Raw genomic sequence first — 72,089 nt, forward strand, 5'->3', positions numbered from 1 at the left:
CACCCGGGTCTCCACCCACTGCAAATGAACTCCAGAAGCATGCGCCTTTTTGCGCATCTGGCTTTATGTGAATACTGGGGAATCAAACTCGGTTGTTAGGTTTTGTAGGCTTAACTACTGAGCCATCTCCACAGCCCTTTTTTTTTCCTGTTTGTTTGTTTTTTAAAAAAATATTTTTCTTTATTTATGAGCAGAGAGAGAATGAGAGAAAGACATTATGGATGTGCCAGGGCTTCTTGCCACTGCAAATAAACTCCAGATGCATGTGCCACTTTGGGCATATGGCTTTGTGCATATACCGGGGAATCAAACCTGGGCCAGCAGGGGTTGTAAGCAAATGCCTTTAACTTTTTTTTTTTTTTTAATTTATTTGAGAGCGACAGACACAGAGAGAAAGACAGATAGAGGGAGAGAGAGAGAATGGGTGTGCCAGGGCTTCCAGCCTCTGCAAACGAACTCCAGACGTGTGTGCCCCCTTGTGCATCTGGCTAACGTGGGACCTGGGGAACCGAGCCTCGAACCAGGGTCCTTAGGCTTCACAGGCAAGCGCTTAACCGCTAAGCCATCTCTCCAGCCCTGCCTTTAACTTTTGAGCCATCTCCCCCCTCTCCCTTTTTCTATTTCTTTTTTCTTGGGGAGTGTGTATTAATTATTTTATAAAAAGGCTACACACATAGACAATCTTCTCCCCCACCCTAACTCTGCTGCGGCTCTTCGATGGGGTTAAGGGTACTCATTGTTGGGACCAAGAGACCTCAGCCAATCTCGGCAGGGATGGGGGACACCATGTCTCAGGCTCTTCCCACCCACCCTGAGGCTCTTGCAATCTCTCTGCCCTCTCTTTCCTGAGCCTTGGCGGGCAAGATAGGGATCTGATTTAGTGTTGCTTTCTTTGTAGACTCTGGATCTCTGTTTTTTTTGTTGTTGTTGTTTGTTTGTTTTTGTTGTTGTCGTTGCTGTCTTTTTGAGGCAGGGTCTCGTTCCAGCCCAGGCTGACATGGAATTCACTTTGTAGTCTCAGGATGGCCTTGAACTCACAGCAACTCTCCTACCTCTGCTTCCCGAGTGCTGGGATTAAAGGCGCACGTCACCACGCATGGCCTGGATCTCTGCTTTTATGAGGTTTGAGTGACCACAGTGTTTGTCACCATTTCCCTGAAAGTGGTTTTCAGGTGAGAGCAGTATTCATGTCACTGCTTCTCCTGTTATAACTTCTAGGTCTGGGCAGATGAGGTGGAGGTGACACCTCTCATGGTAGACGATCCCCTCTCTCTTCTTGATATATCCTGGTTCTCCCCAGTATTTTCCTACACCCCACACTTGCCAGGGTCCTACCTGTCCCACAAGAGCTGTGGAGGAGGAACCAGAAGCTGGGGACTCACACGGCTCTCATACAGAGGCCTCTCTAATTTCTTATTTTTGAATCTTCTAGAGAGATTCATACTTGCACATACTATCAGGAAGGTCATTATCTTTCTTCTACTGCGCAAGGGACTCCTTTAAGGATCTTTACTAAGACTTGCCTAGTGATCATAAATCCTTTTGTTTTCTTTATTTTTTATTTTAATTTATTAATTAATTAATGAGAGAGAGAGAAAAATAAGCAGAGAGAGAGAGAGAGCATGAGAATGGGTGCACCAGGGCCTTTCACCACTGCAAACTCCAGATGCATGTGCCACCTTATGAATCTGGCTTACGTGAGTATTGGGGAATTGAACCTAGGTCCTCAGGCTTCACAGGCAAGTGCCTTAACCACTAAGCTATCTCTCCAGCCCCAATTCCCTTGGTTTTTACTACCTTGGAAGGTATTTATTTCTTTCATTTTTGGAGGGTATCCTTGCTGGGTATAGTAGATGGGAATTATTTTCTAGGACTTGGAGTGCATCGTTCCATACCCGCCTGGCCTGTGGGTTGGTGCGGAACATTTGCTGTTCTAACGAGCTTGCCCTGGAGTGTGACTTGGCACTTTCACAGATTGAAAATGTTGTTGTCCTGCACTTTTGACAGTTTGACTATAAACTGTCACAGTGAGGATCTTTTCTGGTTGGGTCTGCTTGGAGTTTTACATTCTGTGTTTGGATGTCGCTTACTCCCAAGACTAAGGAGGTTTTCCATTATTATTTCGTTGAAAAACTTTCCATTAACCTTAATTTTTATTTTCTCCTTCGGGTATGCTGACGATCCCAACAGTTAATCTTTTCAAAGTGTCCCAATATCTTGTAAGCTTTCCTCAATCTTTATTTCTTAGTTCTGTCTGAATGTGATATTTCTAAAGACTTGTCTATAAGCTCTGCAATTTTTTTTTTCCAGCCTGTGGAACTCTAGTCTGTTGTTGATGCTTTCAAATGAGTTTTTCTTCATTTGACTTGCAAAGCCTTTCACTTCTACTTGATTCTTTCTCCAGACCATTGTTGGTTGCATTACATATTCACATTGTGTGTTGTCTTCCTGATTTTATTTTATTTTATTTTATTTTTTTTGATTTTTCGAGGTAGGGTCTCACTCTGGTCCAGGCTGACCTGGAATTAACTCTGTAGTCTCAGGGTGGCCTTGAACTCATGGCGATCCTCCTACCTCTGCCTCCCAAGTGCTGGGATTAAAGGCGTGCGCCACCACGCCTGGCTCTGATTTTATTTAACTGTTTATCTATATGCTCTTGGATCTCATTGGAAGTTATTAAAAAATTCTTTTTATTCACCAGGCATTTAATATACTTTGCTATCTTTGAAATCTATTACTAGGGAATTCTGAACTTTAGTAGAAGTGTCATGGTACCTTGTTTTTTCATAATTCTTGTGTTTCTATGTTTAGATTTGTGCATCTGGTGAAATGGTTATCTCTGCCACTTAATTTTTTTTTATTTGAGAGAAAGAAAGAGGGAGAGAGAGAGAGAGAGACAGAGACAGAGACAGAGAGAGACACAGAGAGAATGGGTGCACCAGGGCCTTCAGCTGCTCTAAACAAACTCTAGATACATGCACCACCTTCTATATCTAGCTTACATGGGACCTGGGGAATTGAACCTGGGTCCTTTGGCTTTGCAGGCAAATGCTTTAACCACTATGCAATTTCTCCAGCCTTTGGCTACTTTTATAGTATGGCTTTCTCTGTTTAAAATAAATAGCTGTCTTATAAGGAAGTGTCTGGGGCTACCAGTTCACCGTGCAATGCTGAGTTTACTTCTGTGTGCATGTCATAGAGAGAGAGCTGTGTGTGGTTTGTGTTGGACGCACAGTGCACCATGTTTCGTTGCAGAGTTCCTCTGTGTGAGTCATGTGAGAGGAGGGACAGTCTAGAAGTTCAGGCAAGTGTGCTGCAGGGAGAAGAACATGTGGGAGCCCCAGTGTGGTTATTCAAGCGTGTGATGGCCTGTGTCAGGAAGCATAGACTTTTTCAGGCACTGTTGCTTGGGTGGGTGCCTGGGATTGGCTGCTCCAGTAATGGTGAGGGCCCAGAGCATCCATGTTCTGGTTAGATAGGGGTGTGGGTCCAGGCCTTCCAGGGAGAGGGAGAGCCAGCACCCTCTGAGACCCTCCCACCCAGGCCTGTCTGTCAGCAGTGGGTGATGAGACAAGATGCAGGGGACATCCAATGATGCAGGACCCACAAAAGTGCACATGCTGACAGAAGTCAAGGATAATGTGAGGGTACAGAAGAGTAAGAACAAAGACTGACAAAAGGTCATCTCTCCCTAGCTCTCTTTTTTTTTTTCTCTCTGAGGTAGGGTCTCACTCTAGCCCAGGCTGACCTGGAATTCACTAGGTAGTCTCAGGGTGGCCTTGAACTCATGGCGATCCTCCTACCTCTGCCCTGCGTGTGCTGGGATGGAAGGCGTGCGCCACTTTGTGCATCTGGCTGAGCCATCTCTCCAGCCAACTCCTGATATTTATTTAATCATAGAAATCAGTTAAAGCTAGACAAAATTGCTTAGGGTAGACATTACCACCTTTCATGAAGACATGTGCTCGTAAGACCGACGAGTGATTTAAATGTCAAAAACTTTCGAAAAGGAGTTAACTGTGAACCCCAAACACAAAGCAACACAAAAGGAACCATGGAATACTCGGGAGACAACGGACAAACTTGGCTATTTTTCCCATCTCGTTCTGACGGGCAGATAAAGGCAGAGAAACTAGCTCCTTTTAGTTTCTTGAAACTGAGATGAAAACACTGGCTCGAGTGATCGGGAAAGTCATGTTTCTTCTTTTTGGCTAGTGCTCCTTTGAACAAATGTGTGAATCCACACAAACACCACCGAAGGGTTTCTCTGAAGCAGTGTTAGCCCTGGTATGCATCTCTCAGCAGCTCTCCAGCATAACTGGCCCGCCCCTCTCTCCATATTCTGCGTGCCCACACGTGTTTCGCTGGCTGCTCTTTACCTACGGGTTTTCCTACACATCCTAAAGACAATCCATGCAGAAACCACTTTAAAAAGTGAGACTGGATCAGCCCTCATACCGATCGGAAGCCTGGGCAGTTGCAAGACTTGGGGTGTTTTGAAGTGCATGTTGCAAGATGGGGAGTTTGTGTATAGGAAGTCGGTCTTACCAGGGTGTGAGTGTGGAGTGTTTGCTAAAGAACGAGGCCTGGGCTGGAGAGGTGGCTTAGCAGTTAGCGCTTGCCTGTGAAGCCTAAGGACCCCGGTTCGAGGCTCGGTTCCCCAGGTCCCACGTTAGCCAGATGCACAAGGGGGCGCACGCATCTGGCGTTTGTTTGCAGGGGCTGGAGGCCCTGGTGAGCCCATTTTCTCTCTCTCTCTCTCTCGATCTGCCTTTCTCCCTGTGTCTGTTGCTCTCAAATAAAAAAAAACAAAACAAAAGAACAACAGCAACAACAACAAAGAACGAGGCCTAAACAAACCCTCCCAGTTTCCCTTGGCATGCACACGTACCCAGGCAGCCTGGTCTATCTCCTGCTTTTTGCCTGCCTGGGAAGCTCTGACTCCAGGAGGTGTGTTTCTTGGTCCTTACCCGAGAGCTGCAGCCATCAGCCGTCTGAGAGAAGTGGTTTGGGCGAGGCCGAGCCCATGGGCCCTCCTGTCTGCTCTGACAACAGCCCAGGTCAGCAGCCACTGGAACTAAAAATAGCTGAAGCGCGCGCACCACTCAGTCCCTAGGGGCTGGGTCAGCTGAGACGCCAAAAAAGTCAGACTCATGAAGCCTGATGAACTGCAAACGTCTGTTTCCTGAAAGCTGCGTGACTTTGCACACACCGATTTGCACACTCATGTCTTCGTGACACAAACACTAGTGTAGAAACAAAATGTGAACGACCCATGTGGAGATTCTGTTTTCTGGAGGAAGTGGGGAGAGATCCAGAGCCGGAGTGAGAGGCCTGATGGGCACAGACAGGGAAGAGGAAAGCATCGCTTTCCACAGGGTGGGTGGACTACACCCAGAAGGATGGGAAGCAGGCTGGGTGGGAGGCAAATGGCCCTGGTTGTACATGTGCATATGCCTTTGTTTCTTACAGAGTGGCTGAAGACATTAAGGGAGGTCGTTCAGGTAAAATGCCTTGGTACAGTGATGGCAAGCATGTGTTAGTTTCTTTCTTTTCCATTCTCTCTTTCTCTATGTAAGAAATAGCAATGGTGGGGGCTGGAGTGATGGCTCAGCAGTTAAGGCACTTCCCTGCTAAGCCAAGGGACCCATGTTCGATTCCCCAGTTCCCAAGTAAGCCAGATGCACAAGGTGGCACGTGTGTCTGGAGTTTGTTTGTAGTGGCTGGAGGCCCTGGAGCATCCGTTGTCTCTTTCTCTATTTCTTTCTCTCAAATAAAATAAATAATTTTTTTTGAGGTAGAGACTTGCTCTAGCCCAGGCTGACCTGGAATTCAGTATGTAGTCTCAGGGTGGCCTAGAACTCATGGCAATTCTCTTACCTCTGCCTCCTGAGTGCTGGGATTAAAAATGTGTGCCACCATGCCCAGATTTAAGATTTTTTTTTTTTTAAAGAAAAGTTAATAGCATGGTGAGCAAATCAGTGTATTCATTGCGTCCTTGAAGTTTACCTGTTATAGTTGGACCCCTTAAGGTTGGTTTAGGGACCCCGGAGAGCTATGACCTTCAATAGGAAACCAAGGGGCTGATGGTGTACAGGCTAGTTTAGGTCAGAAGTTTTCAACTGTAGTTTATAACCATTAGCAAGGTAAGAGATGAATTTTTTGAGCTAACAGCAGCATTAAAAAAATAATAAAACAGGGGCTGGAGAGATGGTTTAGCGGTTAAGCGCTTGCCTGTGAAGCCTAAGGACCCCGGTTCGAGGCTCGGTTCCCCAGGTCCCACGTTAGCCAGATGCACAAGGGGGCGCACGCGTCTGGAGCTCGTTTGCAGAGGCTGGAAGCCCTGGCGCGCCCATTCTCTCTCTCCCTCTATCTGTCTTTCTCTCTGTCTGTCACTCTCAAATAAATAAATAAATAATTAAAAATAAAATAAAAATAAAACAGGGGCTGGAGAGATGGCTTAGTGGTTAAGCACTGGCCTGTGAAGCCTAAGGTCCCCAGTTCGAGGCTCAATTCTCCACGACCCACGTAAGCCAGATGCACAAGGTACCACATGCATCTGGAGTTTGTTTGCAGTGGCTGGAGGCCTGGCATGCCATTCTCTCTCTACCTGCCCCTTCCTCTCTCTATCACTCTCAAATAAATAAATAAAAATAAACAAAAAATTATAAAAAATAGAATAGCATAAAATAAAGAACAGAACCACACAAAGCAGACACAATAGTCTCAGTGCATTTGTACAAAGACTTCAGTAAGTGTGTGTGTGTGTGTGTGTGTGTGTGTGTGCATGTGTGTGTGAATGTACACCCATGCATGTGCCTTTCAAGGTGTTTCTTACTGAGGGTAGTGTCAAATAAAAATAATAAAAATTATAATCTCAGTGGTAGTTTGTCTCCCAATAGATTCAAGAGTTGATTCAACCTGGTAACTTGCTAGATTTCCAACTGTCTGACTAGAGGGTGTGTCACTGTGAATGGATCCTAGGGTCCAGCCCTGATGTGTGTTTGGGGCAGATCTGGAATTTCAGCCTAAAGGTAGGCAGAGTGCTTGAGCTCTGCCTGGGGTTTCTGCAGTGTGCTTGCTTGGGGTGGCATTTCTGCGTGGACCTGTGAAAGGGGGTGTGGTGGTTTGATGCAGGTGTCCCCCATAAACTTAAGTGTTCTGAATGCTAGGTTCCCAGCTGATGGAGATCTGGGGATTACAGCTTCCTGGAGGCAGTGTATTGTTGGAGGCGGGCTTATGGGTATTATAGCCAGTTTCCCCTTGCCGGTGTTTGGCACACTTTCCTGCTGATGTTGTCTGTTTGATGTTGGTCAAGAGGTGATGTACACTCTCTGCTCTTGCTAGCGCTTTCCCCTGCCCTCATGGAGCTTCCCCTCCAGTCTATAAGCCAAAATAAACCTTAATAAAGCTGCTCTTAGACGGGTGATTTCTGCCAGCTGTGTGAACCTGACTGCAACAGGGGGCCAGCTTCTTCCAGAATGGGATTTCTTCTGGATCTGTGAGCTTCAACAAATCCAGGTCCCCCTTAAACTGTGTTTGGTTTGGAAATTCATCCCAGCAATGTGAAGCTGACTATGACACTATATATTTTAATTGTTTTATTCTCTGTTCCTAATTTCAAAAGTAGCTGATGGGGAGAAGAATTGAGGTGTCTATCTACACACACACACACACACACACACATATATACATATATATATATATATATATATATATATAAATACATACACATACCTACCTACCTACCTACATATATATGTATATATATGTATATATATACTGGATACATATTTTCAAATATATAGCATGCTCAATTCGGTTGCCTTTTAGTCTTGTGGTCATTCTTTTCCCACTGAGCCTATTGCTAAGAGGAAACTCTCCTCCCTATCTCCAGCGGTTAGGGAAACTCCTTATTCCCAGGGATTCTGGACACCCTTATTTTGTGACTCATGAGACCAGAACTTGTAATTGTGTCTGTCAGAAATACTTGCTGTCACTTGTCAATGCTTGATAATCAAAGTAATGCTTTTGGGGCTGGAGGAATGGCTTAGCGGTTAAGCCGTTTGCCTGTAAAGCCAAAGGACCCACGTTAGCCAGATGCACAAGGGGGCACATATGTCTCGAGTTCGTTTGCAGTGGCTAGAGGCTCGGGCGTGCCATTCTCTCTCTCTCTTTCTCTGTCATATAAATAAATAAATATTTTAAAAAGTAATTCTTTTATGTATTATAGAAAGTATAACTCAGAGCCAGGTGTGGTGGCACACGTCTTTAATCCCAGCACTTGGGAGGCAGAGGTAGGAGGATTGCTGTGAATTCGAGGCCACCCTGAGACTACCTAGTGAATTCCAGGCCAGCCTGGGCTAGAGCAAAAGCCTACCTCAAAAAAAACCCCAATACATACATAAATAAAGTTTAAGTCAGAAAATTGTGTACGTAGGATTTTTGTGGTTACAAATTGTTGATAGAAATGTTGTAAAAGTTATCATATTTGAAAAGGCCAAGAAAAGTTGTATTTAGACAGGCTAATATATTTACAAGCTGGAAATGATATGAAATAGGTCTTTTTCTCTATAGTCAGGTTTTTGCTTCCTAACAGGAAAAATATAGGGACATTTCCTTCCCCAGGCAGGTGAGCGTGATGACAAGTTTCGAGAGCCTCAGAGAACTAGTCGTGACTCTCTTGCGCATGCCTTGTTGTTCCCTGAGGAGTAGCTAGAAGTAACGTGTTTACACAGCACAGAGTGAAGGCTTGCATCAGTGTTTGGGAAATGGTTTGCACAGAGCCAAAGTTCTCAAGCCAAGATGTCAGGTGCTTCAACCCTCTCTGGGTGGGTTATCTAAACAAGTCCTTCCCAAGGTCTTGTCTACCTACTGAACAAAGGACAACACAGCAAACCCTGATGAAAGATACAGAAAAAGATAGAGATGTGGGAGACCAACCTTGGAAGCACAGGAGTCTAGAAAGAGGATGAAGAGAGGCACTATTTCTTGGAACTCATCTTTGCCTGCACTAGCTGCTCTCTCACATTTCTCAGTGTGGCTTTCTGTACATCATTATCTGGACAGACAGAGAGCACTTTTTGCCTGAGGCAATTATTGTCCCTAAAGCTTAGAAAACAAAGCTACAGCCTGGTGTTGGAATGCCCTGTTCCTTTTGGGCACCACACTTTGTTGGCACACTGTTCTTGAGACCACTGACGTCAGAGTGCACAACTCAACTGCTCAGAAGGAAAATCACAGTGATATCCAGTGAGGGTCCAGCCTTGGGCGTGTTATGCGTTAGATGTGTCTTTTTATAATAAATATTTATTTACTCATCTGAGACATAGATAGAGGGGCAAATAGAATGGGTGCGCCAGGGCCTTCCTCTGCTGTAAATGAACTCCAGACACATGTGTGACTTTGTACCTCTGGCTTACAGGGTCCTGAGGAATCAAACCTGAGTCCTTTGGCTTTGCAGGCAAGTGCCTTAACCACTAAGCCATCTCTCCAGCCCTAGATGTGACTTTTGTGAATAACCAATAGATTTTAAAAATTTACCTTTTAACAAATTATGTGTGTATAGGTTATGTTTTATTCATGTGATGTAGAGTTCATGATTAACCTTATTTGTTTTGATATTGGTCCCATCTCTTTTCTATACTTATTAGTCCAGTAGATACATATTTATCATAGTTTAAAATGATCAATAATTTTACTGATAAATGAAGTGCTTTAGAACACCTATTTCCACTTACCCTGCTCTTAATTTATGGTCTTTTGTATCAGTACTGTTTAATTGAAATCATGAAGACATCATCATTATTGTTTCATACAGTCCATCCTTGCTTTATTTATACAGACAACATATCTACTTTTACTGCTGTTCATTCCTTCATCCCTTAGAATTTCCTGCAATACTGGCATGCCAAGTTTCAGGTTTTGGTGGCATGCGAGTCATTTTTTTCCCCATTCTTATAAGAGTTCTGTTGCTGTTGAAACATCAGCCATCTCCTTCCTTAAACACAATCTGCTTTGCTCTAGCAGCTTCCCCCTAATATTTTTTAGTTAAGTGTACAAAATAGTAAGCTTCTACATTTCCACACGTGTATCACTGTCCTTTCCTCACATGTGCCTCTTCCCCATCTCTGGATGCCTTTAAAGACATTGTCTTTGTCATTATTGATTTGCAGTTTCACAGTCTTTATCTTCTTTGGGATTCGGTGAGCCTTGACCTTTATTTAGATGGATGCTCTCCTCAGTCCACGGAAAGCCCAAGCTCTTCTCAATTGGCATTTATTAATTGTGCATATAGTGGGCTTAAACTCTCTGAGATATGGACTATGTATCCCGGGCTAGCCTTGAACTCACTATGTATTCTAGATTTGCCTTGACTTCATGATCCTTCTGCTTCAATTTTCATTGCATTGCTTCCCCACCACACTGTCATGCTTACCCTGTTACCCTCATCCACCTACACTTTCTTTGGTCCTTTTCTTCCTAAATAGCTCCTCTTCTAAGAACTTTTAAAAAAAATGTAGCTTTTATACATAAGGACACTTTCAATATGTCTGAGTTTGGCCTCTTTTGATGTGATCATGTGTGGTTCCATCTATTTTCCTGTGAATGGTGTTTGTTCTTCTCAGTGACTGGACTGGATACCACTGTGCACACAAATCACAACCTCTTTATCCACTCACAGGATGAGGGACACCTGATCCTGTAACTTGACTGCTGTGACCAGGGTAGCAGTAAACGCGGATCTCCTGTATGGTGACTTTGGGCAAATATCCAGAAATGGTAGATGCATCATATGACAGTACTGTTTTTCGTGCTTCCACAGTTTTCCACAGTTGTTAAACCAGCTCACATCCTCACCAGAGTGACGGTTCCTTTCAATCTCTTCTCATCCTCATATTCTCACCAGCACCTATTATTTTCTTGATAATTATGGGTGAGATGAGCTCTAGCTCTGTATTTGCATATTCCTCATAGATAAAGGATGTTGAACATTGGCATTCATTGGTGATTCATACTATTATTCTTTTGTCCATTTATTGATTGGATTATTTGGGGAGTTATATTTTTGTTCAAAAAATTTTAAATTCTCCAAATAGTCTGCACATTAATGTTAGATGAATAGCTAGCAAAAATCTGTTAATTAGATCCTTTGCAACTTTTAAATTTCATGCATTTGTCAACTTATGCTATTATTTCTTGAGCTACTGTGGCATAGTGCTATTTAAAATGTCACTGCTTATATCCATCTCTTGAAGTCTCAAGTCTACCTCTAGCAATTCCAAAGTTTCAGGTCTTAACTGAACGAAACCATCTCTATCACACTCTCCAAGCTTAAGAGCTATTTGCAGAAAAGGGAACGTGGAAAGAATGGAAGTGCCGGAAGATGGGGGACTTTTTTGAAATGCTGTCTTCGTAAAGTGGCCATTGTAAAACTGACACAATTCTCTTCAACTTACCATCGGATGACGGAGGGCAAAGACAAAAAGATAGACAACAAAGTACCAAAGGGACTAGGTGGGAAGGGTTCATGGATGAGGCTGTGGGAGGGGAGTATGATAAATTATGTGCATGCATGAAAATTGTCAGTTTTTTTTTAATGGACAATCAGGTGACCATAGCCGCGTGGGTTTATTTCTGGGTCCTTTATTCCACTGTACTGGTCTATGTCTTTTATCCTTGTACTGTAGCGTTCGTTTCTGTGGCTCCATTGTATTTAATTCAAACATTGTCAGCCCTACAGCACTGTGGTTCTGCCGAGCTCTGATTTCTTGAAGCATCTTCTGTTTTCTTTCTTCTACTTCCACAGCTCTCATAAGACGTGTGAATAAAAATATGCTGAGTAATTCCTTCTGACCTGCCTTCCAAGTCACCAGTTCCCTCCATAGTTTTCAAATTGTGTTAGTCCCCGCAGATGCTCTGAATTAGTCTTAGTTCAGTACTTGAACGCTTCCTTGTTCGTTCAAGGTGTTTTGTTTCCTTGTGATTTGTTGGTAAGCTGTTCCTGAGAACGGGTTTGGTAATTCCTTGAGGTTTAGGATGAAGGGATCCTCCCGAGGGCTTTTTGCCTCTACTTCTGGCTGGCATTTACCCTAATGTTCATAGTTTGAAGTTTTTATAATATGCAGGCATGTGATTTGGACAGCAAAGGCCAGCTGGCAGCAAACTTGCTTTTTTTTTTTTTTTTTTAACTCGACATTCACAAAGCTAAAGCAACTTTACTGAAATACCCTAGGGTGTTGGGAGTACACTCAGCATGGGCTCATCCTCATCGTGAAGGGTGGCGCTTTGTGGGTCCTGCTTTATGGCTGGAGAATCTCTCAAAATTGAAGCCCACAGAGCTCACCGTGGGCATCACCGGCAAAAAAGCACCTTCACTGCCAGGTTACCCACACGGCTCCATGTTCACTGGACTTTGAGCTGATTTTACTGTGCACTAGTTCAGAGCTTAAAACACAAAAACAAGTCCTCCAACCCATCCATGATTCTTGTTCTCCATGGGAGGGTGGTCAGAATTGAGCTGCCTTATCTTTCTGGAAACAATCTTCTGGTTATAAATATGGAGAGAAAACTGTCACAAGCTTGGCGTGGATTTGCAGGGGATTTTGGGGTTTTCTTCTTAAGCTTCCCTGTGGCCTTGTTTTTTCTTTTTGGAGTGAGGGTTTAGGTAGGATCTGACTTTGTAGCTTGGGCTGGCCTTGAACTCAACATTCTTCTGCCTCCGCCTTTTTAGTGCTGGGATTACAAGCATACACCACCATGTCTGTCTTCAGATTTTTAAAAAAATTTATTTGGTTTTATTTTTACTTATTTATTTGAGAATGAGAGAGAGAGAGAGAGAGAGAGAGAGAGAGAGAGAGAGAGAGAGAGAGAGAATGGGCGCAGCAGGGCCTCCAGCCATTGCAAACGAACTCCAGATGCATTTGCCCCTTTGTGCATCTGGCTAACGTGGGTTCTGGGGAATGGAATCTGGGTCCTTTGGCTTTGCAAGCAAATGCCTTTACTACTAAGCCATCCCTCCAGCCCTAGCCTCAGATTTTTTAATGTCACTACCTGAATCTGCAAAACTTCTCCAAGTTGAATTGTCATTACTTATTTCCTTTGCCTTGTTCTAAAAACAATGTATAGTGATTAAAATCATAAAAGAGTGTTGACTATTAGTTGAGACACAAGGGTAAGAATATTTACTTACAAGCAAGAGCTTTAAATTCTAATCGGCTCAGTAGATGTTGGAAAAGGCATTCTCAATGTGAAGTATGTGAAAGTTTAAATTATAGTATATATTGTGCTTATTCACAAATGAGAATTTTTATAGGAAGAGGGTGCAGGTTTTTTTTTAAAGAAATCAAGGTTAAAGACATATGAATCGAGAAAAGTTACGAGTTATGAACTATCCAACTACTTAAGATAACCATGGGCAAACAATGGCCTTTTTCTAATCCAAGTTTTGATGGAATACCTTAATTACTTCATTAACTTAAGAATGAAATGAAAAACAGTAAAAATACAGTGAACATACTTTAAAAAAGCTATCTATCTTTGTTTAAAAAAAAAGCATTGACATGTTTCATTTAAAAAGAACACATTAAGGGCTGGAGAGATGGCGTAGCGGTTAAGCGCTTGCCTGTGAAGCCTAACGACCCCGGTTCGAGGCTCGGTTCCCCAGGTCCCACGTTAGCCAGATGCACAAGGGGGCCCACGCGTCTGGAGTTCGTTTGCAGAGGCTGGAAGCCCTGGCACACCCATTCTCTTTCTCTCCCTCCGTCTTTCTCTCTGTGTCTGTCGCTCTCAAATAAATAAATAAAATTAAAAAATAAATAAATATTTAAAAAGAACACATTAAAATAAAAGTTCAGGAGACTAGTATGATAGAGGTTATAAAAAGCACTTTAAGTGTTTATATCCTAATGTTTACTCAGCAGTCAACACCTACACATTCATCTTAGCTCTATCTGGAGGCCAGTCTTCCCAAATGTGTGTCACCAGCTACCTGCTTACTCGTAATAAGTTCATGTTTCTAAGGCTTCTCACACTGTCACACAGGAATTGTGCTCCTGTCCCCCTGAAGGTGGCAACCTCCCAGCATTCTCAGTAAGGCACTGCCAAGCCTAGTTGCTGAAGACAGAAAATAGGAGTCATCTTTGACACCTCTTCCCCTCACATCCTCTTAATTTTTTTGAAGGAATACCTTAAAAAGGCAGGTCTAGAAATGGCATTATTTGAAGCACACAGTCAAATTTAACATTTCACTAATAGAACTATACTTTATTTTCATGTTTATTACATGTTTACCTTTGATGTTGAGTACATATTAGAACTGATTTAACATACAACTTGGGAGAAAGCTTAATCTCCACTGAATGGGTTAAAAAAGAATGTAAAACTACAAAATACTAGTTTAAGTGTGAGCTCTAAATTACTGAAACACAACAATAAATACTTTGCTGTTTTTTTCTAATTTTCCAAGATGAATTTCACTATAAAAAATTTTAATGTAACAATTTCTTTCAAGAAAGGAAGGGATAATCATAAAAACCATTTGTTTAAAGTATAGGGTACAAATAAATTAAGAGTCTTTAACACAAACTTCCTATATCCTACTTAAAATTATGAATTGAGAAGGATTAACTAATGCCAACTGCAAATTTAATGTCTTAAGCCCCTATTTATCTTTTGCTTTTGTCAGAAAGCCAATCTAAAGGTGACACACAGCACAATTTTACTTAAAATTCATGTTAGCATGTGGTACTCAAAACCAGACACACCAAATACTTCATTCCAATTCCAAGTGGCCCAGAGCTAGAATTCATGAGTCCATTTTTTTGACTCACGACTGTGTTGGAATGCATAGCTTTAAGCATTCACCCAGTTTCAAGACAACTTCTGAGCTGCTTAAAATTCATAGAACACAAGAGAATACTGCCTATATGACGACTCCAATGTTGAAACATGGGCAAAATTATGGTTGTTAGCAAAGAGAATTTCTTTTCTCTATCAGCCCTGTAGCTCATTTGTGAGCCTGCCTTTTTCTTTGGAGATAGTGTTTTATATGCTCAGGCTGGCATCAAACTTGTAATGTTCCCACATCTGTCCCTCTCCACCCTGCCTGCTGGGATGACAGGTGCGGACCACTATACTCAACTAGGTGGGGCAGATCCTTTTACTACTACTAACCATAAGAACATTTTTTCTTGAGACAGGGTCTCAAGGTGCTCAGACTGGCTTCAAATTCATTATGTAGCCAGGATAATCTTCAACTCCTGGTTCTCCTGTCTCCATCTTTCAAGTTCTGGGATCACAGGCATCCATCAGCACGCCTGGCCTACACAGGGACAGTTTTTGTTTTTACTAGGGACTATAGGCTGAGGAGTATTCCTAACCATGAACAATGCACACTGCTCTCAAGTGTTTAGAACCATCTGTAAAATCTACATTCTTTCTAATGCCACAAAGATACTGAGTAAGGAGAACTAACCTCATTAGATTATTCTAGTGATAAATTTTCTCACAAAATTCTTTTCGATGATTTGTAGTTTTAATTTTTCAAACTCTACCTTGAATGTCAAGTTGTTAAACTCTACATCAGTCTTATCCTATCAGATTCTTAAGTGAGAAATGACAAATGAGAGATTACTCCCTAAGATGTAGAAAGCATTTCTCTTGAAATACAAAGGCACACACACCCATTTTCTTAGAACACAGGTTGGAAAGCATTTTGTTTAGTTTTGTGGGAAGGGCTATAAAAGCAAACATTCAGGCTTCGTGGAACATTTGGTCTTTAATGCAACTGTTCAACTTCTGCCCCTATGTGGGAAGCAGCCCCACACAATATGTATTTACAAATAAGGAGGCAATCTGCCAAAATTTGGCTGGTGGACAATGCTCACTTTAGAAACTGATCTTTAGTTGGATGTGATGACTGACTCAGAATTAATCATTCTAAACATTTAGATGTTGAACAGTCTGAATTTAGTGTCTGCATTTAGTTAAGATTTATCTATTAAAAATCATGTCACCATGCTTTTCTTTGGGGATAACTTATCTCATTTAAGAACTTGAGTATTAGTTATTGAGGGATTCAACTTAAAATTAATAAATGATGTCCATACAGTTTTATATCCAATTTAATTTTTTAAAAACTTAATGAAAATATAACAGAATCAAAACATTTAAAATAAGTACACTCACTACCCACACGCCAGCAATTCATTTAAGTCATACCAACTATAGAATATGAAAAATAAATTCAGAAGTGTAGTTACTTTAAAATACACTACTTCCACTTTTTTCAGTATTTTACATTTATGTATATATCCTATAGTGGAAGCAGAAATTCTCTCTAAAAACATTATCTCCTTAAAATCTTGAGGTGCATATTAGAGTCACAGGCAATATTCTGACATATAAAACTGCAGTACAGGCCTTTCAAATTTGGCATTTCACTGGTACAATACAATGACCAAGGTATATAACTGTACAGTGCCTAGACATTCCAGTAAGAACCATTATTTTCTTTAATGTAGAATGATTAATACATATTCTACAAGGGGCAGTGAGGTTAGTAATTCTATAGGGTATGTCCTGACATAATTTTCAAATTGTACAATAACACAAACAACTTTGTTAAGGCCATGTTTTATTTGCTGATTAATGGACAAAAGGCAATGTAATTTATTTTTCAAGTATTTTCTTGAAAGTCTGTGCTCATAAAAATCATGAAAAACTGGAAAGAGACTGTTAAATCACTGAAACTTTAAATATATCTTACACAATCTCGTTTGTACAAAAATACAAGTTAAATATAAACATAAAGCAATTATGGTAATTTTATGCAAATCTGTTTTATGTGATCTTTCATTATATATAAAAGTTTCTTGGTTCTGTTATTTCTGAAAAGATCTATATCAGATTGAGTTACTATCTATTGGCAAAGGGCCCTAAAAAGCTTCTTTGAGCATTAATCTTTTACATGGTTATAAGTGTTTCCTAATTTGAGATCACCTAAACACTGGGGAAAAAAATTAAAAGGGCAGTTATGTCCATAAACCAACAAATAATTTGGCTGTAATGTATCATAAAACACAAAGAAATCCCACACATCTGTACAATAAACATGTATTACATACACACAGGTGTACACATGCGTGCGTGCATGCATGTATACACACACTGCACGCACAACAATCAGGCCTAAAGCAGAGCCTAATGAGGAGCCGCTTCCAGTTCGATATTCAGCTGTGCATTTTTTCTGACTTCATCAAATGAGTAGCTTTTTGTCACCTTCCCATTCTTGAAAACAGTATGGAGAAGATCCTGCAGAATGTTAAGCAGAATCATTACTTACAAGCAACAAGCCAACTACCTGAACCATGCTTTGGTGAATGTACCTAACTAGTTAAATACTGAGTTGCTAATGAACACTATGACATGTACATTAGCCAGTTTTTTTAGAAGCAAAAGCCTGGCTAATGTTTTCTGACTCAGAGAAGCGCAGTCACTGAGAACTACAAGCGTCACTGCTGCCGGCGCACCAAGGACGGCCTGCCGACGCCGCACGTTCCCTCGATCCTGTCCAAACACAATACTGCCAACTGAGAAGCTTCTGCTTTGTGAGTCATTCAATTTTGGCTTCAAAAGAGAATAAAAATCCCAAAACCAGAACAAAAAAGAACAGGCATTGGTTTCAAGACTGAGTACTACAAAGTCACTGATAAATATATAAGCCAGTTCAATCAGTTAAGGTTAATAAGAGTAGTGAGCGAGGTCTAAGCTTGCTTTGGCTCTGCTAAAAGCTGTTCCTGTCTCTAAGAAGTTACCTGCTTTCAGCTTTTTTTTAAACCCATGAAATTAAATGTGATTGTCCACCTAAAGGCACACATGCATTATCTAGTATTTTTGTGTTGCTTCAAATTATAATCCTCTACGTGTATGTAGCATTTTCTTTCATATGCTTTAATATAAACTCTCAAGGAATACTGGTTCCTATTCTTTAATCAAAATGCCTAGATTATTTATAAGTAGATTACTATTACACATATAGACTACTAGATCAGAACAATGTTCCAGGGTATCATGTAAATACAGTTTTTTCCTGATCCAGTGATTGAGAAACCTGTAATGGTGTATCTTTCCAGTGCGAACCAACATGTACTACTTTTATATGCTAAAAAGTCATCAGATCACATGGTCTACTACAGCAGACATACTATACGTTTTTTCCAGTTTGGTTGACTTGAACTAGAAAACTCAGCTGTGGCCTCGTCATTTACTAGTTATGCTAGTGATGTATTTTAACTCATCCTGATTTCACACCTTCTGCTACTGAGATAATAAAATTTGCCTTTTTTTCTTTTGCAACTCAGAATTCCACGAGAATCAATCAAGGAGGAAAAAACTGCCTAGGATTTGGCTAGCCCCTCCATTATCTATTAAAATTACCAACATTTTACTAGAGTACAAATAGCCATAAGAAGTCTAAGAATATTTTTAAAGTATTCTTCACTGTGCCTCTTCAGAAATTCACTGCCTGTGGTAAGATTAAGACCAAATATACGGTTATCAATCACTACCAGTATAAGAAAACAACAACAAAACCCTTACTGCTCAAATGTCACAAAACTGCCCTGAAAACAATTTAAAAGTACAATATAAGAAACTCTTTAATTTAAAAAGCCAACCCACTACTGTTTCACAACAAACAAAACACTCCAATCAGCACAGATACATACATGACCATATTCCTCAAGGTCTCCTTTTCCTTCCTCGAGTGTAACAAAATTTCCTGCTGGTGTCCTATGTAAAGATAACCGGCCCTTTTTGGACCTTTTGTTGGGATCAGCAACTGGGTCTTTGAAGACATTAACCTAAAACCCCAATTAAGAAAGAGAAAAAACTAATCAGAAATGTCTACTCAATTGTCTTTAAAAGCATATAGCTCAGCGGCAGAACACTTCCCTAGCATACACAAGGCTTTGGGTTTTATCTCTAGCAAGTGCAGTACAAAGTATATAGGAAATTTATCTGTAAGTTTAAATAGTCTACACATCTGTAGGTATAACTGAGTGCAGATCTGACTGAAGTACAAAGTGTTAGCTTGTTTTTTACTCAAAACAGTCATGTTATGGGGAAAAAAAAAAAGCTCTGATTTTGAATATCCTTCACACACACACACACCCAAAACCACACGCTGGAGAGATGGCTTTAGTGGGTTAAGGAGCTTGCCTGCAAAAGCCCAAAGACCCAGGTTTGATTCCCTAGTATCATGATGTAAGGCAGATATATAAGGAGGTGCGTATGTCTGGAGTTTGTTTGCAGACAAGAAAAAAAGAAGGGTTATGGAAAACAAGGGAAAGTGATGCCTAGCTGCCTGGCTGCGCTGTGGTCACTGAGCACGATTCTGGTAGCAGAATCAGAACCTCACACTCCACCTTCTAAAAGAGCTGTCAGTGATCACACACGTGCACACCTTTAATATGTGAGGGCCAGATGCCAGGTTAGATGACATTCCTATTCAAATATGACCAATCTTTTGATCCAAAGCAACAGGGGTTGACTGACCCACACTCTCTCTCTCAAATAATTTTTTAGTTTATTAGTCCTCTCCCCCAATCTTCTCCCCTCTTTTGTCATTATTACCTGACAACCTACGAACATTTCAGGACCACACTGTTCTTCGATGACTACACTCTTTTTTTTTTAAAAATTTCGTTTGTTTGTTTATTTTTATTTGAGGGCGACAGAGAGAGAAAGAGGCAGAGAGAGAAAGAGAGAGAATGAGCGTGCCAGGGCCTCCAGCCACTGCAAACGAAGTCCAGATGCGTGCGCCCCTTGTGCATCTGGCCAACGTGGGTCCTGGGGAATCGAGCCTTGAACCGGGGTCCTTAGGCTTCACAGGCAAGCGCTTAACGGCTAAACCATCTCTCCAGCCCCCTGACTATTACACTCTTGCTGTACTCTGCCTAGGCAGAGAAGGTGCTGACACAAGTCATCACTGAAGGACATACCCCAAGGCCATTGGTCACAACATAGCTACACTTGAAGGAGCAGTTCAACAGGTCTCTTGTTAACTTCTGCAGCAAAGCTCCGCCAGAACCGAAGGAAATGTTCTCGATACTCCACCTTCTCTGTTTCATGCCCTCTACAACCTAAGAAGAAAACACAAACTGAGGTTATCTCCAAGAGGTTGGGGGTATTTTCAAAGAGCACAATTACGAAAATCCCATAGCTGTTTTGTACCAGACAATATATTAGGACATCCTAAAGTAAGACACCACATTTTGTTTTTAAAGACCCAGCCATCATGGGTGGGGGGGATGACAGCCTGAGCCACATATGTGTGGAAGGAGATTCACTCGTAGTTTAAGAATTTATCTTTGTCGTTGGGGAAAGCAAGCTGGTTACATATAGGCTATGTACCCTTTTCTGTCATTCCCATCCTTCAGTTACTTTACTGCCTATATACCAGCAGCACAAGCTATGGGGCCAAAACGTTTGCCCCCAATGACCACAAGTCAGAGTACACTGTTATTCCACGTCATGTTGTACTCCACAGGTAATGGACTTCTAAGTCAATGGGAACTGGTGGCAAAGAGCATGTGATGCTTTCCTATGTGAACAGCTGTGATACTTACAGTCTTGCTACTCTGGCAGGTCCTCTAGGGCCATAAGGACATTATACACAGATGCTCTAGGTGTTAGGATTCATGACTGGATTGTTGTGTTTCACACACATTTCTGGTATATAAAATTGTCCTTTTAGGGGACATAATATTTGAAAATTAGGAGTTGGAGAGATGGCTTAGAAGTTAAGGCATGTGCCTGTGAAGCCTAAGGACCCACGTTCCATTATCCAGAACCTATATAAGCCAGATGCACATGGTGGCACATGTATCTAAAGTCTGCAGTGGCTGGAGGCCCTGGCATGCCCATTCTCCCCCTCTATATAATTAAATTTAAAACAAGATTTAAAAATTACATTGCAAATTTGCCTCTTAGCCATGTCATTTATATTTCTCTCTCCTAAGTAGGATTTATTTACAGAGCATCTGCTTATTTAACAAACTCAATCACTTTTATAATAGAGGCAGCTGGTGAAACTTAGTAAGCATTCTTTGAATTGCATGAAAATAGCCAGGAGATGGTCTAGCTCTATTTCAAAATAATTGTCCAAAGTAATTAGAAAGCCTTGACTCTCATTTTCAAATCTTTGGAAAACTAGTTATAATCTGGATATTGACTAACCACACCAAACTCTTTCAAACAGAAAATCCTTTAATAACTTGTGTCACACAGCTGTATGTATTCTTTAGTCTGGCATACAACAAAATGCCAGAGGTTTATGACAGTTAGTTATGATAGTTCACATTAAGTTAATGAAATTCTTATTTATTTTTACAGGGTATTGTAGTGTTTTTAGCTACATGAAACTGTAGCTCCTGAAAAGCTTACTTAGGGAAACAGAAGCATTTATAGCACACTATTAGGCAAAATCTAAAACAGAGATGACCATAGTGCTCAAGTTAGAAGAGGTGACAAAGCAATTACAATTTCAGAAAAAAAAAAACAACACATCAATCTCATACAATCTTTACACCAAGTACGTGAAACCCCATTCTTTTAAAATTCATCTTAGCAGTTAAGACTGTTCATGACAGGGGATATTCTTAGACTGATACTATTTTCTGGAGATACAACTTCAGAATATCACGTCTAATCTAATGAGGACCAGGAAGTATGCTTTGGATGGAATTTCAGTATTTTAAGCAAGGCACAGAAAAGACATAGAACACCATAAATGGTTAAAATAGACTATAAAAAAAGAAAAAGTAAGACTCGCAATTGTAGTTAAATTGCTGATATTTTGTTTGCGAAATAAAAAAGCAGCTGTTTTAGAGAATAATAATGATTTCCTTACTGGAACTTTACACATAAAACACGCACCTCTTGTAAGGTATTAATATCTACTCCATCTCCTTGAATAACTCTGAGATAAGGTGGCAGCAACTTGTAGCCCTTTGAGTTCTCAGTAACAGGGAACTTCTTGCCTAAAATATCCAAAACCTGTATTGAAAAAAAAACCATGTATGACATAAATAACTCAAATTTTAAAAAAGTTTAGAGGGTTGAAGAGCAACTTGTTAAATAATCATGAGAATATAAAAATTAAATCAATGAAAAGCGTGTGTGTGTGTGTGTGTGTGTGTGTGTGTGTGTGTGTATACACGCATGGGTGCGCACCTGTGTGTAGGCCAGAGGACAAGCTCAGGTAACGGTGCTCAGATAACGGTGCTCAGGCAGTGTTCACCTGTTTTGAGACAAGGTCTCCTGCTAGTCTGAAACTCACCTGGTAAACATGACTGGCAAGTGAGGCTTTAGCCTCTGCCTTCCCAGCACTAGGATAACAAGAGCATGTTGCCATTCCTGCATTTTTTTTTTTTTAATGTAGGTTCTGGGGATCAAACCCAGGTCCTCATGCTTGCAAGGCAAGCACTTTAATTTCTGAGTAATTTCTCTTGCCTCTACTTAAGTATTTTTAACATCATGTATGAAACTTTAGGTGTGATGGGTATGGTGGTGCACGCCTTTAATCCCAGCACTAGTAGGCAAAGGAAGGAGGATCACTGCGAGGTCGAGGCCACCCTGAGACACCATAGTGAATTCCAGGTCAGCCTGGGCTAGAGTGGGACCCAACCTCGAAAAACAAAACCAAAAAAAACTTTAGGCATGATTTAAATTCATTTTTGAATATACGTTTGATTTGGATTTATTCTGCTTATGTAACAATGGTTCTGTTTGGTTTAATATTGTCTGACATAAAAACATTTGAATAACAAAGGTCAGAGAATCAGATGGAAATAAAGCAGTTTCTCTGAAGCTCGCCTTTCTAATATTAAAGCAAAATTTTCTAATATATAAAAAAACTCTACTCAATCATTTACTCAAGTTTTTTTTTCAGTATTTTTATTTCTATTTACTTGCAAAGCAGAGAGAGACAGAGACAGAAAGGATGTGCCAGGTCCTTTAGCCACTGCAAACAAACTCCAGATGCACATGCCAGTTTGTGCATCCGGCTTTATGTGGGTCCTGGGGAATCAAACAAAGGTTGTTAAGCCTTTCAGGCAAGTGCCTTAACTGCTGAACATCTCTCCAGCCATGCTCAAAGTTTTATAGTAGCTGAAACACTTAACGTAGATAATAAAATTGTCCGGGAAATTTTGGTGAAGATATAATCTCTGTCAAATAAATGAGTGAATAAAAATAAAAAATATTTTAAAAAAGTGAAACCTGTTTAATTTGTAAACCAAATACTTCAGGCTAAGATAAACCCTTCAGATTGGGCATGTATTATTTAATTGAATTAAAAAGCCCTCCTTTTATCCATGTTTCTTATTACCTGCTCATCAGCTGAGAAGCACAGTAGTAAAGTAGGCAGGCTCCAATGAAAAGACCTATGAATATTTGAACTCTGTATTTTACATGTTGTATGTATGACTGGGAACCAAATCACTTCCTCTGAAAAGCCTATTTTCTTCTCTTTAAAACAGAAAGTTATGTTTCTCACAGGGGTTAAAATAAAACATTTTAGTGTAAACGCAGCAGAGATTTTTTTTTCCTACTAGCAGGCATCAATTAATTCTTAGTACTTTGTGAAGACAACAAATCAAGACCTAAACACTAAAAACAAAAATCTTCACTGTGTATTAAGAATCAACAGTTACCTGGCATGGTGGCGCACGCCTTTAATCCCAGCACGTGGGAGGCAGAGAGGTAGGAGGATCGCCGAGAGTTCGAGGCCACCCTGAGACTACATAGTGAATTCCAGGTCAGCCTGAGCCAGAGTGAGCCCCTACCTTGAAACCCCCCCCCCAAAAAAAAGAATCAACAGTTATCTCTGGTGAATCACTATCTGAAAGCAGCTTTGGAGGCTAGGGACAGAGCTCGGTCAGTCAAATGCTTGCCTCCTAAGCATAAGGACCTGAGTTCACTCTTCAGTACCCACATAAAAATGCCAAGCATAGTGACATGACCTGTACCCTGGGGCTCACTGGCCAGGCAGTCCAGCCTAATGGGCCGAGAGAGCATGTCTGAAAGAAGGTAGATGGTGTTCCTAAGGATGACACACTGAAGGCCCCTCTGCTCTCATAGACACTTGAACACACAGACACATTTATGAAAAATAGTTTTGGGGCTGGGGATGGCTTAATGGTTAAGGAGCTTGCCTGCAAAGCCAAATAACCTAGGTTCAATTCCTCAGGATCCATGTAAGCCAGATGCACAAAGTGGCGCATGGGTCTGGAGTTCATTTGCAGCGGCTAGAGGCCCTGCTGAGCCCATTCTTTCTCCATCTGTCCCTCTCTCTGCTTCTTTCTCTCTCTCAAATAAGAAAGTGAAAATCAAAAATAAAATATTTAAAGAAGTTTTGAACTGTTTACCATATCACACCGCACGTATACCAACATCAAAGGTGTAAAAATGATATCTAATAAAATAAGCAACAAAGGTGGGTGTGGTGGCACACACCTTTAATCCCAGAACTTGGGAGGCAGAAGTAGGAGGATCGCTGTGAGTTTGAGGCCACCCTGAGACTACATAGTGCGTTCCAGGTCAGTCTGGGCTAGAGTGAGACCCTACCTTGAAAAACCAGAAAAAAAAAAAGCAGCAAATAAACTTGGTAATCAAAGTGTAAGATAATTTAAACAGGAATGCTATTAATTCTGAAGGCAGCTAAAGATAGTACTAGGCAGTGCTTGTGTACTTGACAGGATATAATCTGGAGTTCTTCATATCTTTTCTCTGTGTGACTTTGGGCAAATCTCTTATTTTGAATCGCAACTCTTAAGAGACTTGTCCAAAACGTCCTCAGATGGTGTACATATAAATGAAAAGTCGTGTTGGCTGCAGCTGGTCTACAGGCATTTAAAAATTAAGTTATGCATTAAAATTTACCTTTAAGACAGTGTCAAGAGGATTTCCAGAATCAGGTCTAATTATCAGTGGTGCCTCTGAGCTTCTTGATACTATTAAATGTCTTAGATCTTCACCCCATATTTTCTCACACGCATTATAAATGTCATAGCTATCGCTGACCACAGATACAGGCACTGATGAAAACTGTGTTACTATATGTTCAAAAGCATCTTTTTCGTGGTCTTTCCCCCACGCTGTTATGGTACTACAAAACAAAATGAAGACACAGATTTACTTGGGCAGACAAATGACCTATTCCTGAAGCACTGTTAACTATGACACACCAAGGTCACAGAGAAGTGACAGTTCAATGACTGCACACCATAAGGCTAATGCAATTCAGGCCAAACCCCCCTGTGATAGCCAGTTTTTTTTAACACAAGTGACTACTCAGCTCCAGGAGTTACTGTTACTTACCCCTTAAACCATCTTAAACCAATCATGAAATGTTTTTGTTTAGTATTTCTTGATCTACTTATGAGCTAAAAGGTACCTGCGACCCTCCATTCTTCATGTCAGGATGTTAAAAAGAATGCTTTCTCCTCCATTTTACTAGGCACTACAATCACCTGACTGTAGTGAACTTTTGAAACTGTCTTATCAACAATAGCAGAAATGTAAGCTCTGCTTCTTTTAACTTTAAAAAATCTCACAGTTAGAGGCAATTATTTATACTGTACCATGAATATGTTCCAAAATTTGAGGGAGAAAAATTTATGTAACTGAGTTATTTCTGGGTACAGGCTCATGAAATCTATGGAAAGGTTTACGGAAATAAAGGTAATACTTTATTTTTTTAATTGAACAATTACTTGTGTGTTTACAGGGGCATGTGTGCGGCATGCATAGTCACAGGCTGACTTCCAGAAGTTTGTGCTGCACCTTCTTTGAGACTGAGTCTCTTGTTGTTGCTACAGACGTCAGACTAAGCAGCTCAGCAGCTCGGGACCCTCCTGACACCGCCTCCTGTCGTCACAGGCGCATGGGGATCTCAGGTGCATGCGCAGTGGCCAGCAGGGTTGCAAGCAACCCACTCACTATTTTTGTTAGTGTCAGTTTATTTTACATGTTAGCATTGATCACCAATAGCCTTTGTTATAAAATTTGAGATTCTCTTTTTGTTTGGTTGGATGAAGAAACTGAAAAACAGAGAAAGTGATTTTTCCCAAATCAAGATTTTACACTAATTTCTATAAAAGCTTGCTTTCTCTTTCTTTTCTTTTTTTTTGGGGGGGGGGGAGGTTCTGAGGTAGGGTCTCACGCTAGCTCAGGCTGACCTGGAATTCACTATGTAGTATCAGGGTGGCCTCGAACCACCTACCTACCTCCTACCTCTGCCTCCCGAGTGCTGGGATTAAAGGCATGCTCCACCACGCCTGGCTTAAAAGCTTTCTTGATCCTGTCAATGTATGTGATCCTTCCTCAACTCACCTTATACCATTCTAGTGTCTTAATATTATACCTCTTTAAATAACAGTGTTTGAGCAGCACAGCAGGCTGTTACTGGTGTGCTATTTTTATCCCAAGGATAAGATCAGCTTTCTCTATCTTCCATCCCTTGTAGTCAGCAGCAGACTGCCTTGCCCATGAAAGCTGGTCAATTAAAATGCATCAAATAATAATAGTAATAAAGTATATTTTGAGTCTAAACTCACTGTAGTTTTAATACTCTGCAAATTCCTAGTTATGCAGAACTTAAAACATTCATGAATGACTATAGGAAATAATTCTAAGAAACAGACATGAGGTTTGATCCACAGTTTTACGAACTGCAGTTACTTCAATGGAGTTCGCTCTGGAACCCAAACAGCTGTGACCTACACTGTCATCTCCTCCTAGTCCAATTTGGAATGGCTTCCTGAGAGCAAAGGAAGAGTACAGTGAACTGTAAACACACCTTTTCATCACAAGGGCTTATGTGCTCATCTACAATTGACAGGACTGGGTTTAGCAGACAATTTACAGGGCAAAGACAGGTGAGATCACATAGAAAAAAAGGAAAAGGGGAAAAAGCAACCAGTACCTAAAAGTGTTTCCAGCTGGGTGCGGTGGCACATGCCTTTAATCCCAGCACTTGGGAGGCAGAAGGAGAATCACCATGAGTCTGAGGCCACCCTGAGACTACATAATGAGTTCCAGGTCAGCCTAGGCTAGAGTGAGACCCAACCTTCAAAAAACAAACAAACAAACAAACAAAACAAAAAACAGTGTTTCCATGAAGAAAATCTATCTGTGTATGCAATATGGGAAATGAAAAACCATTCCTTAAAATACAATTGATATACCAATGTAAGTGTTGGAAACAGATCTTAGAACTGTTTTACCAGGGCTGTTCAGAGTCCTAGACCTGCTTGATATGATTCTTTCTTGATATTGGATTTGTATTGTATTTTCCATCAAGATTTACTAAAGCAGTTGGCTCTGTAGTTAAGCAAAACATCACTGAGTTACAAATACCACATCAAAAATAGTAGTTCTAGAAAACACACACACATATATATAAACATATATATATATATATATATTTTTTTTTTTTTTTTTTCCCCGCAGTGCTAGGGATAGAACACAGGGCTCTGCACATACTAACAAGTGCTCTGTGCTCTACTACTGAGCCTCATCTCCAACTCTTAGAAAGTAAGTATTAAGCTGGTGGATGAGAACAAGCAGAATCTTACCTGTGCTCTGCCGCTGGGATAGAATAGCCTGGAACAGGATCTTTCGTTCCATAGTATTTCTTAATAAGAGCAATTCCTGCCACTGTATCTGTTCCTTTGAAGTTAACCAAGTGAGCAGAGGCCCCTATGCCAGCAGTCTGGGGAAGCAAGGATAAGCAAGATTCAAAAGAAATAGGAGACACTCCTATTTGCCCCACCCCCCTTCTCATTTCTTCCTTGGCCCTGTGCCTGGCTTCTCTGTAGCATTAACCACATCTGTTTGACAAGCCTTCTATCTAATACATAAAGGACTGGGCATGTGCTGTAAGACACACACCGGCAAACAGCAGACATTTGGTACTGTATCTGTTGACTAGACTCCAGAAGCAAGACTAATCCCCAGTCACACTGTGGAAGTTTACAGTGGCCTCCAGCTAATAACCTCATTGTATTCACACGTTTTAGTTTCTTACCTCTTGTGAAGAAACTCCTCTGTAGCCAAAATCATGTAACTTGTATTCTAGACCATCTAGGTTTCCAGAAGTTTCTAACAAGTATTTGGCCAGTATTTTCTTCTGCTCTCTAGAATTTGTGGCCACTGTGATTGGATACCAGGACTGAACAAGAATAGTCTGTAACAACAAAATTAACCATGTATATTACCATGCAAAGTACTGGGTTCCTGCTGAGAAGAACCCTAGCTTTCATTTGAAAGGGTGTCCTGATTTTTATACTGTTAAAAATATCAGACACTGCCTTGGGACTATAAGATGCATAATGTTTGCACTTCACTTTATTTAATATTTTTATTTATGGGGGAGGGGGAGAATGGGCACTACAAAGCCTTTTCCTGCAGCTGCAAACGTCTATGGGCACAGACGCCACTCTGTGCATCTGGCTTTATACATGGATACTAGGGAATTCAGCCTGGGCTCTTAGGCACCTTTATCTACTAAGCCATCACTCCAGCCTATGTGTGCATTTTAGATACAGCAGAACTCAACTCACCAATCAGCAGCAAAGATAAGACACTAAGCCTTTAATAGTAGAGAACTTCAATTTATCAAGTTTCTATTCAAAATTGTAAAGAAGCAAATAATGTTCTCAAAGACTGGTGAAGAATCAAGTTAAACTTTTCTTCAGTTTGTCATGGATTGACAGTTCTAACACTGGGATGTTGAGGCAAAATCAAATTTCTGGAAGTTCCTAACTGCTTTTGATTTTTTTCACTTAGTGTGGACCTGCGCCAAACAGGCTCATGAATCAACTCTGATTTATGAAAAATCTTGAATAGTTGCTTCCTTATACCTTTAAATAGACTTGAATCTAGTTGTTCCCTGGATCTGTTAAGACTAAGACATGTACTCTTAGAACCTCTTACTATGTTCCCTGCTCAAGTCTGAGTACCTGGGTTCAGATCCCGGGACATCACGTAAAAGCTACAAGTTCTGGCAGTCTTCTGTAACCTCAACATGCTGAAAGATGGGGGCGAGGGGGGGCGGGCAGAGACATGAGAGATATCTGGTGGCTCATGGACCAGCTAGCCTGGAGAGCAGCGAACACAGCAGTGAAAAACTAGAATGAGAGTACGACCCTGTTGTGGTGGTTTGATTCAGGTGTCCCCCATAAACTTAGGTGTTCTGAATGCTAGGTTCCCAGCTGATGGAGATTTGGGAATTAATGCCTCCTGGAGGGAGTGTATTGTTGGGGCGGGCTCATGGGCTTTATAGCCAGTTTCCCCACGCCAGTGTTTGGCATACCCTCCTGTTGCTGTGGTCCAGCTTATGTTGGCCAGGGGGTGATGTCCACCCTCTGCTCATGCCATCGTTTTCCCCTGCCATCATGGAGCTTCCCCTCGAGCCTGTAAGCCAAAATAAACCTCTTTTTCCCAGAAGCTACTCTTTGTTGGGTGATTTCTACCAGCAATGCGAACCGGACTGCAACACCTGTCTCAAAGGACCAACTCCCCAAAGTCATACTTAATCTCTACTTGTGCGGCTGCATTCTCATACATGGACACCTATCGTACACACACAGCCCAAGAGGCCCTGCCTGTAGAAGTGTGGACTGACACTCGAGGTTATCCTGATATCCAGTTATACACTATTTTCTTTCTCTCTTTCTCTCTCTCTCTCTCACACACACACACAAAGAAGTCTATTCTGAAGTTGTGGCATTGAGTTAACTTCTTTTTGTCTGACTTAAACAAGAACGTTGGATCCATTACAAACTACAAAGAATATTAGATTGCAAGCACTTATCCTTTAAATAAAAATGCCTACCTACAAAGGTAATGATTCAAAACAATATAAGCTAGTAGAAAAAAGGTCAACAACCTAAGTTCTGGTTAAATGCAACTTTATATATTCATTTAAACAAAAAAAAATGACATTTATGTATTGGCTATCCCTTTTAAGCTATTTACATCAAATTTTTTACCTTGTATTTTTAGCAGATTATACCTCAAAATTACAGTAGTTATTAAAGAGAGGATAAAGTAAACTATGCCCAAAAGGCAAGGTGGAATGGACACTTTTCCTATAAAAATCTGCCTTTGGGGAAGTTCAACTAGATACAAGGGAAAATACGTATTATTTTCTAAAATGAAATAAAGAATCCACTGCTAACAGACTGGCTTCCTCTTGGAGACCTCTGGGCATTTCAAAGCTAAAAGGCCCGTGTGGATGCAACTGTTCCACTTCAGGAAGGGAGCGCGGCACGGGGAGAGAGGTGCTTAGCATGTGCAGCGCTCTGGGTTCCTGGATTCAGTCCCAACACCATCAAAACCAATCCCAAATCTCCTCTGCTTTTGTGTTTTTATACGATCCTTTTAAAATCACATATTCCTTAGTACAAAACTAGTAAGATATATTGTCTTTTACTTCAAGTTCACAGGTCAAAGTTTTAATATATAGCACAGGCTGTTTAAAACTGTTAACTATATATTTTTTTCAGAGTCTATAATTGGCCTGTTATTACTTGATGGCAGAATAACATTTTAAATTTCCTGTCAAATAGTACCAGCTATTTCAAGCATATTCTTAGGCCTTACTTTTCCAATCATTTTCTAACGTCTCTGAAGTGACCCTTAGGAGGCTGGAAGACTGCTTAGTGGCTAAACATACTTGCTTGCAAAGTCTGCCAGGCCAGGTTTGATTCTACAGCCACCCATGTGAACTGGATGCAAAAAGTGGCACAAATATCTTGTGTTCATTTGTTACCAGCAAGAAGCCCTGGAATGCCCATACATGTGCATGCACTCACATACAAATAAAAATAAAGTGACAAATGTATTATTTTCTACAGCATAATAATTATGTATGTTTTAGTCACTTTTTTGGTTTTTGTTTTTTCAAGGTCCTGGAATTCACTATGTAGTCTCAGGGTAGCCTTGACCTCATGGAGATCTCCTATCTCTGCCTCCCAAGTACTGGGGTTAAAGGTGTGAGTCACCATGCCCACCTGCTTTTCGTCACTTTTAAGTATGCAAATACCACTCATGGAGGGGAGGGCTGGAGAGAGGGCTTAGAGGCTAAGGCAAACACCACTCACATAGTAAGGTGGCGTTCCTATCAAGTCACATTAAGCTGTTAAGAAGCTATTCATATTATTAAAACTTTGAAAACACACACCCTCATAGATATACATGAAAGGAGACCCAAAAAGTCTCAAAAACGACGACGACGACAACAAAACAGTCTACAGTGTAACAGTGACTCTTGTTTGTAACTAGATTTGAAGCAGAATCCTGTTAACAGTAGGACCCAGGACTGAACTAAAGAATGAAGAAAGTAGTTACTAAATGTTGGGAGCTGGGGAGATGTCCCAGAAGTAAAAGTTACTTGCTTGCCATGTCTGCTGACCTGGGTTCAATTCCCCAGCACTGATGGGAAGCCAGATGCAAAAGGTGGCACAGAAATCTGGTGTTCATCTACAGTGTTAGAAACCTTGGTATACCACATACACAAACAACACAGGAATGTGTGCAAATAAATAAAAAATTTAAAAAGATGTTGGATTGAGAAAAAAAAAAAAGATGTTGGAACAAAATTTCTCTCATCTATCTTGAACAGAATAAAATGTTAAGTTACTAAAAATATACTTGTGCTATTTTCTAATGTTGCTCTAAAATGGCATATATTTGAAATTACAAGGAGTAAGCCCGGCCAGGTGGTACAGGTCTGTTATACGGCTATTTGGGAGGGCTGATCTGCACTGTTCGTTTGAAGTCAGCCTGGACAACTTTATTGGGATTCTGCCTCAGTGGTAGTGTGCCTGCTTAATATCAACTAAGCCCTGGGTTCCATCCCCAGAAGTGTCAAAAGACAAAAGAAACAGAATGAATTACAGCAAATAAGAGAAGTCAACTGAGCTTTACATAATCATTCTCATTATGTGACTGAAATAAGAATCTCAGAACATCAGGTTTCAATGGAAGTTCCTTTAAGATGCAGTCCAGTTTTAGCCAAACTGATGAGGAAGTGGAGGCAGCAGAGTTAAGTAAACTGTAGATTATCAGGCTTCACTAGTAGCAAAATTCTGCTATGATTTCTACTTCAATAGCCTTTGTCCCCAGTGATAATTAAACAGAATTGATGAACAAGCAAAACCCCACAACCAAAAATAAAAAAAGCCCAACTCACCTCAATCCAATTCGTAAGCCAGTAGCATTCTGGATCTGTGTTTTCCACTGTGAAGAGAACATTTCCTCTGGGAATAACAGAACCTTCAGGAACAGCCTTTACTTCTATTGGAAGATGACCATCGTATTTCTGGAAGGAGACAATTAATTCATCTACTCAAAAGATGATACTCAAGTGCCTGTTTTATAGGTTCTTTACACTGCACAGAAGCTAAAATTTTCTGCTGCAATTACCTTCTCATTGCTGGAACTAAGCACCTGATGGGAGGAAAGTTTTCATTTGGCTTACAGACTTGAGAGGGAGCTTCATGACAGCAGGGGAAAGCATGGCACAAGCACAGCCCGGACATCACTCCTTGCCGTAACAGGTGGGAAACAGCAGCAGGAGGGGAATGGAGATGGCTGAGCAGTTAAGGCGCTTGACTGCGAAGCCTAAGGACCTATGTTCAACTCCCCAGACCCACATAAGCCAGATATATGTTCATGGTAATGCATGTGTCTCAAGTTTGTTTGCAGTGGCTGGAGGCCCTGGCACACCCATTCTCTTTCTCTCCCCCTCTCTCAAACACACACACACACACACACACACACACACACACACACACACGAATAAAAGCTGGGCGTGGTGGTGTACACCTTTAATGCCAACACTCAGGAGGCAGAGGTAGGAGTATTGCTGTGAGTTCGAGGCCACCATGAGGATACAGAGTTAATTCCAGGTCAGCCAGAGCTCTAGAGTAAGACCCTACCTTGAAAAGTCAAAAAAAAAAAAAAGAAAGAAAGAAAGAAAGAACGAACGAACGAACGAACGAAAGAACCCCAACCAAAACAACAACAAAAAACCCAGCAGCAGGAAAATACTAGCAAGGGGGAACTAGATCTAATACCCCCCCTGAGCCTGCCCCCAGAAACACACCTCAAGCAGGTTCCACACCTCCCAAATTGTCACCAGCTAGGGACCAAGCATTCAGAACACATGACTTTTATTATGATGTTCACTGCTTTTCATTAAGCATATCTTGTGCCATATCACATAATCTTTGGATTTCTGCAAAAACTTGCCTTGTAGCCAAAGGTTAGCCACAATTTTGAGCTTTAAAAAGACAAATTGTGGGGCTGGAGAAATGGCTTAGTGGTTAAGCGCTTGCCTATGAAGCCTAAGGACCCCGGTTCGAGGCTCGGTTCCCCAGGTCCCACGTTAGCCAGATGCACAAGGGGGCGCACGCGTCTGGAGTTTGTTTGCAGAGGCTGGAAGCCCTGGCGCGCCCATTCTCTCTCTCTCCCTCTATCTGTCTTTCTCTCTGTGTCTGTCGCTCTCAAATAAATAAATAAATAATTTTTAAAAAATATTTAAAAAAAAGACGAATTGTGAGGTACAGTTAAATGCCTACTAAACCACCATGAAACAAAATAACTCAGCCTGATTTATCTCTTAGCACTGATAATGTTAGTAAGAGGTTGCTTAAGTTAGACTAGAGTTGATTGCCAGGGTCTGCTGACAGAATAACGGTAGAACATATTTAAAGTTCTTCTGCAGTAATAGATCACTCTCTCCTTGTTTGTCTTTCTCTCTTTTCTTTCATTCTTGTTGTTTTTGTTGTTGCTTTTCAAGGTAGTGTCTTGTTGTAGCACAGGTTGGCTTTGAACTCACAGTGATCCTCCTGCGCTGCCTCCCAAGTGCTGGGACTAAAGCTGTGTGTCACCACACCCATCTTCTGTCATTCTTTAATGGCCAACCTTTAGGCTATCTTAGGCTTTCTTTTAAATTATGTGTGTAAACGTGCTTTGCCCCATTCCTGCCTTCTCTTGGGCGGGAGCTCTCTTTACTCTCTCTCTCCTTTCATTTAAGTTCTTTAAGCGCTATCTGTAATCTAATAAAAATCTGTCTAAACCTTAAAAAAAATTACTTGTGTAGGACAAGTTGTTTTGAGAACATTTTTAGAAAATTATTGGAGTAGGGCTGGAGAGATGGCTTAGCGGTTAAGCGCTTGCCTGTGAAGCCTAAGGACCCCGGTTCGAGGCTCGGTTCCCCAGGTCCCACATTAGCCAGATGCACAAGGGGGCGCACGTGTCTGGAGTTCGTTTGCAGTGGCTGGAGGCCCTGGCGCGCCCATTCTCTTTCTCTCCCTCCATCTGTCTTTCTCTCTATGTCTGTTGCTCTCAAATAAATAAATAAAAAATGAACAAAAAAAAAAAATTAAAAAAAAAAAAAAAAGCCGGGTGTGGTGGCGCACGCCTTTAATCCCAGCACTTGGGAGGCAGAGGTAGGAGGATCGCTGTGAGTTCAAGGCCACCCTGAGACTCCATAGTGAATTCCAGGTCAGCCTGGGCTAGAGTGAGACCCTACCTCGAAAAACCAAAAAAAAAAAAAAGAAAATTATTGGGGTAAATGTAACTTTTTTTTTATTCAGTCCCCGTGTCTCTCAGTGCTCAGAGGCCTAAGCAGTAGATTCAAATGTACTGGACATGGACATTGTAAACCAAAGAAGACTAGAAAACCAACTTCATGAATCTATGCTGGACTATTTGAACTATCCAGTGAGAAAAATTTCCCAGAATCTTGTGTAACAGACTCACAGCATTTATTCAGTTAAGTAGAACCGTTGTGTGTGTGGAGGTGAGGACAACCTTAGAAATGCTGTCTGCCCCCTTTGAGACAGAGTCTCTCACTGGCGTGGAGCTCACCAACTAGGCTCGACTGGCTGGCCATTGAGTCCAAGGATCCTCCTGTCTCTGCCTCCCTAGCCTGTTACTACAGCTGCCTACCACGCCAGGCACGTCACATGGCCACAGGGGACCAAACTCAGGTTTCTCATGCTTGAAAGGTACTTTTCCAACTGAGCTAGCTTCCCAGACTCCTAGAACTTTTGAAACTGCCAAATGACCATGCCCTTTCTTAATTATTAGTGTACTTCCTTCCATATTCTAAGAAATATATTTAATTACTTTTCCAAAAAGTATTAATGATTTAAATTCTAAGTCACTAGTATAGCATATTACTTACACCTTATTGTGGTTTAAAAGTGAAGTGTTCCCCGAAGGCTGTGTGTCTGAGCACTTGGACACCAGCTCGTAACACTGTTTGGGAAGGTAGTGAAATGTTCAGGAAGTGGCACCTCACTGGAGGAAGTGGGTTGCAATGGGTATACCTTGAAGTTTAATAGCCTGGCGCCAATTCCATTTGCCCTCTGCTTCTTGACCATGGATATAATACAACCTGCTGCCATGATGGAATGGTTCCCTGGAACTGTAAGCCAGAATCAATCCCCTTCCTTCTTGAAACTGCTTCTAGTCAAGTATCTGGTCTCAGCAAGGAGAAAAGTAACTAATACAGACTTCATACATCAATGATTCACATTATAAGGGGGAAATCAAATGTTACCCATAGCTTTTCAGAAGTTTGTCTAAAATAGACTTTATATTCACATCATGATCAGCAAAGAGGTGTAATTACTGGCTAATCTTCTATCCAAATTCCATGGCAAGAAATTCTGAGTCAAACATAAAATGGATGCAAACACAACATCACTTTTTACCTCAAGAATGTAGTTCCATCCCCTTTCATTGAAGACATCATCCTGGAAATGTTCTTTGTACACCTCTTTGGCCTCTTGGATCTTCTCTTTGGTCACTACTTTACCTGAAAGTATACACATGTCTGTTGGCATTCTTACCAACATTCTGAGTTGCTGAACTGTCACAGCATTAATGTCTTTAGCTCTTCTGCCCATTTTGCAGCACCAGAAAGTAACAACAGAGAGGTTAAGTGCAAGGTAAGAGCTAGGTCATACAAGTAACTAGCACTTCCATTAAATGTTTGTTTATTTTAAAAGTATGTGGGTAGCCACCATGGAGGCCCTGGCTTGTAATCCTATCACTCAGAAGGTTGAGGCAAGAGGATCGTGAGTTTGAAGCCAAGCTGGGCTACATAATAAGACTATACAAACAAAAAAGCCGATACGCAACAGGAAAAAAATTACTTGCATTTTAAACCACAACAAACTGACCATATTTTACACATTCAAAAACCACCTTACATTTTCCAGGTGAAGCTTCTCAATTTATTCATAAAAGATGATGCTTTCAGGGCTGGTAAACCAGTAATTTTCAAAATGACTAAATGGTTGCCCCCCCCCCCCACAATACATTTTAGAAAAACTTTTCTTATCTGAAAAAATGAGGGTATTAGTAGTAATATTGTACCTACTTAGAGGATGGTAATGAGGAATACATGACCTAAGACAGAATCGTTTATAGTAACACTAGCCTTCTCCTTAGCTTCTTTAACTGCTTTGACAGGGTTGCATAAGGTGGGGTTCACCAAGAACTGATCCAGAACTCAACAGGAATGACCTGGTGTTTCTGTCAGCACTTGCCCATGCCGTCCTGCAGCGCTTCACTACAGTCTTAGTTCTGAACACACACAAGCACTCTGTCGTGAGCACGCTGTCACAACATGCAGCAGCAGTGTGCCTACACCTTAGCTCACATTTCAAGCTTGTAGGTTATGAGCATTTATACTGAACATACAAGGTTCATGGCTCTTGTCTAACTACGGAAAACATAGAAGTATTTTCATGTTGCCACTCCTCAGCATGTAGTATCAAGTTAGCCTATTTACACTGTACCGTATTAGAATGCTGATTTTAAAAGTCCACACTTGAGTCAGACATGGTGGCGCTTGCCTTTGATCCCAGCACTTGGGAGGCAGAGGTAGGAGGATTGCCCTGAGTTTGAGGTCACCCTGAGACTACATAGTGAATTCCAGGTCAGCCTGGTCCAGAGCAAAATCTTATCTCAAAAACCTAAACAACAAATTCACGTTTGAGCTGTTGACTTGAGTCTTGTAATAACTGTTCAATGAATTTGATGTGGGATTAGGACAGAACTTCCAATAATTTCCGAAATAGCCTTAAAATACACTTTTGTTATTTTGTACTATATATTTATGTGAAGCAGAATCCTCAGTTTTTTTTAAAGTTGATCAACTCAGAAAAATGTTTAAGATCCTTTATATCTGGCAGAACCAAATATTTAGCTAACATTTAATCCTTTATGTATGAAAATAAGCACAGCTATCTCATTATTATGTAAATTTGCTTTGCTTTTAAATAAGTGGCAAAATTATATGTATACCAAAGAACTGTTCTGAAATAAATTTATGTTTATTATCGGCATGTTTGATATGTCTATTATTTTATATTCCCATATATACACAGGTTTGTGTAAAAATTTATCAAAGGGTTGTGAATGAAAAAAATGTTAATAAGCCCTGGCCTATAGCAAACAATTAATGTAACTTATAACCAATCATACGTAAAAGTGTTTTTAAGTTATAGAATTAAATTAAAGTGCACTATTTTTGGAAAACATACAAAATTAAATATTAAATTTATTGAAAATATCCTATTCAGTCTTTTCATAAAGTATTTTTGATACCTCGCTAGCTTTCCAAAATCACAGTGTGCTTTATCTACTAGAGCTTAAAATAACCAGCATTATGGGAAAGTTATCATTTGTATAAAATTTAACTTAATATGCCCTCAATTCTGAGATTATTTTTGTTTCAAAATTTTCAGGGTGTGTAAGATCTTTGGCATCTGTTTCCCCCCTAGAAACTCCATTACAAAACAGACTGGACATAAAGGTGGGGAACATGACTAAGTAGTTAAAGGCAGCTTGCTCACTAAACCTGCAGGCCAAGGATTCAATCCCCTAGGATTCACGGAAAGCTAGATGCACTAAGTAGTACAAGCATCTGGAATTCACTTGCAGGGGCAAGAGGCCCTGGTGTGCCCATATTTATTCTCTCTGCTTGCACATTAGTTTTAAACAATTAGAAAAGATTAGAAATGGTATCTCAAAAACAAACAAGATCCAGAAATTGGGATTTTCCAGTTTCAAAATGCATACACTAAGACTAAAATTATAACAATTTTGAAAAATGAATCTCTAAGATACTAACCAATATACAAGTATTATAAAAAATTGTAGCTACAATTGCTACTAGAAATGAGTCCACATCAGTAACAAATCCCTTATTCTTAATTAATGCCTAAAGTTTATTAGCAAACCAGACTATCTTCTGAACATTACTGGCTTTCCTAACCTTTTTTCTGAAAATATGTTTCAGAAAAGGTTTCTCAAAAGTTGAAACATACATGTCAAATTCCAAAACTTTAATGCATCTAAATTAACAGATTTAAACTTTTTTTCAAAAGAAACTAGGTTATAATGGTGGCTGACCCCTTTAATCTCCACACTTAAGAATGTGAGGCCAGCTGGGGTTACACACTGAGTATGAGGCAAGCCTAAGCGGCAAAGATTTTGTCTCAAAAAAAAAAAAAAAAAATCCAAAAGAAGCCTAACAGTTGTGATTTAAAGTAATTAATACTAAAATTAGATTACTCAGATAGTTACTCCACAAAACAGAATTATGACAATATAGAAAAAAAACTAAGAAGTTACATAAAAGCAGTGTTAAATATACTGGGAAAAGCAATACCTTTTAAGTACTTATTAAGAATGTACTGCAACCCATAAAATACTGTTTCCTCGTATTTCACCTTCCTTACTTTGGAGTTTTCTGTCTTCTTTTCACGGCATTCAAAGTAGGAATAAACTTTGCTTGTGTTGGGTGGGTACTGTTTATAGTGAGTGACCTATATGAAAAAAAAAATACTTTGGTTAGATAACAAGATTTGAATTAAATCACAATACACAAGGCTTGAAATTATTTCAAAATCAAGAGAAACTATACTTCTTACTAACAACTCTTTCCTCTAGTTGTGCACAAAAACAAGTCTATAACTTATTTTGGTACTTGCAACAATTTTCATCTTTAAAAAAAAACACAAGAGAACATTAAGTTTTATTAACAAGAAAACCTTTAAGTTGCAAAAGGGATCTCACTTGGTTTTGGGGACAGTCTTTTTATTCAGAAGAGGCGCAACTGCTTACAACCCATATAAAGGATGAACTGGAGAGAGCCAGAAGACAGATTTGCCAGGCTATATGCATTTATATGCCATAGACAAAGCACGAAGGGAATTTCATACAATGTTTTAAATGCACCTGGATTTTGACTGTGACTTGGCACATGAGGTTAGGCATGGAATTTGCCCTTGTGACATGGATTTTTGTGCGGAATGCTCAACCTCTGTGCACTATGACTGTCTAAATGTGGTGTAGCTGGCTACAGTCAATGTGCTCTCATGACCACTTTTGGATCTAAGCATTAGGTCTGGAGGATGAATCCTTCTGGCCATCACAGTGGTGCTATTGACTTTGGATGAAACAATAACAGCAGCAAAAGTAATGGAAATCAAATAAAACCTGGTTTGGTAATCTTTTCTTTTTCTTCCAAATTGCTTTCTAACTAAAAAATAAATTCCTATGTAATGTGTTATCTAATTTTTATGAGTTAATAAAATATCTTTTTTTCTTTTTTCTTTTTGGTTTTTTGAGGTAGGGTCTCACCCTAGCCCAGGCTGACCTGGGGATAATTATGGAGTCTCAGGGTGGCCTCGAACTCATGGTGATCCTCCTACCTCTGCATCCCTAGTGCTGGGGTTAAAGGCATGTGCCATCATGCCCGGCAAGTTAAATAAATATTAAGAGATCTTAGCACAAATTTATTTTCTGTATTTCTGAATTTGGTTAAGAGCCACTGTTTAAAATGTATAAGTGTTTTAAAATTTCAACTTGATTTTGCCACCCTAAAACATTTTATAAGCGAAAAGTGACTGGAAGACTAATGTGCATTTGCTTAGTGGGAAAAACAGACATGACAGCCTTACAATGTACAACGTGGGGTGAAACGCAGCAATGGTGGCACAAATCTCTGTCAAGTATCACGCGAGACTACTGTCCACAGAAATCACGTTTCCTGTTGAGCTATCCTGAAGACTCTTTGTAGCTCAACAGTAAGCCTTCTCAAACGTGCAGTGTGGTAGGCGTCTGATCCTAGCATCTAGGAGGCAGAGGTAGGAGGATCGCCATGAATTCAAGGCCACCCTGAAACTACATAGTGAATTCCAGGTCAGCCCACTTCAAAAAAATAAGACAAAACAAAACCAACAAAAAAGAATTCTCAAATGAATATATTTCAACTATGTAGGAAACTGATGAGAAAAAAAAATAGACAACATCCAACCCAAATGTACGTAAAAACAAGAATGTCCAATTTTCAATCTGATAACTCACTCCAGGGGATGGGAAGATGGCTTGGCAGCCAAAGGTGCTGTGTGCAAAGCCTGTTGGCCCAGTTCAAATCCCTAGTACTCATGGAAAGCCAGATGCGCAAAGTGGTGCATATGTCTGGAGTGAGTCTGCAGCATACGATGTCCTGATGTGCCCATTGTGTCTCTCTTCTCACAAATAAACTATTTTAAAAAAATTACTCCAACTCCTTTAGTGCTTAAGCAGTGAGATAAAAGAAGTTACTCATTATAAAATAAAACCTGAAATAAAGGTACACATAGTATAAATTTTGTGTACTTCACATTCATATTTGTTTTTCATAGCATTAATCTTGACCTGAACTACTGTTTGACTTTTGAAGTTCAGATACATAACAATGTATGTGGTACATACATAGTAAATTATTTCTATCTTCTGATCAGTCAAGCCAATGGAAGTAACTCAAGCTCACTTAAACCCACTAGCTTCAGTAAAACTTTTCCATCATACCATATAGTTCCAGTTCTGAACAATAATAACATATTTATAATTTTAAAGCCTTACTTAGGCTATTATTTTTTATAATACTATAAAATTCCCTTTTGCTTATTTAGAATGCTTCCTGGGGGGGACTTAAAATACAAAATTTGGTAGGCTATTTAATTAGAAATGAACTATACTCTAAAATCTTAAGAGAAATTTTTAACTATTTTGAAGAATACAGGTGAAGAATTTAAATTGCCTAGGAAAATTCATAAGCAACAAACCGTAATACCTAATTTACTCTTAAGCCCTTGTGAAGACTTACCAAGTATACAGAAGGACACAGGAAGGCTTAGTTATACAGACATACTACTGATTTAAAAAATATATTTTTTTTTTTCTGGATTTCAAGGTAGGGTCTCACTCTAGCCCAGGCTGACCTGGAATTCACTATGTAGTTTCAGGGTGGCCTCGAACTCATGGCGATCCTCCTACCTCTGCCTCCTGAGTACTGGGATTAAGACGTGCACCACCATGCCTGGCCAAGAAGAAAATTTTTTAGTATTTTATTTTTATTTATTTGACAAAGAGAAAGAGGCTGAGAGAGAGGAGTGGAAAGGAAGGGGGAGAGAGGGAGAGGGAGAGGGAGGGAGGGAGGGAGGGAGAGGGAGAGAGACGGACACGGAGGTGCCTACCAGGGCCTCTAGCTGCTGCAAATGAACTCCAGATGTATGTGCAATCTTGTGCATCTGGCTTAAGTGGGTCCTGGGGAATTGAACCTGGGTCCTTGGGCTTTGCAGGTAAGCACTGTAATTGCTAAGCCATCCCTCCAGCCAGGAAGAAAATAAAATTTTAAAGCAGTTTCTTAGTATAATACAAAGAATACAGACACAGATGATAACTCTAGTTTTGCTATTGACTGTCCTCTTCATTTTACTTTCTGTTTAAATGGTCACTTTGAACCTTCATCAGAAAATGGAATGTCATACTTGGGCTGCAAGGCCACTGAGAAATCCTGCTGGAACTGAGCTGATTACCTCCTCCAGGTAGACCAGCTGACAGAAAGCTGGAAGAAGCCATTCTACATGTAGTTCAATGGGAGAAAGAGATACCACCAGTGAAGATACTCAACAGTGGACACTGCAAGCCTTATAACTGGCCAGCCAGCCCAAATGAGCCAATGGGTGCCATAGTGGCATGTCTGTCATGGTGGAAACCAACTGCCCTCCAACTGGACTGGAGGCCCACTCCATGGGGGGCAACACATCCCTGATACTGAAAAAATGTATATACTATTCTTATCAAACTTCCCAGTAAGCACTTCTCTTACTATTCATACCCTTATATTAATGCTACTCTCACTTTGGGTAGAGAATCTTCTCTTTTCAGATGGCAGTGACTCTGGGATGACTCAGAAGGTATCAAAGAGCTGGAAAGAAGTGACTGGAGTACTGAGTAACATCTTGATCACACCTTCCAAGGCTCATGGTCTAATGTGGAAGAGGTGGTGGAAAGAATGTAACAGTCAAAGGGTAGGACTCCTTACTACGTGCTCCCTCCAGTCATACAATGGCCTGGATATCCATGACCTCACAGTGCCTAACACTACCCACACAAGACCATCATAAGAGGAGGAAAAGATCATGACATCAAAATAAAAGACAGACTGATTGAGATGGGGAGGGGATATGATGGAGAATGGAATTTCAAAGGGGAAAGTTGGGGGGGGGGGAGGGAGGGTATTACCATGGGATACTTTTTATAATCACAGAAAATGTTAATAAAAAATTGAGAAAAAGAAAATGGAATGTCAGAGCAGGGTGTAGTTTAATCATAGCACTTGGGAGGCAGAGGTAGGAGGATCACTGAGAGTTTGAGGCCACCCTGAGACTACATATGAATCCAGGACAGCCTGAGATAGAGTGAGACCCTACCTTGAAAAACAAAACAATAGGATGACAAAAATAATTCTAATCAACTAATTCACAAATACATTCCCTGTACCTTTTATGTATCAGGCTTTACTGTTTCACATGTTGAGAGCAGTGAAGTAAAATACAGCAGTTATGATCCCTATTCTTACACTGTGAGTTAGTTTGAATATGAGAGTTTTAGTCCCTAACAGGCAGATCCCTGCTAGAGGGGGCGTGTCAACTGGGGGCAGATCTGAGTCCAGCCCTTCTGGGGGTGTTTAGAGCACTTTGAGCTGTGGTGGTTCATGCTTGCTGGTGGTGCCAGCTGTTTGATGGCATCTCTTTGCTTGGATGTAGGAAAGGGAACCAGCTTCTTCTGCCATTGATGGCGTTCCCCTGGACTCAAGGTGTGAAATATACCCCTTTCCTCCCATAAACTATGCTTGGTTGGCTGTCCATCCCAGCAATGAGAAGCTGACTGCAGCCTAAGACAATAATCAGAGGAAGAGAACTAGAATGTACCAACAGAACAGCTTCTGTTTAAGATGGACACTATGAACAGTCAAGATGATAAACTAGAAGGGTGTGACAAATTACTTTAAGGGGGCCCAGGAAGATGGTGAACAAGACCCAAATGACAAGACAGGAAGTGCTTTGGCAAAGAGACAGAACAGGATGAAGGTTGGTGCTTGGAAATGGCAAGGTCAGAAAGACTGCAAGGCTTCAGGTTACGACGAGCTGCTCTGATTTCTATCAAGTGCTGTGGGAAGCCATCAAGCTGTAAGCTAGGGCAAGTAGGATGAGATTCACACTTGCTTTTTGGATGCTAGGGATTGAATCTAACCTCATGCACACGCCTAAATACACTTTTTTTAAAAAGTTTTTTTGGTTTATTTATGTATTTGAGAGTGACAGACACAGAGAGAAAGACACACACACACACACACACACACACACACACACACGGGGGGGGGGGGGAGTGAATGGGTGCGCCAGGGCCTCCAGCCACTGCAAACGATCTCCAGACGCGTGTGCCCCCTTGTGCATCTGGCTAACGTGGGTCCTGGGGGGAATTGAGCCTCGAACCGGGGTCCTTAGGCTTCACAGGCAAGCACATAACTGCTAAGCCATCTCTCCAGCCCTTAAATACACTTTCTAAATGGAGCCACAACTCCTAGCTCACATATACACTTTAAATCAGTCAGTCAAGCAGTGAAGGGAGTGCAGATTATAGGAGGTTCTGAGAAGATCCAAGAGTTAAAAAGTTACTGCCTAGAACTTGGTGAGATGAGAGTACTTTTGGAGGAAGAGGAGAAATTCAGTTGATGAACTGGATTTAAGAAATCATGATGGGGAAAAATGAAAGATGCTAGATTTTGGGCTTGAGCAAACTGAGTTAATAATGGTGCCAGTCAGGCTGGGTACGCCTGTAATCCCAGCACTGAGGAGCCCGAGGCAAGGAGACTGCCTTGAGTTTGAAGCCACAGTGTGTACTAGGCTAGCTAGGGGCTCGGCACACAGCCCGGCCCTATGTCATTTCCCTCCCCCCACCCCAATGTGCTATTTGTTGAGGTGAGAAAGACTATGGAAGAAATAAAAGGGAAGATCAAAAGCTCTCAGTTCTGAATGTAGCTGAGTACTCAGCATAGGTGACTACAGAAGGGAAGGGCTTTCACAACTTGTGAGCACGGCTTTGACGTCTGTCACTAGAGGAAGCAGAGTCGATGGTGAATATTAAATTTATGTGTAGGCAAATAGAAAATACCTGGCAACATTCTCAGGCAACCTTATCCCTCAAATGTTTCCCCAAATGGCAGGCAGCCCACCACTTATGCATCACTTTGGGTGTAATAAAGAACACAGGCATAGCTGGTCAACTGAACTTAGTTACACAGTTATGTGACTGATTTGCCTTAAAAAAAAAACAAAAAAAAAAAACTCCCAAAACACTACTACGATTATCAGATGCCACATAACAAAAACTGGATTTATTTAACAATGGTACACATCATCAAAGGCAACTACTACTGACCAACTTTTGTTGGTTACATTATTTTATTTTATGTTTAGTATTATTTGTTTGCTTGAGAGCCAGAGCATGAGTGTGTGGGTGTGTCAGGGCCTCTTGCTGCTGCAAGGGAACTCCAGACACATGCTCCACTCTGTGCATGTGGCTTTGTGCGGGCACAGGCAGGCAGCTTCGCAAGCAAGTGCCTTTAATAGCGTAACCATCAACCCAGCCTCTCTAGTAACTGCTCAGAAGTAATGAAGAGACAACATTTAAGAAAATAAAATGGAAAAAAAAAAAGAAAATAAGATGGGAGAGCACATCCAAAGCCATAGAGCAAGTTATGCTACATATATAATATCAACGAGCATCAGAAAAGGATCTATCAGTCCCATATTGGCTAAGGTTTCCTGCCTGCCCACAGAAATAGCAAAAATCGTAACTGATTCTTTTTTTTTTTTTTTGGTGTTACTTAAATCTGCTGGCCCAGAAAATAATTCATTGCTATTTGGCTTTGAAGCACAAACCACTTCATAGGTATGGCTTATGGGTTTTCACTTATTTTGAAGGAAAAAACCCCTTTAAACCCACCTACTTAATTACAATCATCACACTGACTCTTTCTGTACACCTTCAGGCTCAAGTTTTCTAACTTCCTCTTCCTCCATACTCAAGCCAAATCAACTCACAGAGTGGATACCAGCAAACTACTACGTAATTATGACTGACTGGAATTAATTTGCCTATAAAGTATACATAATTTTTGTGGTACTACGGATTAACCCTAGGGCCTTATGCTATGTATGAGCTCTACCACTAAGCTTTAGCTCAATCTTTTTTTTTGGTTTTAACTTTTTATTGAGAGAGGGTATCACTAGTGGCCTTGAATTTGAGATCCTTCTGCCTCAGCCTCTGCAGTAGCTGCGATTACAGGTTTGTGTCATTAGGCCCAGGTATATTTTTCCTATAACTTGTAAAAGTTAGTGGAAAAAATTTAAAAAAAACCATATTATTTAAAATGCCACACTTTCTTTTTTATTTTTTTATTTTTATTTTTATTTGAGAGCGACAGACACAGAGAGAAAGACAGATAGAGGGAGAGAGAGAGAATGGGCGCGCCACGGCTTCCAGCCTCTGCAAACGAACTCCAGACGCGTGCGCCCCCTTGTGCATCTGGCTAATGTGGAGACCTGGGGAACCGAGCCTCGAACCGGGGTCCTTAGGCTTCACAGGCAAGCGCTTAACCGCTAAGCCATCTCTCCAGCCCCACACTTTCTCTCTTGAGACAAGATCTTATGAAGCTTTGAGCACTGGGTAACTGGGGATATTCTTTGAACTTCTGATCCTCCTGCTTCCACCTCTTAAATGTTGAGATTATAGGCTCATGCCATCCCACCAGGGTCATGTATGTGTCATATATGGTAAGCATGCAGTCTACAGGGTAAAAGCCACAGCAGTACCCCCTCTTCATGAATAAGCTCCGTGACTACAAAGCCAATCCTTTTTTTTTTTTGGTTTGTTTTTCGAGGTAGGGTCTCACTCTAGTCCAGGCTGACTTGCAATTCACTCTGCAGTCCCAGGCTGGCTGGCCTAAACTCATAGCGATCCTCCTATTCCAGCCTTCCTAGTTCTGGGAGTAAAGGTGTGTGCCTCCACATCTGGATCATAATGCCAACCCTTTAGTGACCACTCTGAAGTAGTGAGAGAGAGGCAATCATGAAAAGCAGAAACAGCTCTGAAAAGACTGGGAAACTTAGGGTCCGGACAGAACTAACTTGCTCATATGACTCTAATCTCTCTACTAATCTTTTCCTCAATCAAGTACAAACTTCTAGGACTGGTCATTTAGCCATGTGAGAAAGCAGATCTTCTTGAAAGTTTCATTAGTACAAATAAGTTATATAGTTCTGGGAAGTTATACAGCGCCGTGAAGCTTCTCTAATGTCAACTTTCTTCCACTTGGGACTGTAAAGTACTGCTCACCAATCTTCCTTTACAATACCCAGTATAACTCCCCACTAGTTATTCACTGAATAGGTGAAAATGAGTGAAGTCCTAGAGAGCCAACTTAGAGGGACCTTTTGAATTGCACATTTCATAATTAACATGTGATTCAAACTGTACACTACTTAAGGCTTACTTATGTATTATATAATCCTTGCCAACTATAGCACAATCAACAATGACTTCTATTAATCTGTTATATAAATAAAATATTCACAAATGTTGCCAGACATGGTGGCATATGCCTTTAATCCCAGCACTTGGGAGGCAGAGGTAGGAGGATCTCTATGAGCTTGAGGCCACCCTGAGACTACTAGCTACTTCCAGGTCAGCCTGGACCAGAGTGAGACCCTACCTTGAAAAACAAACAAACAAAAAAATTCACAAATGTTAAAATTATTCACTGCTGCCATTGGTTATAACCAAATATACACAAGGGGTATGAAAACAGAAAAGCATCTTTTAATGCTCCACAATTATTTGGAACTGAAGTGAAAAATGAAAACAAAACAAAACAATCCTTCTGCATCAAAATAAGAGACTAGTGGGAAAGAAGGGATTCAGTGGAGGGAATACAGAACAGAGTTAGAGAGGGTGATGGGAGGAAATTATGATCATTGCATATTGTGTATATGTATGGAGATTTTAATAAAAAGTTAATTTAAAAAAAAAAACCCTTTTCTCCTTTACAAAAAAAAAAAAAAAGAGTCCCAAATGCTACTTAAGTACTACAGTGGCTAGGACTAGTCCAAATCCATCTTTCTTTCTTTTTTAATTTTTTTGTTGTGAATTTTTATTTATTTATTTGAGAGTGACAGAGAGAGAAAGATGCAGAGAGAGAGGGAATGGGCACACCAAGGCCTCCAACCACTGCAAATGAACTCCAGACACATGAGCCCTCTTGTGCATTTGGCTAACATGGGTCCTCGGGAATTGAGCCTCGAACCGGGGTCCTTAGGCTTCACAGGCAAGCATTTAACCACTAAGACATTACTCCAGCCCCAAATCCATCTTTTTTTTTTTTTTTTTTTTTTTTTTTTTGGTTTTTCAATGTAGGGTCTCAGTCTAGCTCAGGTTGACCTGGAATTCACTCTATAGTCTCAGAGTGGCCACAAACTCACGGCGATCCTTCTACCTCTGCCTCTCAAGGGCTGGCTGGGATTACAGGTGTGTGCCATCAAAGCCGGCTGCCCAAATCCATCATTCTTGACTGGCTTACCACAAACAACCCAGTATGTAATTTTGCCTTAAGCTACTTAAAAAATATAAATGATTAACACTTAAGATTAAAGATTAGACCTTTTTTTATTTGTAAGAAGAACCCCTGGTGAACACTGAAGAAGCACATTTGCTTAGAGTTCTTAGTAGCTTACTACATGTAGTGAAGTAGGTTACAAAAATGAATTATTTCAAATGCTTCTTACTGGCTCAAGTTGTTCTGGCTTCTCTTGAGAGAATAAAAATAAAAATAACCTCTACATGTTGCTGTGTACTTGGCTACCACCTCATGTAGGTAAGGAAAACCTTATACACCATTTAGGCAATCAAATATTCTTTCTTTAAAAGAAATGTACACAGTTTGCTCTCTTCTCCCACATGCAGCTAGTAAGGTTGCCAACTTGAATTGGGCAAGAATTTGTAAGAACTGACATGGCTATGTAAATTCTTATGCAATTCACAAATAAAAGTTTTATTACTTTTACCCTCAGGATTAGTGCTTTTTTTTTCTCTGCTTTATCTAAGATAAAAAGGCAAAAATACAAGGCACAAGGGCCATTAAAAATGAAAGGATGGGCTGGAGAGATGGCTTGGTTAAGAAGGTTGCCTGCTAAGCCTAAGAATGCATGTTCACCAGGTGGGTGTGGTGGCACATTCCTTTAATCTCAGCACTTGGGAGGCAGAGGTAGGAGGATCACCATGAGTTCTAGGCCATCCTGAGACTACATAGTGAATTCCAGATCAGCCTGGGCCAGAGTGAGACCCTACCTCGAAAAACCAACAAACAACAACAAAAAACTTATCTTGAATTTTTCATTCTGTACATATGAAAAGTTAAGACTTGCCAGGTATGGTCCACTATGCCTCATGGGAGGGTGAGGCAGGATTGCCCTGAGTACAAGGTTGGCCTGGCCTACATATTGAGTTCAAACAGCCTGGGCTGGAGTGAGACCCTGTCTCAAAAAAATAAAATAAAATAAAATAAAATAAATAAACCTTAACGTCTGTTTACATTTCCCACTCACATTTTGTTTCATAAGATCATACATTAAATTTGTGAAAATTGGGATGGAGAGATGGCTTAGTGGTTAAAGCACTTGCCTGAAAAGCCAAAGAACCTTGGTTCCATTCCCCAGGACCCATGTAAGCCAGATGCACAAAGTGGCGCATGCTTCTGGAGTTCCTTTGCAATGGCTGGAGGCCCTGACACACCCATTCTCTATAGCTCTCAAATAAGTCAATAAACTTAAAAAAAATGTGAAAATTATTTTAAAAGACTTAGTTAAGAAAACTAAGCAGGGTGTGGTGTGCAGGCTTTTAGCCCCAGCATTTAGGAGGCAGAGGCAGGAGGATTACTGTGAGTTTCAGGCCACCCTAAGACTAAATAGTGAATTCCAGGTAAGCCTGGGCTAGAGCGAGACCCGACCTTAAAAACAACAACAAAAACAAATATAAAAGCAAAACTATGGAGGCCAGAGAAATGGGTCAGTGGTTAAAGTCACTTGCTTGCAAAGCCTGAAGGCCTAGATTTGATTCTCCAGTACCCAGTAAAGCCAAATGCATAAAGTGAATGTGATTGGAGCTCCTTTGTAGTGGCAGGAGGTCCTGGCATGCCCATTCTCATTCCCTCTCCCACAGCTTGCAAATAAATAAATAAAAGATTTGAAAGAGTTAGTGGAAGGGATTATGATCAAAATACTTTATGGACATGTATGACAATTGTCAGTAAATTAAAAAAGTACGAATGAATGAGACTATTCTAAAAATCACTACTAAGGATTCCAAAAGCAGTGTGATTAACTAAGAAATCACAAGCAGGTTTCTGCTTTAAAATTCCATTTTAAAGACCACCTGTTGATGAATCTTAGCTCTACTATAATGAACCTATAATAAACAAAAGACAACTGACTGCAAGGAAATGGACAGACTAGAACTTAAGTAAAATGGGATTCTCTAAAAACACTAGGAATATTAGGAGGGTCAAAAAAAATAAAACGCAAACAACCAAAACAAACAAAAGTACTAAGCCTTACCACTACATTCGAAAGAACTCACAAGTAAATAAACCTGAAATTTTGTTTTATTCTGGCGGCGTCCAGTCTGCCATCTTACCTTTTTTTTTTCCCCACAACGCCCCTGCTAACAAACCTCAGCACAAGCACCATGTAGTTTCTCCGTCAAATGACTTGGAAACATGTTCCTCTAATTACTCCTCCCTTCCCTAAAGTGAGTTTCACGTGAAATTCACCCGACGTGCTACTTACTTTCCCTTCTCCACAAGTTTCTCCGGGGCGAGTTTAAACTACAGTTCCCTCCCGGCCTCGTGTTTCACTTTCCTTTTCCCAGGCATCCCCGGAGTGACCCTCCTACCGGGAGACCGAGCACACACACACACACTTGGCCTCGGGCGGCGACTGGACCCCGGGGCGCGTGAGCGGATCACTGCGTGCAGAGCAGCTCGCGATGCATCCCAGCCGCGCGGGGACCCCGAGGGGTGTCCTCCACCTCGCGGCACCACCACGACCTCCTTCCCCAGGCAGGGACCGTACCCGCCCGGCGAGGGGCGACCCAAAGCCCGCTCCACCCTCCACCGCCGGGCTGCAGGGGCCGTTACCTTACTGATGGGATGCTCGGAGGAGTCCTCGCCACGCCAGCCCGAGCCCGGAGCTCCGGGAGGCCCGTGCGCCGAGGAGGGGTGCACGCACCCTCCGGGTCTCCCCCCCCCCCACCTCCCCACAATCCCGGGCCGCACAGCCCCCTCCCACGGCCACGGGACTGCCCAGGCCCCGCCTCCGGCCGCCCATGCTCCATCCTCCTCCACCCACCTTCTCCCCAGTGCGGCGCCCGCTCCACCTGCCCCATCCCCGCCGTGACCCCACAGCCGGCCGCCGTAGCCCGGGGCTTAAGCCCCTCCCCATCCCCCAGCGCCAAGCCCCGGACTCTACCTTGTAGGAGTCGGTGGCCAGGAGGATGTTGAATTCGGCTTCTGCCGCAGCATTCATGTCGGGCGGGAGCGGAGGGGCCGCGCGCACCGCGGGCTTTTCCCCCCCGGCGCCGCTGCGAGGAGCGAGGAAAAATGGGCTTCACTGCGCTCCGTTGCTTTAAGTCACCGCTCGGTCGGAGGAGGCGGGAGTATGCGCGCGTGTGTGTGTGTGTATGTGTGTGTGTGTGGGAGGGGGGTGGTGGGGGGGTGGAGGGAGAAACCGAGCGCGGGGAGGAGCCGGGGAGGGCGGGCCCGGAGCCGTGACGCGGTGCAGACGACGGCGGCGGCTGCGGCGGCGGCGGTTCGCAATCCAGGCGCTTCGGCGGATTCCCTCCCTCTCGGCCCCGCCCCGCCCCGCCCGTCCCCGGCAGGGACGGAGGGGGCGGGGCGATCCCGCGCGTGCGCAGCGCACGCGGGAGGCGGGGCGGGGCGGCCCGGAGGACGTGAGGCACGCGCTCTCCCTCAGCGACGACACCCGCCCTGGGAGGCCCGAGGCCGCCGGCCGCCCCCAGCGCGCGTGACCTCGGCGCCCGGCCTCGCTTTCGGTTCTGCGTCGGACCCTGAGGGGCGGGGCCAGCGTCGGCGGGGGCGGGGCCAGCGCTGGGGGGCGGGGCCTAGGCGTTCCCAGCCTCGAGCCCTCCTACGGTCCTACCCTGGCCGGGTCTACGAGTCCTGTGGGCGAGCCCCAACCACCACCACCGCCACCGCCCGGCTGGGGCCGAGGATCTTCCCTCTGCGGTCTCCTGGCCCCTCGCCCGCGTTGGGATACCTTTGTCTGCGGCTCGCAGGAAGCATGGAGCCTTTGGGCCGCATCCCTCTCGTCCCGCCCGATCCGCCTCGCTCTCTCTTAAAATACGAGCAGCCGAGGTCTGAGACGACACCCCCCCCCCGCCCCCCTTTCATCGGGCCGGTGGAGCCTTCCGCCCGCTCGGCCGATGATGACCGAGCCCCTTCTGATCCTTCTGAAAAATGCGTTTGACTTTTCCTGGGAAAAATAGCAGCGGCGTGCGTCGAAGCGCGGAGATGATTCCATTCATGTCTCACAGTAATAGGGGGACAAGACCTAATTCGATCGGATATTGCTGGGAAATAAAAGGCAACTGGCCAAATCTTTTTTAACGGCTTAAAAAAATTGTTATAAACCCGACGTGGTGCCTCATGCCTTTAATCCTACCATTAGTAGGCTGAAATAAGGAGGATCACAGGTCCAGGTCAGCCAGGACTAGAGTGAAACCCTGCCTCAAAAAAAAAAAAAAAAAAAAAAAAAGAAATTGCAGTCATTAAATCCTATTCAAGAAGTTTGTAATCCCCAAATAAAAAAGGAAAATGAGGGCTGGAGAGATGGCTTAGCGGTTAAGGTATTTGCCTGCGAAGTCTAAGGACCCTGGTTCCATTCCCCAGGACCCACGTAAGCCAGATGCACAAGGGGGCGCATGCATCTGGGGTTCATTTGCAGTGGCTGGAGGCCCTGGCACGCCCATTCTCTCTCTTTCTGTGCCTACCTCTTTCTCTGTCAAATAAATAGAGTTTTAAAAAAATTAAAGAAAAAAAGGAAAATGATGACTTAACCCAAATACCATGAGACCATTTGCTCAGTCCTCATATTCAAAACTTGCATTTTGTTTGTTTTATTTTTTGCATCAAACTAGACTCCCTTTGCATGGTCAATAATTGTTTTTTAGCAGCCCGGGATAAGTGACATAAAGAAAACTGACACCAGATCTTTGCATAGCCTGTCCATCAAATTAGTGGAAATCTTTGTTTTTCTGGGCAGAGGGATGGTAGACCTGTTGTACTGAGATTTCTTCTCAAGGAAAATGACAGCATTGCTGGGACTTATTCCAATGAAGGCCTCTCGGGTCCAGGCTGTCTTGAAGTCACTGCATACTCTTCCTGCTTGTACCTAGGTAGAGTCCAGGTCAAAAATCATCAAGTGAGAGATACTCCCGGGCCTTCACCAAAGTAGTAACTGCAACTAATATATTTAGAATTATTTTCAGCAACAGAGGTTTGGAGGAACCCCCTCCCCCAATTTTGTAGTGCTGAAATATGAACTTTGTTGTGCTTGCTGTCACTTATCAGACTTGCTTGCTTTATTTATTTTTTATGCACCTTTATTTTGAGACAAATTCTCACTAAATTGCTCATGCTGACCTTGAATTCACTCTGAGGCCTAAGTAAGCCTTGAATTTATGACTCTCCTGCCTCACGCTCACATAGCTGGGATTACAGGCCCGTACCACCAAGCCTGCCATACTTTAAAGACATTTAAATTATGAAAAATGAATTATGAAGGGAATTTTTTTGTTTGTTTTTAAGGCAAGGTCTCACGCTAGCCCAGGCTGACCTGTAGTCCTAGACTAGTCTCAGACTCAGGACTTTCCTTCCACCTCAGCTTCCAGAGTGCTGGGGCTTTTAAAAGCATGTGCCACTATACCTAGCATGAACATTTTAAAGAATTTAATATTGGGTATGGTGGCCCACACCTTTAATCCCAGCACTCAGAAGGCAGAGGTAGGAGGATTGCCATGAGTTCGAGGCCACCCTGAGACTCCATATGAATTCCATGTCAGCCTGGGCGAGAGTGAGACCCTACCTTGAAAAACCAAAAACAAACAAACAAAAAAAACCTTAATTTTGGAAGCCTTTATTATATTAGCTCAAAAGGCACAATTCTACAAAACAAAAAGATCCCCTCTATCCTTAATTTGGTGCCTTTTCTCTGCATTCATTTTAAACTTATGTAACCTACTTTACTTATATGACAAATTCTCATTTGTCTAGTTTCCTGGAATCCACATATCTATAACTGATCATTGTTGTTCTGTGTTGTTTTATGCATTAAAAAAATAGGATTCTGATTACAAAGTAGGCTTTGTTTATGGCTGCATTTTTTTTTTAGAAAAGCAAAATTTGAGTTGAACTTGCTGTTATAAAATGGAAAAGCTTATCATGCAAAAATGTTAACATTGCGTGTGTTGACATTGTTTATTAAGTGCGGTAATAATGTCTGCACAGCTATTACTCAATCCCCACAGCAACCTTGAGAGGAAATGATGACCATCAGATATGGTTTGGATCTTAAATGTCCTCCAGAGACCTGTATGCTATTGTTGGCTGCAAGCCTCTGACATTAGTGCGGGGTGTACAACTTTTTTTTTTTTTTTTTTTTTTTTTTTGGTTTTTCAAGGTAGGGTCTCACTCTAGCTCAGGCTGACCTGGAATTCACTATGTAGTCTCAGGCTGGCCTTGAACTCACAGTGATCCTCCTATCTCAGCTTCCAAATTGCTGGGATTAAAAGCGTGCACCACCATGCCTGGGAGCTGTACAACTTTTAAGAGATAGGCCCCAATTGAAGTTAGGTCTCTGGGGACATACCCTTGAAGGAGATACTGACGCCTCACAAAGTAACAGGCCAAGCAAGTGTTGGATGAAACCATGAGCCAAAATATACCTTTCCCTCTTTCCAAGGTGATTTGGGTATTTTGTCACAGCAATAGAAAACTGGCTCACATAGAAGTTATGTTACCTATAGAAAATCACATTGTCAAAGGTAGAAATAGGGGTATCCTTATATAACTACATGCTTAGGCCAGGCAAATTTTGAACGATTTGAGGTTTAGAACTGTGGTATGATAGTTACCAAATACAAAACCCAAATTTCATTTTGACATGAGCTTTCCTAAAAGACAATTGAAAACTAGCACATATGTGTGTGTGTGTGTGTGTGTGTGTGTGTGTGTGTATAGGCTTTTCAAGGTAAGGTCTCACTCTAGCCCTGGCTGACCTGGAATTCACTCTGTAGTCTCAGGGTGGCCTCAAACTCACGGTGATCTTCCTACCTCTGCTTCCCGAGTGCTGGAATTAAAGGCCTGTGCCACCGTGCCTGGCCAGTATTTAGTATCTTTATCTAGTAGCATGTAAAAGATCTGAGAAACTATTTCTATGGGTCATCATATCACAAATAATAATACATAGATTCACATAGTTCCCCCTCCCCTTACTTGATACGGAGCCCTGGATCATTCTACCAGTGAACTCATAAGCCAATCAAGCATAGCAAAGTGGCCACCTGGCCCTTGTTTCTAATCCTCAGAGTGCTACAGAAGACCTGTGACTCATATATTTGGCCAGGAAAAGGGGGTGATACTTTTCCATTCCTATTTTTTTTTTTTTTTTGAGAGCGACAGACACAGAGAGAAAGACAGATAGAGGGAGAGGGAGAGAATGGGCGCGCCAGGGCTTCCAGCCTCTGCAAACGAACTCCAGACGCGTGCACCCCCTTGTGCATCTGGCTGATGTGGGACCTGGGGAACCGAGCCTCGAACCGGGGTCCTCAGGCTTCACAGGCAAGCGCTTAACCGCTAAGCCATCTCTCCAGCCCCATTCCTATTTTCTACACATCCTACCAGTCCTTGATACACTTTTGTACTTCAAGGTTGCCTCAACAAAAACTGTTGTGATATGCAGGGAGCTGGGAAGATGGCTCAGTGGTTAAAGGTTTGCTTTCAAAGCTTACCTACCTGGGTTCAATTCCCAAGGTACCTACATAAGCCAGACATGAAGAGGGGCACAAGCAACTGGCATTTTTTTGCAGTAGGCACACCCATGTACACACATACACACACACACATACATATGTAAATTTTTTAAAATGTTTTTTCTAGATACAGTTTTGCTCTAATGCATGCTGACCTGGAATTTACTATCAGTTTTAGGCTGGCCTTGGACTCATGGTGATCCTCCTAACTCGGCCTCCTGAGTTCTGGGATTAAAGGCATGCGCCACCATGCCCAGCTAAATAAAAAATTTTCAAATGATCAAAATTTATGTGATTTAGGGCTAGAGTGATGGCTTAGTGGTTAAGGTGCATCCCTGCGAAGACTACAGACCCTGTTTCAATTCTCCAGGTCCCATGTAAGCCAGGTGGACATGGTGGCACATGCATCTGGAGTTCATTTGCAGTGGCTAGAGGCCCTGGCACACCCATTCTCACTCTCTCTCTCTCTCTCTCTCCCTCTCTTTGTCTTTAATAAATAAATAAAAATAAAGGCATGTACCACCACTCCCAGCCAAGTTATAAAAGAAAAGAAACAAACAAAAAAAACCTGATGTGATTTAATAACCAGGTGTGGTGGTGCATACCTTTAATTCCAGCATTTGGGAGGCAGAGATAGGAGGATTGCCATGAGTTGGAGGACAGCCTGAGACTACATAGTGAGTTCCAGGCAAGCCTGGGCTAGAGTGAGACCCTACCTCAAAAAACCACAAAAAAAAAAAACCCCAAAACCAAAACACAACAAAAAAAAACTGATGTGATTTAGCCTCAGTAAAATAACTGTGGAAACTGGGCATAGTGGTTCATGCCTTTAACCCCAGCATTTGGGAGGCTGAAGTAGAAGGAGCTCTGTGGGTTCAAGGCCAGCCTGGGCTACGGAGTGAGTTCTGTGAGACCCTACCTTGGGGAAAACCAAAAACCAAACCACAAAACCAGTGCAGAAGTAGGCGTGGAATTTCCCCACCTCCAGACCTTGGCAGGGGTCCTGTACATATTCCTTCATCTCTAGATTTGCCATTTAGAAACACTTGCCACAGAGACAAATGTAAAAGAGGAGCTTTGTAAAAATTAAATTTCTATCTTTTTTTTTACTTAAATGTCCCAGGTCCTTGAAGACCTCCCAGAGTTTTAATTTCCTGGGGATAGCCTCTTCTACAGACAGACGTAGTTCTTCATGGAGTCATTTGTGTTTTACTGCAGCTGTGTGGTAATCCAGTCTTCTGAGCCCTCTACAATCAAACAGACACACAGCAAACTGCTGACTCTCAGTCTAATGACACAGAAGTACTCAAGTAATGGCAAACCACGCATAGTAAGATTTAGCATGCACGTCTAGATTACGCCAGATGGAAATCCATTGTAAAATGTTCTTCGTACCCTTGCCATGGTGTCTTTTTTGGGGGAGAGGGTGGAGGAAGTCTTTTTCTCACTCTAACCCAAAATAACCTGGAACTCACTCTCTAGTCCCAGGCTTCAAACTTCCAGTGATCATTCCTACCTCAGCCACCCTAAATGCAAATGCTGGGATTAAAAATCTTGCACCACAATGCTCTGCTTGCTTTGGTATCTTTGCTGTCTGACTGTGGAAACTCTTTTAAATGTTTTTTTATTTATTTATTTATTTATTTGAGAGCGACAGACACAGAGAGAAATACAGATAGAGGGAGAGAGAGAGAATGGGCGCGCCAGGGCTTCCAGCCTCTGCAAACGAACTCCAGACGCGTGCACCCCCTTGTGCATCTGGCTAACATGGGATCTGGGGAACCAAGCCTCGAACCGGGGTCCTTAGGCTTCACAGGCAAGCGCTTAACTGCTAAGCCATCTCTCCAGCCCTGACTGTGAAAACTCTTGTCCAATATTTGTCAGGCAGTGGTGAGTCAATGATCCATCTGATGTTAAACTCTTCTGAAAATCTCATATCCTACAGGACTTCTTCCCATTTTATGCTCGCTGTATGTCTCATTTTTCCTGTTTCTTTTTAGAGGTAGGGTTGCACGGCAGCTCAGACTGACCTGGAATTCACTATGTAGTCTCAGGGTAGCCTTGAACTCTCAGCAATCCTCCTACCTCCACCCCCCGAGTGTTGGGATTAAAGGCATGTGCCACCACACCTGGCTTTAGTTACATTTTTATTTCCAAGTATATCTAAGTCCTACCAAATAATATGGGAAATAGATGGAGCTGAAATAGAGTGTGGCAGTTTAAAGGTAACAGGGCCCTGAAAGTAAAAGTGTGGCATGCCCTTGTGCCTGTTCTGGTAGTTTCCACTTTGCTGGAGGTCAGAAGTATCAGAAAGGGACTGGAAAGGTAGCTCAGCAGTTAAATGTGCTTGATTGCAAAACCCAGTGGCCTGGGTTCAATTCTCCAGTACCCATGTAAAGCCAGATTCACAAAGTGGCATTTGTATCTGGATTTTATTTGCAGTGGTAAGAATCTCTCTCTCTCTCATCTCTCCTAGCAAGTATATACTTTTTTAAAAAAATATAAAAAATTTTAAAAATACATAAAAAATTATAAAAAAGAGAGATCAGAGGAATTTGGCTTCTTGTCTTTTTCTGCCTAAAGGAATTCCCTCCCTACATCTGTTTTTCCTTACTTTCAGCCCAAGTCCCTCCCTAGAAAGCAGTTTCCCTTTTCTAGAATCTTTCCCTTTCCTAGAGGTTTAAGATCCCTGAAAAGATTAAACCTGGTCCTCTAGGTGCAAGCCTGGAATCAGGAGTCTGACCCCCCCCCCCACTATAACCTAGAGAAGACCCCAAGCTGTCTCTAGGTGGGATTTTCCATTTCCAGAAATCCCTTCCTCCTGTGTAAGAGCTTTGCCTTCCTTCCTTCTCTTAAATCATACCCATACTCTAATAAAATCTCTTGAAATTTTTACTCACTGGTCTGTGATTTTTTTTTTTTCTTTTTTCTTTTCAAGGTAGGGTCTTCTCTAGCACAGGCTGATCTGGAATTTACTATGTAGTCTCTGGCTGCCCTTGAACTCGTGGAAACTGTTCTATCTCTGCCTAAATGCTGGGATTAAAGGCATGCACCACCATGTCTGGCTTCAATTCTTTATATTTATAGGACAGGACCTTAGAGGCCACTAACTTGGAAGTTTTTTGTGACCAGGACAGTCTGACATCCTAACTCCTAGGTTAAAACTCAACCAAGAGGCAAGAAAGATTCTGGTGCAAAGACACCCCACACTCCCATATCATATTGGTGTTTTGGTCAGTTACCTGGGTCCATCACACTCAGTTCCTATATCATATTGGTGGATTTCCCAGGAACCCCAGTTCCCATACCAAGCGGATACTCAGATGAGTGAAAACTGTATTTTCCTTGATGTTCCCTAGCCTGGACTCTACATATATGATTGATTTTCCTAGAGAGGCTGAATATGAAAGACTACATATCGTATGGTATTCTAGAAAAGGCAAGACTACAGGGAAAGAAGGAAGATTAGTGGTTGTTAGAGGCTGAGGTTAGGGAAGCAGACTGATGGGAAAGCAACATGGAGGGACACTTTTGGGTGGTGGATGTAATAATGCAAGTAGACAGCAAGGAAAAGAACCCATGCCAGCGTCATTTAATTCAACAGGAATGTATGAATACATAACACACACACTGTGTTGCACAGAGCCCTTCAAAGAGAGGTGGCCCAGGGACTGGGGAAATGGCTTAGCGGTTATGGCATTTGCCTGCGAAGCCTAAGGACCAGGGTTCAATTCCCCAGGACCCACTAAGCAAGATGCACAAGGGGGTACATGTGTCTGGAGTTCGTATGCAGTGGCTAGAGGCCCTGGCGTGCCCATTCTCTCTTTCTCTCTCAGAAAGAAAGAAAGAAAGAAAGAAAGAAAGAAAGAAAGAAAGAAAGAAAGAAAGAAAGAAAGAAAGAAAAGAAAAGAAAAGAAAAGAAAAGAAAAGAAAAGAAAAGAAAAGAAAGAGAGAGAGAAAGAAAGAGAGAGAAAGAGGTGGTCCATATTATGCTGATTCTTTTATATAGCAGGCATAAAATGACTGGGATCAGAAGTAGGAGGGATGCAGAACAACAGAGGTCGCCCATTATCCCCAATCAAGTGAGCATTTGATTGTGAGGAGACTATAAAATTGCTTGTGAGTCTAATCCTTGTCCCCAGAAACTGTGCTAAGGAACAATTAAGGTTTAGATGAAGGTCACTGACCCAGTTTCCATGCCCTCCACCCTTGAGATCAAGAGCTGCTCCATCTGTGAACATTGTTGATCACAAAGTCCTGGCTTTCCAGCTCCATCACTTCTCTTCCAGCCTTTAGCCTTACTTCTCAAGACCTTTGCCAGTGGGCCAGAATTTGCCCCACTATGACTTGACTTGTATTCTTACCACCAATGGTAGACTTTAATAAAAATTTATTTATTTATTTGAGAGAGAAAGGGGGGGGGGGCATTCCAAGGTTCCAGCCACTGTAAGCAAACTTCAGATGCATGTACCACCTTGTGCATTTGGTTTATGTGGGCCCTGGGGAGTTGAACTCGAGTCCTTTGGCTTTGCAGGCAAGCTCCTTAACCACTAAGCCACTCTCCAGCCCCACCAGTGTTAGACTTTTTTTTTTTAATTATTTATTTATTTATTTGAGAGCGACAGACACAGAGAGAAAGACAGATAGAGGGGGAGAGAGAGAATGGGCACACCAGGGCTTCCAGCCTCTGCAAATGAACTTCAGATGCATGCGCCCCTTGTGCATCTGGCTAACGTGGGACCTGGGGAACCAAGCCTCGAACCGGGGTCCTTAGGCTTCATAGGCAAGTGCTTAACTGCTAAGCCATCTCTCCAGCCCCAGTGTTAGACTTTTGAAGCTAACAAATCCCTGAGAGAAATAACTGCAGAGGAAGGAAGATTTATCTTGTTCATCATTTCAGAGTTTCCAGTCTCTGACCACTTGGTCCCACGCTTCTGGGCCCATAGTGAGGGAATACATATTCCCACATTTCTCCTACTTTCCTTTGAAATCAAGGTGGATGTCTCTGTGACCCCCATAACTCCTGCATTTATTGCCTACAAAGCCAACATCACCGGGTATGCCATCTGCTCAAACAGTAGCCAGGCTCCTTTGGCCATGGCTGTACCAGTCTGGGAGTGCCTTGGTTACTGAGCATGGTAAAACCTGAATTCTATAGGGAAACAACTAATTATGTGAATTATCTGAATAGGATGCCCCAGAGGTGCTCTCAAGTGAAAGCCCAGGTGGTGCTTCCTTTTCAAGTGAAAACCTTTGAAATGAATTTACACACTTTTACACCCTAGGACCCCGGATGGGTGGAATAAGGCCAAATCTTAAGGCACCCTCAAGGCATCTTTTCTATTGTCTCCATAGAGAACTTGGCTATTTTTTTTTTTTTTTTCCCTGAGATAGGGTCTCACTCTAGTTCAGGCTGACCTGGAATTAACTATGTAGTCTCAGGGTAGCCTCAAACTCACCACGATCCTCCTACCTCTGTCTCCCGAGTGCTGGGATTAAAGGCGTGTACCACCACTCCTGGCTTGGCTACTTTCTAAAAAAATTATTTATTATTTATTTGAGAGGGAAAGAATGAGAGAAAGAGAGAGAAAGAGGCAAATAGAGAGAGAATGGGCATGCTACTGCAACTGAACTCCAGACACATGTGCCACCTTGTGCATCTGACTTATGTGGTTGCTGGGAATTGAACCTGGGTCCTTTGGCTTTGCAGGGAAGTACCTTAACCTATTGAGCAATCTCTCCAGCCCCAACATTGATCTCTTTAATAGCCACATCCTGCTCAGCCACAGCTTTCAACTTACTCATTTTCTGGCCAGACTGCATAATTCAATATGTTTATTTTGTTCTGCTTCTCAGTGAGATCTAACTAAAAACATCTAGCTATAACCATGCCACAGTCGGCATGTTGAGTTGCCATGTCATTTCCTCCATTAGATTAGTTCATCAGTCTTAAACTTAGCCTCATGTAAGTCTTAGGGCAAGGACAAAATGCATTCAAGTTGCTTGTCACAAAGTAACACGAATGGCCTCTATTCCAAGTCCTAATAGAGATATCTTTCCCATTGAAATGTCATGAATGCAGTCCTTATTGTCCCCATATCTATAGACCTTTGGGTCTTCTTATTGCTCATTGGGCTTTACTTACATCCTAGACCTTCTCTAAGGTGTGTCTCTAAACTTCCCCAAATTCCTTTTGCAAGCCAGATCCAAAGGCTTCTAAACCACACTGTTAGTGCTAGTCACAGCAATGAGTCTCCTTCTCTGGCATGAGTTTTTTGTCCTGCTCACTCATTTATCGCTAGAACAAATAGCTGGCAGAAACAACTTAAATGAAGGAATGGTTTATTTTGACTGATGGTTTCAGAGCTTTAAGTTTATGCTCACTTGGCTCCGTGTTTCTGAGCCTGTAGTAAGGGAATATATGATGGTAGAGTGACATGGTAGAGGAAATCTTCCCTCATGAAAGCCGTAAAGGAGAGAGAGAGAGAGAGAGAGAGAGAGAGAGGAACAAGACCAAACAAAATTTTCTTAGACCTCACTTCCTTTTCAGTCTTTGGAACTCTCTTTTACCAGAAAAAGAGGTTTCCACCTACCAACTCTACTTTCTTTCCTCATACATACTTTCATATATCATACGGTTATATTTCATAGACAATGGCCAGTAAAACTGTTAAACAGAAATGAAAGTTTATTGTCTTTGTTTTTAGATAGTATCCCTGGGAAACCAGATGAGAGAGTGTTTCCTCCACAGGAAGATGATAGCTACTCTTACCATGCTACCTTTCCACAACGTGACTTTCTCTCTTTCTTCCCTCCCCCCATCCTTCCCTCCCTCCCTTCCCTCCTTCTTTCCTTCCTTCCTTCCCTCCCTCCTTACCTGCCTCTATCCCTCACTTTCTTTCTCCCTACATTTCTTCCTTTATCCTCCCTCCCTCCCTCCCTCCCTCCCTCCCTCCCTCCCTCCCTCCCTCCCTCCCTCCCTGCCTGCTTTCTTTCTTTCTTTCTTTCTTTCTTTCTTTCTTTCTTTCTTTCTTTCTTTCTTTCTTTCTTTCTTTCTTTCTTTCTTTCTTTCTTTCTTGTAGCATCTCATTCTATCTCAGGCTAACCTGAAACTCACTCTTTAGCCAAGGCTGGCCTGGAGCTCAAGGTGACCATCCCATTTCAGCCTTCTAAGTGCTAGGATTATGGGCATGAACTACCACATTTGGCTTCCAAGGACTCCTTAATACTTTCTTCCAGTATCCCAAGGTTGTCGTAAGCAAACCGAGGTCCTAGGAGCCTCTCTGATAGCCTAGAATCAGTCTGGACAGATGATATAGATGAATGCCCCTTTCCTTCCCTCTGCCCATGCCTTTAACCTTACCTACATTTTTGCTACTTTGAACTAACACAAGTCCATGCCTAATCCTTATTCAGGTTCTTGCAAGGTTGCTTGTTACTGTTAGTATTTCTAATAGTTACAAAACAGTGACTATTCTCACATGTACCTACTGAACTAATCTCATTTCCTTTTAAAAAAGTATTTTATTTTTATATACTTGTTTATGAAAGAGAGAGAGAGAGAGAGAGAGAGAGAGAGAGAGAGAGAATGGGCATTCTAGGGCCTCTAGCCACCTCTGTAAATGAACTCCAGAATCACATGCCACCTTGTGCATCTGGCTTATTATGGGTACTGGGGAATTGAACCTGGGCCCTTTGACTTCGTGGCAAATGCCTTAATGGCTAAGCTATCTCTCCAGTCCTAATCTAATTTCTTTATAGCCTTGTATCATTATGTGCAATATATCATTATTTTGACTATAACACAGTTTTGGATCTTAGAGTGCTTAGGGAAAATCTAGATTTTTTTTTTTTTTTTTGAGACAGGATTTCACTCTATAGCCTTCTGTGGTTGGGAACTCACTCTTTGTCCCAGGCTGGCCTTAACCTCACAGCAATCCTTTTCCTTTAGCCTCTTGAGTGCTGAGATTACAAGCATCAGCCACCATGCTGGCTAGATATGTTTTAATGCATTATGTTGAGATTTAAAAAAAATTAATGTGAGCTTCTGTACAATAAATTGTTACCACTATTAATTTCATGTAGTACTGTTCTAGCTGGCAGATACCCAAGTCAGTGTAGCACATTTTGCCTAATGATGTTTTAATATTAAGTATACAGACAGTAATTGATTGCAACAATTATAGTTATTACTGATGAAGAGGGAGGCCATGCTCAAGGGAGGCTCAAAGAGAGGTTGCACCTCAGAAGGGCCTTCATTTAATTATAGTAGCACTTAACTTACTGCCTGCCATGGTTTGGATTAATGTCCTCAATGATCTATAGGTTAAAGGATGGTGTCTCAGTCCATGGTCTTATTGGGAGCTGGCATAACCTTTATGAGGTGGGGCCTAATGGGAGGTTCTTAGGAACATTGGGGTCATGCCCTTTGAAGAACCCTAGTCTCTATCTCCCTTTCATTTCCAGCCAGCCATGAGATGAGGGCTTCCTCTACCATGAACCCTTACTGTGATTGTACTGCTTCTCCGCAGACCAAGGAGCATAGACTGAAGTTTTCAAAACTATGACTGGGGTAGTTTGAAGGCATGTCCCCCAATAGATTTAGTTTTTCTTTTTCTTTTTTTTTTTTTTTTGGTTTTTCAAGGTAGGGTCTCACTGTAGCCCAGGCTGACCTGGAATTCACTATGAAGTCTCAGGGTGGCCTTGAACTCAAGGCAATCCTCCTACCTCTGCCTCCCGAGTGCTGGGATTAAAGGCGTGCGCCACCACGCCCGGCTTAGTTTTTCTTTTTTTTAATGTGAGAGAGTAAGAGTAAAAAAGAGAGAGAGAGGGAATGAGAGAGAGAATTGCTGCACCATGGTCTCCAGTCACTGTCATCAAACTCCAGATGCCTTGTGTGCACGTGCTACCTTGTGCGCTTCTGTTACTTGGCGTGTCTGGCTTACGTGGGACCTGAAGAGTCAAACGGGAGTCCTTAGGCTTCGGAGGCAAGTGCCTTAACCACTAAGAAATCTCCCCAGCCCTAGAATTAGTTTCATTAAAGCTTTTTAGGATTTCCAGCAGCTTGGTTAGAGGAGGTGTCACTGTGGGTGGATCCTAGGGTCCATCCCTAAGGTGTGTTTGGGAGCAGATCTGATTTCAAGCCCAATGTCTGGGTTTCCTGGAGTGTGCTTGCTTGTGCTGATGATAGTTGCTTCTCTCTCTGTGTGTGGGCTTTTAGAACAAGGCCTGCCATTATGGAACTTTCCCTGCATTTGTAAGCTTCAAATAAATTACATTCCTCCTATAAACTGTGCTTGCTTTGAAAGTTCATCCCAGCAACCTGAAACTGTCTACTACAGAATTGGTGCCAAGAGTGGGATAGTGTTACTATGTGATGAATCCGACCATGTGGATTTTGGTCTTTTGAAACTTTTGCTTTGGAGGAATGGACATGAACTTGGAACTTGCAAGTGAAAATGCCTTCTGGAGCAGTCAGCTAAATATTATGGAAAACTCTGATGAGAGTTTGAAAATGCTAAGAATTGTATTTGGTGGCTCAGTTTATGAACTTTCTAAGAAGAAGGAAAGACTATAGAAACTTTGTTGGAACTGGGCCACTGGCTTAGGGCTGGCTGTGTTCTGCTGCCCATGCCCAGTGAATTTGATCAAAGTTAAATTTGTGATAGACTGATGTTCTTGGCCAAAGATATGGAACTGAGAAATTTAAGATTTAAAGTTGGGGAAAAAAACAAGTTTAAAATTTACAGACATAAAGATTGGTTTTAGATTACTAAAGCTGCTTTTGTCGAATACATTAACATTTGAAATAAAGATGGCCCAAGTACTTCACATTAAAACAATAAAAAAGATGCCTGAGGAAAGATTACATGGTAAAAATACAAACTCTTTTAAAAGGAGATCTTAAAAAAAAAAAAAATGCTCTTCAAGGTCACAATTTACTTCATTCTTAAATTAGAAATATGGCTGTGTCCTACATACCTGGTATTGGTTTCAGAAGAGTCGAACATGAGTCCTTAGGCTTCGCAGGCAAGTGCCTTAACAGCTAAGCCATCTCTCCAGCCCTATAATTAGTTTTATTAAAGCTTTTTTGGATTTCCAGCTGTCTGGCTGGAGGAGGTGTCACCATGGGTGGATCCTAGGGTCCATTCCTAAGGTGTGTTTGGGGGAAGATCTGATTTCCAGTCTAAGGTATGCAGAGCAGTATGAACTCTGCCTCTGTTTTTTGTGTGGAGTGGGTCATAAAGTGCATACTGTTATAGGAGTCACTGCTGAGATGTGACATGAGGCAGGACATGATGCCCCTGATAAAAAGGCTGGTGAAGCCATTGAAAGATGGACCTGGTTACATAGAAACTCAAAGATGTTTTGGATGCACCAGGACTATACAAGGGCTACCATGGAATGCTGTTGGCTTGGGATAAAAGTTTTTCTTGATTACTCAGCCGAGCTGGAAGTGTGAAATTAAAAAATTCCAAAGACTTGTCACTGGTTATGGATATTAGACTTAACTACAGATGTTTGATGATAACGTAGTTTACATTGTTCAAGTAAAGTAACTGCCTTATAATAGTTACAAATGTTTACTCTATCCATTTACATGTTAAAAGCATATAATTTGTCTTGATTTTATAGGACCCATAACTAACAATCTGAAATTTCAGATGAGACTTGGGACTTTGGAAGTATCTTAAGTTGATAAACACTATAGGAAACTTTAATGTGGACTAAATAAAATTTACAGCGTGAGATGGATATGAATCTATTGGGGGACAGGGGCAGAATGTGGTATTTTGAAGGGATGTCCCCTGATAGATTCAAGGTTTTTTGTTTTTTTTTGAGGTAGGGTCTCACTCTGGTCCAGGCTGACCTGGAATTAACTCTTAGTCTCAGGGTGGCCTTGAACTCATGGCAATCCTCCTACCTCTGTCTCCCGAGTGCTGGGATTAAAAGCGTATGCCACCACGCCCAGCTAGATTCAGTTTTATTAAAGCTTATTGGATTCCCAGCTGCCTGGCTAGAGGAGGTGTCACTGTGGGTGGATCCTAGGGTCTAGTGCTAGGGTGTGTTTGAGGGCAGGTATGATTTCCAGCCTATGGTATGCAGAACAGTCTGAGATCTGCCTATGGTGCCTAGAGTGTGCTTTCTTGGGCTGCTGGTGGTTGCTTTTCTCTCTGTGTGTGGATCTGTAAAAAGGGGCCAGCTTCTTCTGCCATTGTGAATCTTTCCCTACATCTGTAAGTTTCAAATAAATCCCATGCCTCTTATAGACTGTGCCTGGTTTAAAAGTTCATCCCAGCAACCTTAAGCTGTCTACTATAATGAGCCAAAATAAATACTTCCACTCTTTAAATTCATTATCTCTGGCATTTTGTTCAAATAATGAAAAGCTGATAAACACACCTACTATATATTATGTTGGGCCTTTAGAGATTGCACTGATAGAATCTATATCTCAGGGAGCAGATAATGTTTTAGAGAAGACATTGATATATTACCTAAGAATTAATCTTTCTCCTATGGACAGTTCATGTCCCTTCAGAAACTGAATCCATCAGACTTTGTCGTGATGGTTTGAATGTGAAATGCTCCCCATGGGCTCATGTGTTTGAATACTTAATTCAACAAAGGCAAAGTTTTCTTGGGTAAAAAAAGAAAGAAAATAAAAAGAAGAAAGTCTTGTATATCAGGTCTTCAGCCCAGAGTCGGGAATCTCAGATGCAGCTCCAAACTGTTCAGAGTGTCAGCTTTTATTGGAAATAACCCTATAATGTTTATAGGAAAAAAAAAAGCACAAGATGGGAGTTAAATCATAAATCAGTTACAGGAATTGCCTGGGGGGTGTGAGGTAGACCTGCAACCAGAATTCTCCCACTGTCCTGCGAATCTGCCCTGAAGGATTTTGCTCAACAATGCAGGTCCTGGGTAATGCTATTCAGACCAGCAGAACCTCCTATTTAGCATCTCCATCAGCTTAAACAAGTGTTTCATTCCATTCTTTTATGAGCTCCTACAAGGAAGTGACTTCTATTTTTCTCTAAGCTAGGTATAAAGAAATGTAGAGAAATATAACATTTTGCTCACTTTACAATAGGAGGTGGAGCAGTGCTGAGGAAGTGAGTCACCGGTGGGAGCAGACCTTGAGGTTTCTTTAGTCCAGGCCCACTTGATATTCTGCCTCTTTTTCCTGTTTGCTAGCGTGATGATATGACACTGGCTTGACCTTCACTCCTGCCACGCCTTCCCTACCACAATGGACTATAACCTGGAACTTTTTCTTTCATAAGATGCCCCCTTGTGCATCTGGCTAACGTGGGTCCTGGGAAATCAAGCCTCGAACCAGGGTCCTTAGGCTTCACAGGCAAGCGCTTAACTGCTAAGCCATCTCTCCAGCCCATTGATTTTTTTTTTTTTTTTGAGATAGGATTTCACTCTATAGCCTTCTGTGGTTGGGAACTCATTATTTGTTCCAGACTGGCCTTAACCTCACAACAATCCTTTTCTCTGGATCTCTGCTTTGGTAGGTGTTGAGTATCCTCAGGGTCTGCCTCCTACACCTGGTAGTGCTTATCAGGTTCAGCATGGAGGCAGCACTCTTGCTTGTCTCCCCAATTCCTCTGTGGTTTTGGCTGTGGCTTGGCTGAAGTGTGAGGGTAGTTTATGTCCTCTGATCTTGCTACCTTTCTTTGCATGTGTAACCTCTGGCTCAGGGTATCCCTCTTTTGGTTCTTTTTGATATAGGGTTTTGCTCTAGCCCAGGTTGACCTGGAATTCACTATATAGTCTCAGGCTGGCCTTGAACTCACTGAGTTCCTCCTGCCTCTGCCTCCTACGTGCTGGGACTAAAGGCATGTGCCACCATGTCTGGCTATAGGTTTAGTATTTTAATATTCTTATTCTTTTGTTGCATTATTCTTTTGATGAGTATGAAGTAGCCTTCTTTATCCCCCCCCCCTTTTTTTTAAGGTAGGGTCTCACTCTAGCCCAGGTTGACCTGGAATTCACTACGTAGTCTCAGGGTAGCCTTGAACACACGGTGATCCTCCTACCTCTGCCTCCTGAGTGCTGGGATTAAAGGCATGTGCCACCATGCCTGGCCCCTTCTTTATATCTTTTGATTACTTTTGGTTTGGAGTCCATTTTGTCTGATATCATATAGCCACCCATGCTTGCTTCTTATTTTCATTAGCTTTCAATATCTTTTTCTATCCTTTCACCCTAAAGTGGTGTCTATCTTTATGCCTAAGATGAGTTTCCTATAGACAGTAAATGGATGGATGAATCTATTTATCTGATACAGCTTTTAAGCTTGTGTCTTTTGATTGGGGCATTAAGACCATTGATGTTTAGAGTTAGTTATTTGTGAAGTGTGAGTTAGTCCCTGTCAAGTTGGAGATTTTGTGGAGTTTGGTGTTTTCTTGGACTTTATAGGTTTTCATGTCTGTTCTACTCATGGTTGTTATTTTCCCTTCTTGTAGACTCTTGGGTATGATCGTTCACCTCTTCAGTTTGGGTTATTCTATGTACAAATATGGAACGCTTCATAAATTTGCATGCCATCCTAGTGCAGGGGCCATGCTGATCTTCTCTGTATCATTCCAATTTTAGTATGTGTGCTGCCAAAGCAAGCACACATTCTGTTTTCTTGATTTGCCATCCTATACACATGCCTCCAATGTTAGACTCTAAATTGGCTATTCAAAATTGCTCTGCATATTTTATATCAAGGTGGCTGCTATGTGTAGCATAAAATACAGGCACAGGAAGAAGAAGCCAGCAGGGGCTCTCCAGAGATGGCTTAGCTGCTAAAATGTGTGGTAACATGCCCCTGTCATCTTAGTGCGGGGGAGACCCAAAGCCTGCTGGTTCTCTAATCTAGTGGATTTTGTGAGCTCCAGGTTCAGAGAGAGACCATGTCTCAAAAATAAGGTGAACAGCAATTGAAGAAGACACTCGACATTGTCCTCTAGTCTTCACACACATGTGCACGTGCACTCAAACACACATGCACCCACATGAATATGAACACACATGTACACATGCATACCATCCACATATGTATGCAAAAAAAAAAAACAAAAAAAACAAAGCAAAAGCCCACACAATAAGCAGTTCAGAGGCCATAGTTGTCTGCGTGGGAGATAATGGCAGCTTGAACTAAGGTAGTAGGAGTGAAAACAATGAAATGAGGGACATAAGATGTTTGGACTTCCTGAGACAGGAGACGTGTATGGCGGAGAAGGAGATTTGTGAGGGGTGTTTGGAGGGAGGTGTGGGGGTCCATGATGGTTCTCAGACTCTGGCTTTAAATATTCAGGTGAGTTATGGCCAATCTAGTATTCGAGGATGACCTCAGAAGTTCCATTTGTGAGTTTAAGCTTGAAATTCCTATTAGACAATTGTGAGATTATCTCTCGCCTCATGGAGGTTTTGAGTTTTTACTATTATTTAGACTATGTTATTCTATGCCTGATGTCTCAGCAGGTACCCAGTCACAAACAGGTAATTAGGAACTGTGCCCTAATTTTCAGTCTCATTTCTGAACTTCCATGGGTGTCTGGTTTCAGCTGCCTTTGTAGCTTTGAATTTCTCTAGCTTTACTGGGTGCTGGGTTGGTCCCCCTACAGCAACCCAACCCTATATTTCTGCAATTATAGGATGACTTGGGATCCAAACTGAGCTCTTGGGATCCAAATTGAGCTTTTGGGAATAGGCTACTTTTTTCAAGTTAAAGAAGGTCTGGGAAATTTTTGTCTTATACAAGTTCCTTCTTTTGGCATTGTCCATTTATTGGGGATGCACACAGATGTAAAATATATTTTTATGGTCTTGGAGAGCTGGCTTAGTGGTTAAGGTGCTTGCCTGTAAAGCCAAAGGACCCAGGTTTGATTCCCCAGAACTCATATAAAGCCATATGCACAAAATGATGAAAGCATCTGGAGTTCATTTTCAGTGGTGTCCAAATTCTCTCTCTCTCTCTCTCTCTTACATATAAATAAATTAAAAAATATGTATTTAGAAAATATCTAAGCAATAAGGATTAATAAGTAGGGCATATATTACTGACATTTTCTTTTTTAAAACATTTCAAAATTTTTATTTTTATTTGTTTATTAGAGACAGAGAGAGGGAGAGGGGGAGAGAGAGAGGTAGAGGGAGAGAGGGAGAGAATGGGTAGGCCAGGGCCTCTAGCCACCACAAACAAACTCCAAATGCATGCACAACCTTGTGCATCTGACTTACATGAGACCTGGAGAATCAAATCTGGATCCTTAGGCTTTGCAGGGAAGTGTCTTAACTGCTAAGCCATTTCTCTAGCCTCCTTCCTTCTTTCTTTCTTTCTTTCTTTCTTTTTTCTTTCTTTCTTTTTCTTTTTCTTTTTCTTTTTCAAGGTAAGGTCTCACTGTAGCCCATGCTAACCTGGAATTCACTATGTAGTCACAGGCTGGTTTTGAACTCAAGATGATCCTCCTACCTCAGCTTCCTGAGTGCTGGGATTAAAGGCGTGTACCACCATGCACAGCTATCACTGACATTTTCTATTTTGAAAATGGGGGTGGAGATGAAATTCAGTTGATAGAGTGCCTGCCTAGGTATCACAAAGCTTTAAGTTTGATTTCTGGTGCTTTATAAACCAGGCAAGGTGGTACACTGTGGTTCTGAGTCCATCCTTGGCTACATAGCTATTGAGGCTATCCTAGGGTACATGGGACTAGACCCTGTCTCAAAAGAAGTAAAGAAGGAAGGGAGGAAGAAAGGAAGGACAGATGGAGGGAAGGAAGGAAGGAAGGAAGGGAAGAGAAGAGACGAGAAAATAAAAGACAAGACCTATTTCAAATGAAAGGCAAATGACTATATTCTTCATGTAGTAAAATATCTTATATGTCCCCTGGGCTTAAGAGCGAACCCTCAGCAACTCAGGTCCAGAAGTTACTCCATTAGGTAGATCAGGCTAGAGAGGATTGAGAAGGTGGCTGAACAGGATATCTATTGAATAGTCTTTTTGAGGGAAGAGTTAATAAGCTGCCGTATGAAATACGCCAAACTTGACAATGAGATCCTGTTATCTGTTCAGTGCTTTTTCTCTGAAAACCTTTGCATATCACTAATTTGATTGGCAGGTACAGAATAAGAGAGTGTGAGATGTCCTCAAAAGATAGATCTTTAAGCCAAATCAGGCAAATTAGGTGTCTTTAGAGGAATGTCTGTCAAGGCCAGTGCCTTTGTATGTCTTCTAAATTCAAAGCAGCTTCTGCATAGATCAGATAAACAGTGACAATTTCCAAGGTGACCAGTTCCATGTGCCACCAAGTTACAAAGCAGTTTCTTTTTCTTTTTAAAATTTTTCTTTGTTTATTTTTATTTATTTATTTGACGTGACAGACAGAGAGAGGGAGAGAAAGAGGCAGATAGAGAGCATGGGCGCGTCAGGGCCTCCAGCCACTGCAAACGAACTTCAGATGCATGCACCCCCTTGTGCATCTGGCTAACGTGGG

At 41.8% G+C, this 72,089-nt stretch overlaps 1 protein-coding gene and 1 non-coding gene across 2 annotated transcripts; both read right to left on the minus strand.

The window, feature by feature from the left end:
* Window positions 1–14,237: 14,237 nt before the first annotated feature.
* On the minus strand, window positions 14,238–51,244 carry Nampt (nicotinamide phosphoribosyltransferase). Its single transcript, XM_004652881.2, has 11 exons — window positions 51,015–51,244; window positions 38,768–38,924; window positions 35,799–35,902; window positions 32,264–32,392; window positions 28,094–28,252; window positions 27,642–27,778; window positions 24,946–25,171; window positions 21,940–22,059; window positions 20,004–20,144; window positions 18,729–18,863; window positions 14,238–17,313 (listed from the first exon to the last, which is right to left on the minus strand). Exons 1-11 carry the CDS (start codon window positions 51,069–51,071, stop codon window positions 17,203–17,205), a joined length of 1,476 nt encoding a protein of 491 aa, XP_004652938.1. The 5' UTR covers window positions 51,072–51,244; the 3' UTR covers window positions 14,238–17,202.
* Window positions 51,245–69,118: 17,874 nt separating this feature from the next.
* Window positions 69,119–69,225, minus strand: LOC123455376. The gene has a single exon (XR_006633865.1). It is a non-coding gene; the product is annotated as a U6 spliceosomal RNA (small nuclear RNA).
* Between the last annotated feature and the right edge of the window lie 2,864 nt (window positions 69,226–72,089).

The sequence above is a fragment of the Jaculus jaculus genome, chromosome 16, assembly GCF_020740685.1.
Source record: "Jaculus jaculus isolate mJacJac1 chromosome 16, mJacJac1.mat.Y.cur, whole genome shotgun sequence".
Lineage (NCBI taxonomy): Eukaryota > Metazoa > Chordata > Mammalia > Rodentia > Dipodidae > Jaculus > Jaculus jaculus.

Excerpts from the sequence above, each read along its gene's own strand:
- Nampt (XM_004652881.2), bottom strand. The coding sequence starts at position 51,071 with ATGAATGCTGCGGCAGAAGCCGAATTCAACATCCTCCTGGCCACCGAC. Across the intron at positions 32,393-35,798 it reads GATGGAACTACATTCTTGAG|AAATACGATGGTCATCTTCC; the intron begins GTAAAAAGTGAT and ends GTCTCCTTCCAG. Across the intron at positions 28,253-32,263 it reads GGCTTACGAATTGGATTGAG|ACTATTCTTGTTCAGTCCTG; the intron begins GTGAGTTGGGCT and ends TTGTTGTTACAG.